We start from the raw sequence: 72,089 nt of genomic DNA, 5'->3' as shown, positions 1-72,089 counted from the left end.
GAGGAGGGAACGAAGGAGGCAGACGTAATTATTTCCACTTTTTAGGTGATAAAATAGAAGACTAGAGTTCAAAGGACCCATCAGTGGTCACTTTGCTTGTCAATGTCAGAGACAGAACTGATATCAGGGTTTCTGCCTTCAAGCTCACAGCCACTTTTTCTCCCTGATGTAATCAGGGAAGTCTATGAGTTCCCTGAAAAACTGCCACACAAAACACTGATCATTTATAAAATGATGAGCTTGATGCACAGTGTAAATCAATGCACTGCTTCCCTCATTGAGAAGGTCTTACTAGGAAATAAATGTCAGCTGTATTAAATAGTGTGCTTAGTGATAAGTTGGTTTACTTTCTGGTTCAAGCTTCTGATCCTGTCAAAGATGAGTATGTGTACCATACTTTGAGTAGTATTGGCCTAGAGTATCAGAACTGTAAGCTCTGTATAAGCTCTGTAGAGGTAAGAGATCATTTCTGTTTTAATAATCCTAATAACTAGCTACCACTGATTTATCTGAGCTTTCTTGGTGTCAGATATTGTGTTAAGGTATGTATATAAACTTTCTCTACAACCTTATGAGCTTAGGCTGCAGTCCATGGGGTCGCTAAGAGTCAGACAGGACTGAGCGACTTCACTTTCACTTTTCACTTTCATGCATTGGAGAAGGAAATGGCAACCCACGCCAGTGTTCTTGCCTGGAGAATCCCAGGGACGGCGGAGCCTGGTGGGCTGCCGTCTATGGGGTCGCACAGAGTCAGACACGACTGAAGCGACTTAGCAGCAGCAGCAGAGCCTACAGTCAGCCAATTAGAACAAGGTACTGGCTAGGAGCCAGCCAATCAGAGCAATGTACATGCCAGTAGCCAGCCATTCAGGGAAAAAGACAGGCTAGTTTCAGCCGATCAGAAAAATATTCAGGTTAGGACTCAGCCAATCATGGCAAAGTACAGACTCCGGCTAGGCTAATCAGAGCCAAGGACAGGTTAGGAGTCAGCCAATCAAAACAAAGTGTTGGTTAGACTTCAGCCAATCAGAACAATTTAGTAGCTAGGAGTTAGCCAATCAGAGCAAAGTGCAGGCTAGCGTTTAGCCAATCAGAGAAATGTACAGGCTAGGACTCAGCCAATCAAGGCAAAGTACAAGCTCAGACTCAGCCAATAAGAGTAAAGAACAGGTTAGGAGTCAGCCAGTCAGGGCAAAGGACTGGCTAGAGTTCAGCCAGTTAGAGAAATGTTCAGGTTAGGACTCAGCCAGTCATGGCAAAGTACAGGCTCCAGCTAGGCCAATCAGAGCCAAGGACAGGTTAGGAGTCAGCCAATCAAAGCAAAGTATTGGTTAGACGTCAGCCAGTCAGAACAATGTAGTGGCTAGGAGTCAGCCAATCAGAGCAAAGTACAGTTTAGAGTTTAGCCAATCAGAGAAATGTACAGGCTAGGACTCAGCCAATCAGAGCAAAGTACAGGCTCGGACTCAGCCAATAAGAGTAAAGAACAGGTTAGGAGTCAGCCAGTCAGGGCAAAGGACTGGCTAGAGTTCAGCCAGTTAGAGAAATGTTCAGGTTAGGACTCAGCCAGTCATGGCAAAGTACAGGTTTGAACTCAGCCAATCAGAGCTAAGGACAAGTTAGGAGTCAGCCAATCAGAGAAATGTATAGGCTAGAGTTCAGCCAATCAGTATAAGGAACTGGCTATGAGTCAGCCAATCAGAGCAAAGTACCTGATGGGAGCTAGCCAATCAGAGAAAAATACAGGATAGGACTCAGCCAATTAGGGCAAAGTACAAAGCTTGGACTCAGCCAATAAGAGAAAAGAACAGGTTAGGAGTCAGCCAATCAGAGCAAAGTATGGCCTAGATTTTAGCCAATCAGAACAAGGTATTGGCTATAAACCAGCCAATCAGAGCAATGTACAGGCCAGTAGTCAGACAATCAGAGCAAACTACCTGATGGGAGTTAGCCAATCAGAGAAAAATACAAGATTGGAGTCAGCCAATCAGGGCAAAATGTATGCTAGAGTTCAGTCAGTGAGAGAAATGTACAGGCTAGGACTCAAATGATCAACACAAAGTAAAGACTCGGACTCAGCCAATCAGAGCAAAGAATACGATAGGGTTCAGCCAATCAGTCATCTGCTGCTGCTACTGCTAAGTCGCTTCAGTCGTGTCTGACTCTGTGTGACCCCATAGACGGCAGCCCACCAGGCTCCCCCGTCCCTGGGATTCTCCAGGCAAGAACACTGGAGTGGGTTGCCATTTCCTTCTCCAATGCATGAAAGTGAAAAGTGAAAGGGAAGTCGCTCAGTCGTGTCCAACTCTTAGCGACCTCATGGACTGCAGCCCACCAGGCTCCTCCGTCCATGGGATTTTCCAGGCTAGAGTACTGGAGTGGTACTTATTAATAATAATAGAACTCCTTTAAAAGTTAACCTCAACAATATTATCCAAAGTCGAAAGCCCATATTGAGACATGCAGACCTCCAGACAAATGGATATCTCATGGTTTCATCGTTTTACATTTCATGAATTAGACTTTGCAGTTAAATGTATCCATTTATGAATAACAGAATAGCCTTAATAAGTGCCTTCTAGTGCTAGCAACCATTAAATGTTTTAACTATATGGTCTCATTTAATTCCCACAGTAACTCTGTGACAGGGATTCTATAATTAATCCCTCCTGGTGGTTCAGATGGTAAAGGGTCTGCCTGCAATTCGGGAGACCCGGGTTTGATTCCTGGGTCAGGAAGGCCCCCTGGAGATGGAAATGGCAACCCACTCCAGTATTCTTGCCTGGATAATCCCATGGATGGAGGAGCCTGGCAGGCTACAGTCCCTGGGGTGGCAAAGAGTCGGACAGGACTGAGTGACTAACACTTTCACTTTCAATCAGGGGAAATTACAAGCAAAGAGTCAGCCAGTGAGAGCAATGCACAGGCTAGCAGTCAGCCAATGAGAGCAAAGTACAGGTCTGAAGTCAGCCAATCAGAGAAAAGTACAGGCTAGCAGTTAACCAATGAGAGCAAAGTACAGGCTAGGCATCAGTCAAAAAGAGCTATGTGCAGGCTAGCAGTCAGCCAATCAGGGCAAAGTACAGACTAGAATTAGCCAATCCATGTTAGGTACAGGCTATGAGACAGCCAATAAGAGCAATGTACAGGCTAGAGGTCTGCCAACTAGAGAAACTTATAGGCTAGGAGTCAGACCATCAGGGCATAGTACAGGCAATCAGAGTCAGTCAGTCAGAGCAAAGTGATATGGAGAGGAACTCTGAGGTCCTTACCTCCACACACCATGTCCTCTGCCTGCCCTTGGTCTGTGGAAAACTTTAAACAAAGCATAAGCTTAATCAGAAAAATGAGAACATGTGAAAACCAAGGAAAGCAGTCAAAGGAGACGGAATAACAATAATGTATTGATTAAGCATAGTCAAGGACCTTTAAATCTTTCTCGAGGGCTATAGATAATATTCTAAGCCACATCCTATAAGCTGTCATGTAGATACTAAAACACTAGGGTGAAGAAGTTAACTTCATGATGACCAGACTGTTCTCATGACATAAGCCGCCACGATTCTGAGAAATGGCTTCAAAGAAATGGGAACAAATGGACCCTGGAACTGAAGATTAACTGCACTTAAGACAACCAAGATGATTCAACGTTGACTGTGCCTTTTCTGCATATAGTCCTCTCCTTCTATCTAAAAAAGTTCTTGCTTCAGTGGTTGCCAGTGGTGGGGGTGGGGGTGGTGGTCCATCTTTGGACAGACATCTACCCTCCTACCACTCAGTTGCAGGCTGCTGAAATAAGTAAACTTTTCTTTACAACAACCTGGCCAGTTTACTGGCTTTTGAGAGGAGAGAAGCCGGACCCCACACACCTTTTGGTAACAGATTTTGGTGCCCATCTTGGGGCTGCCTACTGCTGGCTCTTGAGCTTTCATGGCACCTGGTTCTCCTGGTTTTTCCAGGGGAGACCTGTGGCCATGACAACGTATGAGCCTGCTGCTTGTGGCTAGCTAGCCCAGAGTAGGGGCTTTCGGGGACGTTCCTAGCAGCTGCCAAAACCATCTGTTTTGAGGATCCTCCCTGTTTCTCCCTTGCTTGGCATTGGCTGCCAACTTATGCTTTTCCTTGGTGGAATGGAAACTTAGACTTTAGATGAGCCGACGAGCTCCAAATCTTGGTTAGTCCACCAGTGTGCACATGCGCGATCTTCTCATTTGTGAGTGCTAGTGCTATTTAGGCATTCTTGCCAGTTGGTTCTGATGTTGAGAACTGTTTGGGGCTTGAGGTGCTACTTCAGCATTTTGCAAATTGGTTCTGATGTGTGTCTGATGTTGATTGTGAACAGTGCTATTGGTGCATTGACAATTGGTTCTGACATCTATCTACCATTGAGGACCGTTGGTGAGCACCATGACACTCACGTTAGTGAGTGTCATTTGGGCATTTTGCCAATTGGTTCTGACGTTGGCTACCACTGGGAATGCTTCATGTTGGGGAGGTGTTTGGAAATCTGTACCAGTCTCCCTCGGAGAGGGTTTGTGACTGACCTGTTGTTTGGTGCGTGTGTGTGTATTCCATTTGTGTCAGTGGCATTGTGTTGCCTTATGCAAAGTGGGAAATTCAGGTTCAATTCATTAAGAAAAATATTAGCCATGGAATCACGACTAACAAAAAAGGAACTTTTTTTTGGACAATATATAGCAAAGTATTCTTTAGATTCCTAAGAAAATTGGTTAAGATGAAACTCTTGCAATTCTAAAAACCGTTTCTCTTTGCATGTGCAGTTAGAGAAGGCTAGCTTGATAAAACAATTTTTTCAGACCACGCTAAAACAAAAATATGCCTAGAAGAAAGTTGGAAGTTGACTCTCATCATGTCCTTGAATTACAAACATGTTCACTTTGCCTGAGCCTTCATCTTTGTATTAATAAGTAAAACATCAAGCCAAAGGGAAGAAAAGAGAAGGCTTAAAATTGCGTGTGTAAAATTGGCTATTCTGTTATTCATAAATGGATACATTTAACTGCAAAGTCTAATTCATGAAATGTAAAACGATGAAACCATGAGATATCCATTTGTCTGGAGGTCTGCATGTCTCAATATGGGCTTTCGACTTTGGATAATATTGTTGAGGTTAACTTTTAAAGGAGTTCTATTGAATTGGCCTTAAAAAATATAAGCACTTACAAATAAAACAAATCTAAATATGTCTAATTTTGTCTTATTGTAAGAACAATAAGGAAACTAAAGATGTTTGGGTTTTTAAACATGCATGTTGTAGCATTAAAGAAAAATTATGGTGTGATAAAATGAATGTTTTTAAAGTTTATGGAATATATTCTTTTATTTGCCAATCCGAAAATGTTGCTGTAACATTTCAGTCACTTGTGTCTTGGATTTGTTATACTTTCCAGGGTTAAAACTTGTGATGTGAAAAGTGATAAGGAAACCATTGCAGTGTGTAAAGCAAGTAGGGTATGTGTTGTCAGCAAAGAGACGGTATAAAGAATGGAAATATTTTTGTTGAGAAAGAATGATGATAACACTTCTGTCCTACAGGTCTTTGTTTCTGTATAGGGAAATGCAGGACAAATTTGTGGGGATTTAGGAGATGATAAAAACAGGTTTCTGAAAAAGGAACTTTGAAAAATGAATTTTGTACCTTGGCAGGATTAAGATTACACTAAATTTAATCAGGTAAATGAATTTTATTGATAGTAAACTGATTCTCGATCTAATTATTTTTCCTTCTATCTATGAAGAGAGCAAAGTTCTAGTGGAATATTGATCTGAATTTGGTAACAGACTTCTAAAGGAAAGTAATTGTCTTGTTTCTAATCATATTTTGACCCCAATATTCAGGATGGAAATATTGTCCAATAACGTGGTCACAGAGTATAACTACTTGTGATACGTAGCACTGCTGGCTTTATGACTTAAAGCACATGTACAATATCTGTATGACAACTGGATATAAATGATAAAATGTATGGCCTAGAAAGCATTTCCCTGTGAACATACCTCTGAGCCTGTTCATGATATCTGATTAGTTTTCCCCCAACATGAACAACTAGGCAAATATATAAACAAAAACAAGGCCAAGCACCCAGAGAAATGGATGGACCCAGAGCAGGGAAAAGAGCCACTCTGCCAACGTCAGAGAAATAATTGATGATCAATGCTTTCTTTGAAAGGAGTTACAATTAAAAGAGGCAAATGATGGAAGAAATTTTCACATACTGAGGTATGGGGAAATAATGCTGGCCTACACATAATTTATCTTGAATTTTAGGCTAACAAGCACAGCCTGTTTGTGGCCTATTAAACATACACTGTACATCTGCTTTAACCATTAAGGAAAAATACATTCAGAAAAAAATACAAAGATGAATTTTGATTATTATTCTCATTGTAATGTCTAATAATTTTCAAATGCTTGTCCAGGTACTATGACAAAGTAATATTCCCTTTTTCCTTCTGTACCTGTCCCTATTCATGATTGCAGAGTAATCAAGAAAAGGGAGGTTTGAAACAGAGCAGAACCCTATGATCCTTGCCTTCCTGCACCCACCATGTCCTCAGTCAGCCTTTTGTGTGCGGAAAACTTTAGTCAAAGAATAAGTTTAATCAGAAACATCAGAAACTGTGAAAACAAAGGAAAACAGTAAAGGAAACCAAATAATAGTAATGTACTCATTAAGCATAGTCAAGGACCTTTAGTCCTACAGATAATATTCTGAGGTACATCCTGTGATGAGTACAGATATCAAAAACTGGGGTGAAAAAGTTAGCTTCATGACCAAGTGGGATTTACTCCAAATGTGCCTGGCTGGTTCAGAATTCAAAGATAAATAAATGTAATCCATTGCATTAACAAGTTAAAGAAAAAAATAACATGATTATATCAATAAATGCACAAAAAGCATTTGATAAAATCCAACATCCATTCATGATTAAAAAAAAAAAAAAACCTCTCAAGAAATTATAAATAGAGGGAAATTGCCTCAACTCAATAAAGAACACTACAAAAATACCTATAGCATACTTAATGGTGAAAACTCGAAACCTTCCTACCATCAGGAACAAGATGAAAATTAATATATCTTATACAATCGCTTTTCAACATTGTACCCTAAGTCTTAGTTAATTCAATGACACAAGAAAAGGAAAGAAAAGATATACAGACTGGGAAGAAACAGACAAATTTATTTCTATTGGATAGAAATAAAACTGTCTTTGTTCACAGATGACATGATTGTGTAAGTAGAAAATCTGAAAAAACCCACCAAAAAACTCCTGGAACTAATAAGCAATTATAGCAAGGTTGGAAGATACAAGGTTAATATACAAAAGTCTATCACTTTCCTATATACCAGCAATGAACAGTAAGAATTTTACTTTTGAAAATACACTGCCATTTATATTAGCATGTACACAAAAAGAAATACTTAGGTATAAATCTTTAAAAACACAGAAATCTCCTGCTTTTCAAAAGTTCACCTTACACCACTTCACTTTTATGGAAGACCTACGTTAGTACAGGGGTTCCCTGGTGGCTTAGCTGGTAAAGAATCTGCCTGCAATGCGGGAGACCTGGGTTCGATCCCTAGGTTAGGAAGATCCCCTGGAGAAGGGAAAGGCTACCCACTCCAGTATTCTGGCCTGGAGAATCCCATGGTCCATGGGGTCACAAAGAGTCAGACATGACTGAGCGACTTTCACTTTACGTTAGTACATATTTTCCCAATCGGAGAATCTGAGCAGGACATTCACTTTTAGAAAAAAAAGCAAAGGCAAAAAAAGGGACAATATCATTTAGTGTTTGTTTTACAGGGAACTGCTACAGATGCAGCACATAGCCCAAGCAGCCAGAGTGGCACTTGCAAGCTTTCTTTCCCTGGTAACTACACTTGGTTACTCAGCATTGAGCCACTGCAGCTTTGGGCTTCCCAGGTGGTGCTAGTAGTAAAGAAGCCCCCTGCCAATGCAGGAGACCTAAGAGATGTGGGTTTGGTCCCTGGATCGGGAAGATCCCCCAGAGGAGGCCATGGCAACCCACTCCAGTATTCTTGCCGGGAGAATCCCATGGACAGAGGAGGCTGGTGGGCTATAGTCCATAGGGTCACAAAGATTCGGACACGACTGAAGCAACTTAGCATGCACTGCAGCTTTGAACTGTGTCTGTGAGCATCTGTGCTTTTATCTTGATTTATTTTGTACATCCATTAACAAGCCGGGTCCTAAGGCAATTGTTTCTTCTTCACTTTTTGCCATTTCAGCATATGAAAGGCTTCATAGGAGCCTCTGCTTTTGGATAGTGGGGGAAACCTGTATATAAAGATGAATTTGAAGATAACTACAAAACTCTAATGAGAGGTATCAAGGAAGAACTACATGAATGGAGAGATAGTTCATGTTCATGGATAAGAAGATACAATTTGTCAAGATTTCGGTTCTTCCCACCATGATGTATAGATTCAGTGTAATCCCAGTCAAAATCTCACCAAGTTATTTTGTGAATATCAGCAAGTTGTTTCTAGAGTATAAGAGTTGAAAGACTCAGGATGGCCAGTTTAATACTGAAGGAAAACTGACATTAGTAGACTACAAGCCTTACCATAAAGTTGCAGTAATCAAGACAGTGTAGTACTGAAGAATAGACAGATCAATGGAACAGAATAAAGACATCAGAAATAGACTTGCAAAAATATAGTCAACCAATCTTTGACAGAAAGCAAAGGCAATGTAATGGAGTAGAGACAGTCTTTCAACAAATGGTGTTAGACTACCTGGGTCTCTATATGCAGAAAAAAATTTTTTTTTCATACCCTTAAATTTCATACCCTTCACAAATATTAACTCAAAGTGAATCATAGACCTAAATGAAAAATTCAGAGCTATAAAACTGCTCTGAAAATAAGTTTATTAATTAAAAAGTAAAGTAATAAAAAAGGCATACATAAAGAAACCAATAGATAAATTTAAATGAAAGCATAAAAATATTCAGTTAAATCAAAAGAACACAGAGGGGAAAGAGCATAAGGGGAAAAAACACAGATGAGACATAGAAAACAGAAGAGCTAAGTGAAACAATATCAATAATTACAGTAAATTATCATTGAAAGACACAAATTAAAATGCAGAGATTGTTAGACTGTATAAAAGCAAGATTCAACTATCGTCTGTTAACAAGAAATGTACTTTAAATGTAAAGACATAAATGTCTACCATGCATATAGAAACCAAAAGAAGGGTAAAGTGGCTATATTAATATCAACAACATAAACTTTAAGATAAAGGGCATTATCAGATATAAAGAGAAATATTTCATGAAGATAAAGGTCTCAATGCATCAGAAAGACATAACAATCATAAATGTATATGCATTTAATGCAGGAGTTTCAAAATACCCAAGGAAATTATAAAAAAATATTAAAGGAAGAAGTAGACATATTCACAATCACTGTTGAAGATTTTAATATTCTTTTCTACACAATTGATAGGATAACCACACTAAAAAAATCAGTTATTATATAGATGATGTGAGCAACTTATAACCACTCTGAAATTAAAATTTGATTAATGCAGCTTTTAAGGAAGCTGTAAAAAGAACAAAGGAAATCCAAAGTAAGTAGAAGGAAAGACATTAAAAAACAAAAACAATAGATAATATTAATCAAGTCAAAAGTTAGTTCTTTTAAAATTTCAGTGAAATTGATTAATCTCTATTGTGACTAATTAAGAAAAAAAAGGGAAACAGACTATTAGGAGCAGGAGTGAAAGTGGACTTATCACTACAGGTCTAACAAACATTCAAAGGATAATAGGAGAATGCTATGAACAAATTCCATTTCATTATTCTTGCCTGGGAAATCCCATGGACAGAGAAGCCTGGCAGGCTACAGTCAATGGGTTCTCAAAGAGTCAGACATGACTGAGTATGCATGTACATGCATATGAACAAATTTATGCCAACAATTTGAAAACTTATATGTTAGACAAAGTATCTGAGCAATACAACTTACCAAAACTGACACAAGACAAAATGTTTAAAATCTTCATAACCCACTGTCTGTTAAGGGATTCTTGCCCACAGTAGTAGATACAATGGTCATCTGAATTAAATTCGCCCATTCTGGTCCATTTCAGTTCACTGATTCCTAAAATGTCAATGTTCACTCTTGCCATCTCCTGTTTGACCACTTCCAATTTGCCTTAATTCATGGACCTAACATTCCAGGTTCCTTTGCAACACTATTCTTTACAGCATCGGACTTTACTTTTATCACCAATCACATCCACAACTGGGTGTTGTTTTCACTTTGGCTCTGTGTCTTCATTCTTTCTGGAGTTATTAGTCCACTCTTCTCCAGTAGCGTATTGGGCACATACGGACCTGGAGAGTTCATCTTTCAGTGTCCTATCTTTTTGCCTTTTCATACTGTTCATGGGGTTCTCAAGGCAAGAATACTGAAGTGGTTTGCCATTCCCTTCTCCAGTGGACCATGTTTTGACAGAACTCTCCACTATGACCCATCTGTCTTGGGTGGCCCTATACGGCATGGCTCATAATTTATCAAGTTAGACAAGGCTGTGGTCTATGTGATCACTTTGGTTAGTTTTCTGTGATTTTGGTTTGCATTCTGTCTGCCTCTGATGGATAAGAGGCTTATGGAAGCTTCCTGATGGGAGATACTGACTGTGGGGGAGTTTAGTTCAGTCCAGCTGCTCAGTCGTGTCCAACTCTTTGCAACACCGTGGACTGCAGCACGCCAGGCCTCCCTGTCCATCACCAACTTCCGGAGTTTTCTCAAACTCATGTTTATTGAGTCAGTTGCCATCCAACCATCTCATCCTCTGTCGTCCCCTTTTCCTCCTGTCTTCATTCTTTCCCAGCATCAGGGTCTTTCCAGTGAGTCAGTTCTTCTCATCAGGTGGCCAAAGTATTGGAGTTTCAGCTTCAGCATCAGTCCTTCCAATGAAAATTCAGGACTGATTTCCTTTAGGATGGACTGGTTGAATCTCCTTGTAGTCCAAGGGACTCTCAAGAGTCTTCTCCAACACCATAGTTCAAAAGCATCAATTCTTTGGTCCTCAACTTTCTTTATAGTCCAACTCTCACATCCATACATGACTACTGGAAAAAACCATTGCTTTGATTAGATGGACCTTTGTTTGCAAAGTAATGTCTCTGCTTTTTAATACACTGTCTAGGTTGGTCACAACTTTTCTTCCAATGAACAAGCATCTTTTAATTTCATGGCTGCAGTCACCATCTGCAGTGATTTTTGAGCCCCCCCAAAATACAGTCTGTCACTTTTTCCATTGTTTCTCCATCTATTTGCCATGAACTGATGGGGTTGGATGCCATGATATTAGTTTTCTGAATGTTGAGTTTTAAGCCAACTTTTTCACTTTCCTCTCTCACTTTCATCAAGAGGCTCTTTAGTTCTTCATTTTCTGCCATAAGGGTGGTGTCATCTACATATCTGAGGTTATTGATATTTCTCCCGGCAGTCTTGATTCCAGCCTGTGCTTCCTCCAGCCCAGCGTTTCTCATGATGTACTCTGCATATAAGTTAAACTAGCAGGATGACAATATACAGCCTTGACGTACTCCTTTCCCAATTTGGAACCAGTCTGTTGTTTCATGTCCAGTTCTAACTGTTGCTTCTTTACCTGCATACAGATCTCTCAAGTGGCAGGTCAGGTGGTCTGGTATTCCCATCTCTTTCAGAATTTTCCACAGTGTGTTATGATCCACACAGTAAACAGATTTGGCATAGTCAATAAAGCAGAAGGAGATGTTTTTCTGGTATTCTCTTGCTTTTTCAATGATCCAACAAATGTTGGCAATTTGGTCTCTGGTTCCTCTGTGTTTTCTTAAACCAGCTTTTAACATCTGGAAGTTCACGGTTCACATACTGTTGAAACCTGGCTTGGATAATTTTGAACATTACTGTGGGGGAAACTGGTTCTTATTCTAATGGGCTGGGCCATTCTCAGTAAATCTTTAATCCAATTTTCTGTTGATGGGTGGGGCTGTGTTCTCTCCCTGTTGTTTGGCCTGAGGCCAAACTATGGTAGGGATAAGGACTGTAATGGCGACCTCCTTCAAAAGGCTTGTTCACATACTGTTGTATTCAGTGCCCCTGACTCTGCAGTAGGCCACTGTCGACACACGCCTCCACTGGAGACCCCTGGACACTCACAGGCAAGTCTGGCTCAGTCTCTTGTCGGGTCACTGCTCCTTTCTCCTGGCTCCTGGTGAGCACAAGGTTTTGTTTGTGCCCTCCAAGAGTCTGCTTCCCCAGTCCTGTAGAAATTCTGTAATCAAATCCCACTGACCTCCAAAGTCAAATTCCCTGAGGGTTCTCAGTCCCTTTGCCAGATCCCCAGGTTGGGAAATCTGTTGTGGGTCCTAGAACTTTCTTAATGGTGGGAGAATTTCTTTTGTATAATTGTTCTGCAGTTTGTGGATTGTCTACTCAGCAGCTCTATGTTGGGGCTAATGGTGACTTCCTCCAAGATGGCTTATCCACAAAGGACAGGAAAGGAATAAGTTACCATTAGTGATCAAGGAAGTGTAAGTTAAAACTACAATGCAGGGACTTCCTGGCAGTCCAGTGATTAAGACTTTGCCTTCCAATGCTGGGTGTGCAGGTTCGATACCTGGTCAGGGAGGTAAGATCCCACATGCCTGAATTATTGCAAGAGCCCCTTCCCTGGCCTCTTTGCTTTAGCCCTGTCCCTCCATGATACTCTCCATCCAGCAGCTGGAGTGATTCTTTTAAAACATGAATCAGGGACTTCCCTGGAGGTCCAGTGATTAGCAGTCCAGGCTTCCACTGCAGGGGGCTGGGATTCAATCCCTGTCAGGGAACTAGGATCTAACAAGCTGCTCTAAGTTTTATGGCTTCTGCCCCAGCCTCCACCAAAGGCACTTCCAGGGTTAAAACTTCCTAGCAAGACGGGAGGGGACCCTTCTCCAGACTAGATCCAGGCATGCCTGTCTGAGGACCTTCTAACTCATGCCCATGTACCCATTCTGCAGAAGGGAAAGCAGACCTCTGGGAGCCATGGATGGATGCCTGGACTCCAAGGCTGCCTTCTGCACCAGCTGAGCTGGGTGTGGAACATAATGTGGTCCCTGTCCTGGGAGGATGCCAGATTCTTTTGCATCACTCTAACCCTGACAAGGTGCCCATAGGCAGGGCATGGCGGCCACCATTGCTAATGACAGGGTCAGCAGCCTGTGTGTGGTGATGGTGGAGGAAACCAGAGAAATCTGGCTATTTCTGTTCTGGACACATCCACAGGCCTGGGCCAGGGATGGTCGGGATTCCCGGTCCCCACATCTGCCCTCCCCACCAAATCCGTGTGGGCAAACTACTGTGGGCAAGAATCCCTTAGAGGAAATGGAGTAGCCCTCATAGTCAACAAAAGAGTCCAAAATGCAGTACTTGGGTGAAATCTCAAAAATGACAGAATAAGCTCTGTTCATTTCCAAGGCAAACCACTCAATATCACAGTAATCCAAGTCTATGCCCCAACCACTAATGCCCAATAAGCTGATGTTAAATGGTTCTGTGATGACCTACAAGACCTTCTAGAACTAATACCAAAAGAAAGATGCCCTTTTCATCACAGGGGACTGGAATGCAAAAGTAGGAAGTTAAGAGATACTTGGAGTAACAGGCAAATTTGGCCTTGGAGTACAGAATGAAACAGGGCAAAGGCTAACAGAGTTTTGCAAACAGAACCCACTCGTCATAGCAAACACCCTCTTCCAACAATACAAGAGACAACTCTACACATGGATATCACCAGATGGTTGATAACGAAATCAGACTGATTATGTTCTTTGCAGCCGAAGATGGAAAAGGTCTATACAGTCAGCAAAAAAAAGACTGGGAGCTGACTGTGGCTCAGATTATGAATCCTTATTGCCAAATTCAGACTTAAATGGAAGAAAGTAGGGAAAACCACTAAATCAACCAGGTATGGCCTAAATTGAATCCTTTATGATTATACAGTGGAAGTGACAAAAAGATTCAAGGGATGAGACCTAATAGACAGAGTGCTTGAAGAACTATGGATGGAGGTTTGTGACATTGTACAGGAGGCAGTGATCAAGACCATCCCCAAGACAAAGAAATGCAAAAAGGCAAAATGGCTGTCTGAGGAGGCCTTACAAATAGCTGAGAAAAGAAGAGAAGTGAAAGGCAAAGGAGAAAAGGAAAGATATACCCATTTGAATGCAGAGCTCCAAAGAATAGCAAGGAGGGATAAGAAAGCCTTCCTCAGTGATCAGTGCAAAGAAATAGAGGAAAACAATAGAATGGAAAAGACTAGAGATCTCTTCAAGAAAATTAGAGATACCAAGGAAACATTTCATGCAAATATGGGCTCAATAAAGGACAGAAATGGTAGGGACCTAACAGAAGCAGAAGAGAGTAAGAAGAGGTGGCAAGAATACACAGAAGAACTGTACAAAAAAAGATCTTCACAAACCAGATAAGCATGATGGTGGGATTACCCACCTAGAGCCAGACATCCTGGAGTCTGAAGTCAAGTGGGCCTTAGGAAGCATCTATACAAACAAAGCTAGTGGAAGTGAAGGAATTCCAGTTGAGCTATTTCAAATCCTAAAAGATGATGCTGTTAAAGCATTGCACTCGATATACTAGCAGATTTGGAAAACTCAGCAGTGGCCACAGGGCTGGAAAAGGTCAGTTTTCTTTCCAAACCCAAAGAAAGACAATGCCAAAGAATGTTCAAACGAGTGCACAATTGCACTCATCTCACACACTAGTAAAGTAATGCTCAAAATTCTCCAAGCCAGGCTTCAACAGTATGTGAATCATGAACTTCCAGATGTACAAGCTGGATTTAGAAATGGCAGAGGAACCAGAGATCAAATTTCCAACATCCACTGGATCATAGAAAAGCAAGAGAGTTCCAGAAAAACATCTCCTTATGCTTTATTGACTATGCCAAAGCCTTTGACTCTGTGGATCACAACACACTGTGGAAAATTCTTTAAGAGATGGGAAGTCCAGACCACCTTACCTGCCTCCTGTGAAATCTGTATGCAGGTCAAGAAGCACCAGTTAGAACTGAACATGGAACCATGGAGTGCTGCAGTCCATGAGGTTGCAAAGAGTCAGACGCAACTGAACTGATGTCTGTTAAACAAATTAAATTAATTATCAAACATTCATTTAAAGAAAACTCCAAGTCCAGGTGGTTTCATTGGAGAATATTATCAGTCATTTAAGCAAAAAGCGACACCTGTTTTTCAGAAACCCCATCAGAAAATAGACTAAAAGGGAACAATTCCAGATTTGTTAAATAAGGCTCACAGAACCCTGACAACAGAATGAGATAAGCCATTACCAAAATTACAGAATAAATATTTCTCATGAACATAGATTTAAAAATAAACACAAACTATTATCATTTAGTTTAAATATATGTAAAAGTGATAATACATCACAATCAAGAATAATTTATCCTTGTGAGACATGATTCATTTAATACACGAAAAGCAATTGATATAATTCACAATTTTAACACAATATGATTAAAACCATATTATCATTTCAATAAACATGGAAAAAGTATTTGACAAAATCCAGCACTGATTTTTGATAAAAACTGTCAGCAAACATGTATCTCATACGATAATCTTAAATCTGATAAAAGACATAAGTGAAAAATGCACAACTAGCATCATATTTATGGTGAAATATTGAATGCTTTCAATCTAAGATCAGGTAAAAGGAAATATGCTCGTGGTTGCTACTTTTATACGGCAACTGCTAAACATAAAGTTGGTGTGGCTATATTGCTATTAGACAAAGTAGGTTTAAATATAAGAAGAATTTCTATAGAAAAGAAGGATATTCACAATAACGTTGTCAGTTAATCAAGAAGACAAGATAATCCTTAATGTGTGTGCATCTAGGATGCAGGCTGCAGCAACTGTATAATACACACTTTTTTTCAAGTGTACATTGTATGTTTGCTAAGAAAGACCATACGCTGGGACATATATAAATCATATCTAAATAAATTTCAGAGAGTGTTCTCTGACCATAATGGAATTAAGGTAAAAAATCAAGAACTAAAATCTTAAAAATCCTTAACTATTTGGAAATTAACAACCACTTCCAAATAGTTCATGCAACAATAAAGAAATTACATAAGAAGTTGTTAAATATTTCAGACTAAATGATAATAAAAATACAGCATATAAAAAAAATGTGGGGTGTACTAAAGAAGTGCTGTCAGGGAAATCCATAGCTTCAGATACTTATATTAGCAGAAAGGAATGGTCTAAAAATCTATGTTTTACCTTTTATTGCAGGAAAAGAAGAGGAATGATGAGGAAGAGGGAGAGAGGAAAGTACATTAAACCCAGATTTTCTGTGTGGAAATAGTGAAGATAAGAGTGAAAATCAGTTAATCAGATAACACAAAACAGAAAAAAAGAAAATCAATTAAACTAAAAGATGAACTTAAAAGATTATTAAAATTGATGAAACTTTAATTATACTGATGAAGAAAAATGAGGTAAGATCTCAATTACAGAATGAGACCTCAATTACAATATCAGAATGGAAAAAGCTGACTATTACAGATCTTCCAAATATTAAAAGGATAACAAGAAAATGCTGTGAACAACTTTATGCCAATAAATTCAACAACTTAGACAAAATCTTTAACAGATACACATTACAAAAATGTAACAAAAGGCAATAGAAAATATGCATAGCTTATGCTAATTAAATGTGATTCCCTGGTGGCTCAGATGGTAAAGTGTCTGCCCGCAATGAGGGAGACCAGGGTTCTATCCCTGGGTTGGGAAGATCCCCTGGAGAAGGAAATGGCAACCCACTCCAGTACTCTTGCCTAGAAAATTCCTGGTGGGCTACAGTCCATGGGGTCGCAAAGAGTTGGACACAACTGAGTGACTTCACTTCACTTATGCTAATTAAATTAATTAAATTCATAGTTAAAAACCTTCCCACTATGAAAAGCCTAGCCCAGATGTTTCCTTAATGAAGTCTATCAAATATTCAAGGAAGAAATGCAAATACTATTTCAACTCCCAGAAAATAGTGGAGGAGAAAACACTTTCCAACACTTTTTATGAACTCAATATTAATCTGATTCTATAAGTGAAAATATTGTAAGAAAGCAAAGCTATAGACCAATATGTCTCATGAACAGAGATTCAAAAATCCTTTATAAAATATTAAATCAAATATAGCAATATATTGAAAAAGATATATCATGACAAAGTGGGGTTCTTCTGGGAATACAAAGTTGGCTTAATATTTGAATATCAATCCATATAATTCACCTATTACTCAAGTAAAAAAGAAAAATATATAATCATTTAAATCGGTGCAGAAAATTAATTTATGCAGTTTAAAACCCAGTCATGCATATTAAAAAATAGCCTTTTAGGTAACTATGAATAGAAGGGAACTTCCTCACTCTATTAATTAGAATTGATAAAGAATATACATCTACTCAGAGCATCTAGGCAAGAAAAATAAATAAAAGTCATCTGAGTTGGAAAAGAAGTAAAACTGGCATTAATGTGGATGAAATAATTTTTATATAAGAAAACCATAAAGATGCCACCAAAAAAACTATTAGAAATAATTAAAGAATACTGTAAGGTTGCAGGTTTCAAAATCAATATACAAATATCCATTGCATTTCTGTACACTAACAATGAAATGATTCTGCCTGGAACGTGGGAGACCCAGGTTCAATCCCTGGGTCAGGAAGGTCCCCTGGAGAAGGAAATGACTACCCATTCCAGTATTCTTGCCTGGAGAATCCTATGAACAGAGGAGCCTGGTGGGCTATAGTCCATGGGGTTGCAAAGAGTCGGACACGGCTTAATGACTAACACTTTCACTTTTAACAATGAAATAACAGAAAGAGAAATTAAGAAAACAATTCCATTTACTATGATAACAAAAATTAAAATCCCTAAAAATAAATTTAAACTAGGAGATTTAAGACCTGTACACTAAACACTGTAAGATATTATTGAAAGAAATTAAAGAAGACACAAATAAATGGAAAGATATTCTAATGAAGAACAGACATTGTTAAAACATCTATATTACCTCAAGTAATCTACAGATTCAATGCAATTGCTATCAAAATCCCAGTGGCATTTTTCATGGAAGTAGAACATAAATTTCTAAAATTTATATGAAACTACAAAAAACTCTTAATAGCCAAAGCAATCTCATGAAAAAAGCTGGAGGTATCAGATGCCCTGATTTCAAATCATACTACCAGCTGAATAGTTTATTTAATAAATGGTGTTCAGAAAGCTGAACAGTCACATGCATATTAATGAAACTAGTCCACTATCTCACATCATACATAAAACCAACTCAAAGTTGATTAAAGAATGAATGTAAAGACTTAAACCATAGAACTTGTACAATAAAAATAGGCAGTACACACTTTGACATCAGTCTTAGCAATATCATTCTGCGTATATCTTCTTAGGCAAAGGAAACAAAAGCAAAAATATACAGATGGGACTATTTGAAACTAAAAAGCTTCTGACCAGCAAAGGAAATTCAAAAGTGTTGAAAGAGGTTTGTTATGAATAACAAGTTCAGTAGCTCAGTCTTGTCTGACTCTTTGCAACCCCATGAATCGCAGCATGCCAGGCCTCCCTGTCCATCACCAACTCCCGGAGTTAACCCAAACTTATGTCCATTGAGTCGATGATGTCATGCAGCCATCTCATCCTCTGTCGTCCCCTTCTCCTCCTGCCCCCAATCCCTCCCAGCATCAGGGTCTTTTCCAATGAGTCAACTCTTCGAATGAGGTTTTATCACTTAGGAAGTTGCAAGGGCTTTAGGAGTTTTTGTGCTAGGAATAGGAAAGAAGACCAGATTATAAAATTTCTATTATGAATCACAATATTATGAAGAGAACTCCAAAACAGATATATTGATTTTTTCCATTAATTTATTTATTAAAATTTTTATTTTATATTGAGTAGAGTTAATCAACAGTGTTATATTAGTTTCAGGCGTATAGCAAAGTGATTCAGTTATACATATACATGTATCTATCCTTTTTCAAAATCTTTTCCCATTTAGACTATTACAGAATACTGAGCAGAGCTCCCTGTGCTATACAAGTAGGTCCTTGTTGGTTATCCATTTTAAATATAGCAGTGTGTACATGTCCATCCCGAACTCCTAATGTATCCCTCCCCACCCCTGCCCCTGTAACCATAAGTTCATTCTCTAAGTCTGTGTGTCTGTTTCTGTTTTGTAAATATGTTCATTTGTATCATTTTTAAAAGATTCTGTATATAAGTGATATTATATGATATTTGCCTTTCACTGTCTGACTTCAGTTAGTATGATAATCTCTAGGTCCATCCATGTTGCTGCCAATGGCATTATTTCATTCTTTTTAATGATTTTTGACAAAGATGCAAAAGTAACTCATTCGGGAGAGGATAATTTTTTTTTTTTTCAGTAAATGCTGTCAGAACAACTGGGTATCTGATATAGAAAAAATTAACTTTGACCCTTACCTGATGTCAGTCATAAATATTAACATAACATGGATCATAGACTTTAACATAAAACCTGAAATTATGTAACTTAGGAGAAATTCTTTTTGACCCTGGGTTATGCACAATTTTCTTAATTATGACACAGAATCCACAAGCCTTAAAAGTTTGATAATTTGAAATTCATCAAAATCAAGACCATGTACTCTTCAAAAGTCATTGTTTAGAAAGTGAAAAGACAAGCTACAGAGTGGGAATAGATGTTCATAGCTCATCTATCTGATGCAGCACTTGTATCCAGATTATAAATAACTCTTAAAATTCAGTAATAATAAGAGAAACAATCAATTATAAATGGATAAAAGATTTGAACAGCTCATGTTGCAAAAGAAGATATATGAATAATCTGTGTTGTTATTGCTGTTGTTTAGTTGCTCAGTCATGTCTGACTCTGCAACCTGTTGAACTATAGCCCGCCAGGCTCCTCTGTCCATGGAATTCTCCAGGCAAGAATACTGGAGTCGGTTGCCAGTTCCTCCTCCAGGGAATCTTCCTGACCCAGGAATCAAACCTGCATCCCCTGCATTGGCAGGTGAGTTCTTTACTACTGAGCCACCAGGGAAGCAAGTTCTTGAAAAGATGCTAAATCATTAGGGAAATGCGAATTTAAATTACAAGACAGTAGCACACTACCAAAAGAATGAAAAAAAAAAAAAATACTGAAGGTACCAGGACAAGCACACCAAATGCTGTTGAGAATGTGGACCAACTAGAAGTTCTATGCATTGCAAGTGGAAATGCAAATGGCATACACTCTTTGGAAAAGAATTCACCACTTTCTTATAATGTTTAGCATACATTTATCATGTGAATCAGCAGTTTTACTTGTGGATGTTTCCCAAAGAGAAATCAAAACATATGTCCACATAAGTGTTCATAGAAGCTTCATTCACAAGAGCTGAAAGCTAGAAACAACTCACATGTCCAGCAACAGGTCAACAGATTTGTTACAGATTAGTATACTTGTAGGCATATTATAGGAGAAGGCAATGACACCCCACTCCAGTACTCTTGCCTGGAAAATCCCATGGACGGAGGAGCCTGGTAGGCTGCAATCCGTGGGCTTGCTAAGAGTCGGACACGACTGAGCGACTTCCCTTTCACTTTTCACTTTCATGCATTGGAGACGGAAATGGCAACCCACTCCAGTGTTCTTGCCTGGAGAATCCCAGGGACAGGGGAGCCTGGTGGGCTGCCGTCTCTGGGGTCGCACAGAGTCGGACACGACTGAAGTGACTTAGCAGCATGCATATTATATGAGCTAGCAATTCCATTTCTAAGTACTTACCCAAGGAAAAATAAAGCCATAAGTGTACACAAAAACTTGTCATGAATGTTAATAGAAACATTATGTATAATAGCAAAAATTAGAGATGATTAGCTGCCCATCAACTGGTACATGGACAAAATCTGGCACATGTATAACACAGGATGCTGCTCAGCAATATAAAGAAATCAACTACTGATAACATCAGCAACTGGATCAATCCACATTATGCTAAGTGAAAGAAAAATAAAAAAAGACCACTTACTCTCTGATTTCATTTGTGTAAAATTCTGGGAAATAACTACTGCTCTACAGTTATAGAAAGGAGATAAATAGTTGACGAGGATCATAGTTGGTCAGATTTATTCCAAAGGGGCAGGAGGGAATTTTCTGGCATAATGGGAGTGTTAGAACACTGGCATGGTGGGAATGTTCTATATTTTGACTTTTGTGGTGGTTATGGGCACATAGGCATTTGTTAGACTTTGTTAAATTGAGCACCTAAGGAAGATGCATTTTATGCTAATTGGTTCTAACAGCTCTGTCTGCTGCTACAGCATGCATCATGGATAGCGAAATCCAAGATGCACATGGGGACTCTTCCCCAACATGTAGAAGTCCTTTCTGCTTTTCACCCCACACGTCTGATCTTTCTATTAGCAGGTCAGTCGCCTTCTGTAAGGCAAAAGCACCTAGCTCCATCCAGGAAGAGAAGCAAGAAAGAGGAATAGGGATACTCATAGAAGGCCTGGAGCAGCTGGTTGCCAGGGCTGCTAGGCTGTCCTGAGAGAAGGGAGAGAGGGCAATACCACAGCCCCCTGCCCCACAGTGACAGGGAAGGGAAAGAGTTGAGGAGTGAGATGCACGGCTGATGCATTTATTGTACTTAGAAACTCTCCCATGGTTGCTATGTTCATATATATATATATATATATATATATATATATATATATACTTATTTAACTTATATGGAGAGTACATCATGAGAAATGCTGGGCTGGAAGAAGCACAAGCTGGAATCAAGATTGCCGGGAGAAATATCAATAACCTCAGATATGCAGGTGATACCACCCTTATGGCAGAAAGTGAAGAGGAACTAAAAAGCCTCTTGATGAAAGTGAAAGAGGAAAGTGAAAAATTTGGCTTAAAGCTCAACATTCAGAAAACGAAGATCATGGCATCTGGTCCCATCACTTCATGGCAAATAGATGGGGAAACAGTGTCAGACTTTATTTTTCTGGGCTCCAAAATCACTGCAGATGGTGACTGCAGCCATGAAATTAAAAGATACTTACTCCTTGGAAGGAAAGTTATGACCAACCTAGATAGCATATTAAAAAGCAGAGACATTACTTTGTCAACAAAAGTCTGTCTAGTCAAGGCTATGCTTTTTCCAGTAGTCACGTACGGATGTGAGGGTTGGACTGTGAAGAAAGCTGAGCGCCAAAGAATTGATGCTTTTGAACTGTGGTGTTGGAGAAGACTCTTGAGAGTCCCTTGGACTGCAAGGAGATCCAACCAGTCCATTCTAAAGGAGATCAGTCCTGGGTGTTCTTTGGAAGGACTGATGCTAAAGCTGAAACTCCAGTACTTTGGCCACCTCATGCGAAGAGTTGACTCATTGGAAAAGACTCTGATGCTGGGAGGGATTGGGGGCAGGAGGAGAAGGGGACAGCAGAGGATGAGATGGCTGGATGGCATCACCGACTCAATGGACGTGAGTTTGAGTGAACTCCAGGAATTGGTGATGGACAGGGAGGCCTGACATGCTGCAGTTCATGGGGTCGCAAAGAGTCGGACACGACTGAGCAACTGAACTGAACTGAACTGTTTATATATATATATGGTTTCCCTGGTGGCTCAGACTGTAAAGAATCTGCCTGCAATGCAGGAGATGTGGGTTCGATCCCTGGGTTGGGAAGATCCCCTGGAGAAGGGAATGGCAACCCACTCCAGTACTCTTGCCTGGATAATTCCATGGACAGAGGAGACTGGTGGCTGAATCACTGTGTTATACACCTGAAACTACCACCACATTGTAAATCAAATACATACATATATATATATATATATTTTTTTTTTTTTTTTCATCATGATGGGTCTGATACCATTCGTGAGCAGCAAGGCCCCTGACAGGACCTCCCAGGATTCAGCATCTTATACCTGTGAATCTGCTGCACACTCATGTCCCTTGTCTCTGTCTTCTAGAGATGACTGGGAGAAAATTTCCACACCTCTCTGAACCTCAGTTTTGTCTCCTTGACCTGGGTCAGGAAGTCTTAAACTGGAGTCCTAGAGGCTCCCAGGGTGGGGGTGTTGTGTAGGGGAGGAAGAGAAGGAAGAAGGAGCTCAAGCAAGCAGGGAGCTGGCTGTCCCATTCTCCTTGTATCTCTTCCACATTTTGAGCACTCCATTCACAGAGTAAGAATTCTGTAGCTAAATCAAGTTGAAAAATCTTGGGCCCGAGCACTTTGCCTTGAACTTGATTTGCATAGCCCTCAGATCTCAAAGCATCCTCCTTTCTTTTTCTCTTCCATGTCTTCCATGGAAGTCTTCCTGTCTTCCATGTAGTCTGTATCTCCTTATCATTTCCCTTTCCCTCACTTGCCCAATCCCTGGCTCCCTGGAGACCATTTCCCCAAATTGTAGATGCCTTTTTCCGGGGACCCTGTCCCAAATCCTTGTAAGGGGGCCCTCCTGCCTGGATTGGGGGAACAGTGCTGGGCCACTGGGTTCTGAGGCCCCCCAAGCAGAAAGCAGACTGGAGAACTTAGACTCCAGGTGGCCCCCTTGTCTTTATGCTGGGGACTGCAGTCAGTGAAAGGGCAGCAAATGGTAGCCAACTCAGGAAGAGTAGACGCTTCCTTTGCCTCTGAGCCAAAACTCAGTGGGCCTATGAGGAGGTGAGAATGTGTGCCAGCCCTCAAACTTGATTCAAAGCATTCAAGCCGATGAGGATTTATGAGGCTCTCACTTTGTTCCAAGCCTGGTGCTGAGTATTCTGATACTGCAATGAGTTATCAGTGAGTGGCAAGGCCGTCTCAGTCTTTCAAGTGGGCTGGACACATGTACCGGTGATATTAATACAGGAGGGGAGATCCAGCCACTGCCTTCAAGTATATTGACCCCAGATCATGTTGCCCTGGAGAGAATGGACAAGGTTTTGGCATTCCGAGTAGTGGGGAATTGCAGAATCTCAAAGGTCTCCTCCTGGCCCTATGGGTTGGAGATGAAATCCTTCCTGCCCACCAGGGCTCCTCAGCATCTTTAATCCGGGTCGGATCTATTTTACGGCCCAGGTGCTGGAGCCTCACTGCTACCAGCCTGCTGACATCTTTCCTTCTCCAATTAATGATTGAAAGACAGTCTGTTATAGGGAGAAATAGGGTGGCTTCTTCAATTTCAGGTTCTTTCTTTCATCAGGATTGAGGATTGACTGACTGACCTTCTAATGAGACTACCCTTTGAAAGACAGGGTTTTAATTCTGTTTAAAAATCCTCAGACTTCCAGAGAGGGCACAGAGTTTCAGCTGCCACCAGTGCCCAGATCAAGGGATGCTGCAAAGTTCTGCAAGTATGTCCCCAAGGCCACCGGTCATTATCTGGAAGCTCATCATGGCACTTGGGCTAGGGCCTTAGACTGCAGGGTGCCCAGCAATGAGGTGACGTTCATTGCTAATTTCTTTCCTTCTGTTCTCATAACACCAACAGGCTAGGAGGAAGGGACTTGGCCTGGAGAGATGGAAGATCCAGCAGATCAGAAGAAGGGGGAGGGAAGGCAGTGAGGAATAGTGGAAGGAACCTAGACTTTGGAATCAGGTGATGCAGGGCCAATTATGCCAATGACTAGCTATGTACTGTAGAAAAATCTGATCCATTCTGTCCTTATGTATAGAATGAAGATAACAATAGTACCTCCTTCATAGGGTTATATTGAAAATTTGAGATATAATTCACAAAATGCCTGAAAAATGTAGGCTTCTTAAAGTAGGAGCTACTGGCAGAAGTACTATTGTTCCATTATCTTCATTAATATCATCTTGATCAACAATATAGATACTTTGGGGATCTAGAGCAGATGACAATGAGCACGCTTGCCACTTGAAGCTTGTGGCTGAATTACCTTGTCTTAATATGAGTGTCCTGAGAAGTTGAAGCCATGTGGGACAGAGCCTAGGTATAAGCTCATTTAGAGAAATCCAAGCTGTCTTGAAGTAACTTCTCTAGAGAGAGAAATTCCTGGCCATTTTCTGGAAGAGGAATGGAATTCAGTTGTTGTAATGGTCAAAGTGGCCTTTTAGTATCTCTGTGGCTCACTGGACCCAATACTCTTCCAGACTGGTCTTAAGTGCATTTCACCTCCTGCCACTTCTGGCTCCAGGGTCCACTTCCTGATGGCTTAGGCGGGGAAAGAGCAGCATGGTAGCTCCATTCTCAGGCAGTCACATTGGCTTCACAGCTGTGGCTTTTTGTGGAGGCTGACTGAAAATGATGCCGTGTTCCACTTATACTGGAACAGGCTGCCCTTTGCAATGCTCAAGTGCCTACTCTATGTATTTGGACTGATGTAGTCTGTGTCTTTCAAATTATAGGTTTTAGGGTGTGTGGGAGAAAGGCACAGCCTTTTAAGGATAGGTCAGTAAATTAGAACCTCATGACCCATTTGCTCCATTTGTAATCTTGCTGAGCCATGCTCTCCCAAGATTGTAGCAATATCAGGAACCCCCTGGGGTGATATTCTGTGGGGCTGGAATATCCCAAGGGGCTGGAAAAACTGTGTCTTTGTCTGAAAGCTAAACGTATTCCTTGGAACTAAGGTGGAAAAATGACTACTTTCCCATTTTAAAGATGAGCTAACAGAGTCAGAGAAATGAAGTGAACTCACTTAAGGCCACAAGCTAGTAAGAGAATGAGAAAAGGGTGATATTAAGGGGCCTGATAGGGTCTGAATGTTGACAAAGCTGTAGCAATTAGACAGAAGGCACTTCTTTCCTTTCCCCTCCCTTTGCCTCTCCTTCTCTTCTCTTTCCTTCTCTCTCTCTACTCTACCCCTTGATAATATGGTCCATATGCTTATGGCTCCCAAAATCAGATCTCCAGAATGGATCTCTGCTCTAAACTCCAGATGTCAACATGACATCACTACTTGATTATCAAATACTACTTCTTTAGAATTTATTTCAACTGGTAGCCATGGAAATGAGTAAAGAAAAATAAATAAAAGGCATCCAAATTGTAAAAGAAGAGCTAATACTATTTCTGTTCACAGTTGACATGAAAATTATAAAGAATCTGTAATTATGCTACCAGAGCTAATAATGAAATTCAGCAAAGTTGTAGGGCACAAACTCAACACACAGAAACCAGTTGTGTTCTATACACCAATGATGAACAATTCAAAAAGGAAATTAAGTAAGTAATCTCATTACAAATAGCATCTACAACAATTTAACCAAGGGGGTGAAATACTTGTACACAGAAAACATTGCCAAAAAAAAATTAAAGAAAATCTAAAATAAAATAGAAAGACATCCTGTGTCAATGGGTAAGAAGACTTAATATTGTTGAGATGTGACTTACAGATCCAAAACAATATTTATCAAAATTGCAACAGCTTCCCCCCCCCCAAGTAATAGAAAAGCTGGATTCTTGACTTCAAATTTGAAATTACAAGGTGCCCACAAACAGTCAAAATAATCTTGAAAAAAGAAAAGAAAGTTGAAGGACTTACACTTCCCCCATTTCAAAGCTTACTGCAAAGCAGCAATAAATGAAATAGTGTGATACTGCCATAAGGGTAGAGATAAAGAACAAATAGAACTGAGGTCCAGAATTAAGCCTCACATCAATGGCCAGTTGATTTTGTCAAAGGTGCCAAGTTCATTTAATAGGCAAAGGAATAACATCTTCAACAGGTGGTACAGAGGCAACTGGTTTTCCCTTGGCAAAAGAATAAAGTTGGACTCCTATATCACACTTTGCACAAAATAACTCAAAATGGATCAGTGACTTAAATATAAGAGTTAAATCATAAAACTCTTAGAAGAAGACATGGAGGTAAATCTTCATAATCTCAGATGTGGCAATGGATACTTAAATGTGACACAAAAACACAAGCAACAACAACAAAAATAGATAAATTGCACTTCATCAAAATTAAAATAAACTTTTATGCATCAATGTATATTATTATGAAAATGAAAAGACAACGGACAGAATGAAAGAAAATATCTGTAAATCATATATCTCATAAGGGTTTTATATTTATTATATATGAAGTACACTTATAATTCAACAACAACAAAAAAAAAACTCACCAAAAAATGAGCCAAAGACTTGAATAGACATTTCTTCAAAATATATATACAAAGGGTAATAAGCACACAAAAAGATGTTCAAAATTTTGTCATTAAGGAAATGCAAATCAGAGCCTCAGTGAGATACTACTTCACAACTACTAGGATGTTTATAATTTTTTTTTAAAAAGGCGAATAACCAATGTTGGTGAGAATGTGGAGAAATTGGAACACTTGTGCTCTGCTGGTGAGAATATAATTTGGTGTAGCTTCTGTATAAAACATTTTGGCAGTTCTTCAGAAAACTAAAGATAGAATTACCACATGACCCAGAAATTCCATTCCTATGTATATATCTAAAAGAACTGAGGAAAAATAACTCAGTTGTATATGTCCAATTCTCATGACAGGATTATTCACAGTAGCCATAACATGGAGACAGCTCAAGCATCCATTAACAGATGAATGGATAAGTAAAATGTGGTATATACATACAACAGCATATTATTCAGTCATAAATGAAATTTCTCACATGTGCTACAATAAATATTGGAAACATGATGCTAAATGAATAAGTCAGATTAAAATGGGCACTTATTCTATGATTTCACTTCTGTGAGGTACCTACAGTAAGCAGATTCATAGAGATAGAAATTAGGTTAGTGTTTACCAGAGACTGGAATGAGAGAAGAATGGCAGAACATTGTTTAATGGTCACAGAGTTTCTGTTTTGGGTGATGAAAAATTTTTGGAAATAGTGATAATTGCTTTACAGTATTGTAAATATCATTAAGGCCACTGAATTGTGTAGTTAAAATTGTTAAAAATGACAAACTTTATATATACGTGTTTTATCATCCCAAAAATGGTGGAAAAAAGTCAAAATTTATTTCAGTCCCGTGCACTTATTTCTACCTACACTACGCTCACCTATATGCCTGTTTTGTAGTTTTCAGAGTAAGTTTTATCCTTCCTTTGTTAAATTTACTTCTGAGTTTTTCCTTGGGTGTGATGCTATTGTTTTCTTAATTTTGTTTTTGGATTGGTCATTGGTCATTGCTATTGTACAGAAATGCAATTAATGTTTGTGTGCTTGTTGATTTTGTATTCTGCAGTTTTTCTGTTAGCTCAAATAGTATTTTTGTGGTTTTTAGAATTTTTTGCATATAAGAATAGTGATAGGTTTACTTCTTTTGAAATCTGAATGCCTTTTGTTTCATTTTGCTTCTAATTGGTCTGGCTAGAACTTCCTGTACAATGTTGAATAGAAGAGGTAAGAGTGAACATCCTTATTTTGTTCCTGATCTTAGGGGGAACATTTTCAGTTTTTTATTATTGTGTATGATATTAGCTGTGAGGTTTTTTTTTTTTTCCATAGAATCCTTTTTCAGGTTGAGGAAGCTACCTTATACTCCTCGTTTGCTTTTTGCTTTTAATAGGAAAGGATGTGAGGTTTTGCTGAATGGTTCTGGTGTTTACTAAGAAGCTCATGTGGTTTTTGTCCTTTATTCTGTTCACATGGTGTATAATATTGGGTATGATACCATTTGTAGAACATAGGCAAGTAAAAGTAAACAACAGATTCTGTAAGGATACAAAACATATATTTCAAAACTTGGGAAATGAAAGACAAAGTCCTGAAAAGCCCAAAATTTCCCTTCAGGGCCACTGTTATGGAAAGGGAGGCTGGGATGAGTGAGGGAAGGAGCCCCCAAATGGTTGCTATGCTGTTGGGAATGTTCTTGTTCTTATTCTGGGTGGTCAGTGGATCAGTGTTTGTTTCACTATTTGCTTCAAATTGTTCTGTCATTTTTCTGTCTGCATCAATTATTGACAAAAGATGTAATACATGGCACAACTGAAGTATCTGGAAAAAGAGACCTCAGCCTATGGGCATCAGCGCCTCATCTGGCCTGGCTGCAGAGAAGGAAGCCTCTAGGAAGGGAGCAGTGATGCCAAGATCCAGAGAAGAGTCATGCCCGGGGAAAGAGGTGCCAGGGATTATAGGCACTTAGCGAGGATGGACAAAAGCATCTTCAGCGTTAAAGTGACCTTACTGATTGGTTGGACATTCCTAGAAGGCAGATGGAGCCTCCTGAATGCCAAGAGTCCAGCATGTGCCTAGTAATAAGGGCTCCATATAGACAGAAGAGTCTAGGCCTGCTTGTCCTTGTCTATGACCCAGGCAAGGCCTGGAACCATAGCTCTGAAGTTAAGTGGGAGGACAGCTTGTACAGACATCCAGGATGTGAGATGTGATCTTGCTCCGTAAGTTGTAAAGGCCCGCATTCACAGAAATGTTTAGGGGTCTGTGTTGTTTCCCTGAATGTCACCCAGTCTGAGGCTGCTTGGGGTCAGTCCACCTCTCCTGCATTTGCGTCCCAAGTTTACTGGCCTTGCTGGAGAGATCAGCTCTGCGGAGACTTCAGGTTTGTATTGGAAGCTTTAGCCCTGAACAGTACACAGTTTGGCAGCCATTTAGAATCCACTAATGATGATTAAAGCCTCAGTGATTAATTCAGGGCCTTGCAGAGAGGCCTGTCCCATCTGCTTGTGTTCCTACTCCATCATCTCTGGCCAACTCCTTGGCATGCTGATGCAAGGAAGAAGCCTGGAAGCCCAGTCTGATGTTTTAGCACCTGTTAGGATGTTCTGGGCCTTTTGCATGGCAATGAGAGAAACACCTTCACCATTCCAGATGCAGTAGGCTGTCTTTCCTCCCCATCCCCATTAAGCTAGTGCCTATTAACACATTCCTGAGCAAATAGCAGCCTCTGAACTGTTTCGTGCCTCCAGGATCCATCCCCCTTTCAGTCTACTTTCCATGCAGCAGCCAGGGTGAGCATATACAAATAAAACTGTGCCGTTAGCCTGCTGAGAGTGTACCCCGAAGACAAAGTCAAACCTGCTTCAATTCCAGAAAGTCTCCCAGTATTCTTCTAAAGTGATCAGCCTTTGCTTTGCTGCAGAGTTACTAAGTTTTAAACAGATGCTCTTTGAACATCATAGTCCAGAAAATGAGAGCAGCAGGTCATTTTCTGGCCTCAAAAAAGCCTATGCTTTTGCCAAAGTTTTACCCAGATAGAGGGAGCAAAGCCTGGATTTGAACACGGACCTGTGTCTTAATTACTGGCACCAACTAGACTGTGTGAGGTCTCTGAGTATGGAACTTCCCAAAGTCTGTATTAAATGGTTGACCTGGAGGGTCAGGCCTCCTGGCCTGAGTTCTGTTCATTAGAACCAGTCAGAACAAGCCCAAGACTTTTGTCCCAGTACTGCTGTGTCAGGACTGGCAGTCTCATCCCATTACCCTAAGCCCTCTGGGGCCCTCAGCCCTTTGATAAACCTCCTCTGGAATACTCATCCTATTAAAACTAATTCATCTCCATAGGCCAGAGAGAGTTTTTGGAAATCAAACATTGTGTGTGTGTGCTTAAGAGCTTTGATGTTGCACAGATCTAGAGTCAAATCTCCAGTAGACCCCTTTTAGCTCTGTGACTCTAGCCAGATGACTTAACACCCACAAGCTTCAGTTTTTGCACAGGTAATACAGGGTTAATAGTAGTACCTTACTCATAAGATTGTGAGAATTGAGTTAATTTAGGTAAAGAACTTGAAAACACATAGTAAACAATAAAACTGGGTTTGTTATATTGTACATTTCCCCAGATTCACTGAGAAACAGGCATTTTTATTTTTTTTTAGAAAAAAAGTGATTGGGGTATAGTTCACATGCAGTAAAGGAAACAAACATTAAATGAATGTCTGTATATGTAAATGATGTCTACATATTAATAAATATGTATAATGACAACTCAGCTCAAAATATGAAATGTATTCTTTACCCTCTCCTCTCTGCTTCTTCCCATTCAATACCTCACCCCTAGGTGTAGTCAATAATCTAGTTTCTATTACTATAGCTTAAGGTTTGTCTCTTCTACAGTTTCATATAAATGGAATCATGTGGTTTATATTTTTGTCTGAATTCTTTCATGCAGCATATTTCTGAGGTACATCCAAATTATAGGGCATATCGCTTCATTCTTTTTATTCCTATTACCACATTTTGCTTATACATTCAACTGTTGATGGACACTGGAGTTTTCCAGCCTGGGGCAAATGTGAATAATGCTATTATGAGCATCGGAGTACTAGTCTTTGTGTGGACATAAGCTTTTATTTCATTTGTGTAAATGCCTAGGAGTGGAATTGCTAGGTCATATGGCAACTCTATATTTAACTTTGTGAGGATCTGTCAAACTGTTTTCCAAAGTGTTTGTACCATTTTAGATTCCCACCAACAATGTATGTGGAACCCAGTTGCTTCCCATTCTTCACAACAGCTGTTAATATCAGTCTTTTAAATAGGTTTTTAGTAGCCTTTCTAGTGTATGTGCAGTAACAAGTATTTATTACATGACTATTCCGTGGTTTTTCCAGTAGTCATGTATGGATGCAAGAGTTGGACTGTGAAGAAAGCTGAGTGCCAAAGAATTGATGCTTTTGAACTGTGGTGTTGGAGAAGACTCTTGAGAGTCCCTTGGACAGTGAGGAGATCAAATCAGTCAATCCTAAAGGAGATCAGTCTTGGGTGTTCATTGGTATGACTGATGAAGCTGAAACTCCAATACTTCAGCCATCTGATGCGAAGAACTGACTCATTGGAAAAGACCCTGATGCTGGGAAAGATCGAAGGCAGGAGGAGAAGGGGGTGACATAGGATGAGATGGTTGGATGGCATCACCGACTCAATGGACATGGGTTTGAGTAAACTCCAAGAGTTGGTGATGGACAGGGAAGCCTGGTGTGCTGTGATCCATGGGGTCTCAAATAGTCGGATACAACTGAGTGACTGAACTGAATTCTGTGCTCAGTATTGATAAAGGCATTATATTAGGCACAGTAGGTGCAAAATTCTAATTACTTTTCAGTATTATTACTTTTCTTAGGTATTATTTTTCTTTTCTTTTCTTCAGTATTATTTCCATATTTTCTTCAGCATTAATACTGCACAGACATCAGGACGTACGTGTTCTGTGGCAGAGGCCTGTCAGCAATCAGTATTCTATGGAACAGGTGACGAAACTGCAACTGTTCATGCATTAAACAATGAAACTCTGCACTGTACCAGAGGTTGGGCTGGACTCTGGGAGACTGGTAAAGCAGCCAGATATTTCTGCTTGCCAGTGAGAGTTCCAGGCTGGTTGGCAGGGGTGGTTGGCTTCTGGTCAAGTGCTCAGTCACACAAACAAGATACGAAAATCTAAATGAGATTTGAAGTCAGGCTAATCTGGACCCCAGCCCTTTCAAACCTGCCCTCTTTGGGGATGAACCCAATTTAGGTTTTGAGAGTTTTTTTTGCAGAGGGATTATTTTTCAAGCCAGGATAATGATGCTGAGGTGAGGAGCAGAGGGCTCTCCAGGGCTGGCACATAGCAGATGACCAGTAAGTGGCACTTGGTTTGTTAGGTATGGACTTCTTGGCCACTCTAGTATCAGTCAGATCTTTCACCTATCACTGGAGGTGGAGCCACACCATGGCTGGACGTAAACTCATCATTTATAATAAGAAGAAATTACCGCCCTAGGGATTTTCCACTGGATGGGGAGTCATACTTGGGGATGTTCACTGATGTCTTTTTCTAAAGTCTCTCTTTTTTTAAAAAAATTTTATTTTATTTTTAAACTTTACAATATTGTATTAGTTTTGCCAAATATCAAAATGAATCCGCCACAGGTATACCTGTGTTCCCCATCCTGAACCCTCCTCCCTCCTCCCTCCCCTACCCTCCCTCTGGGTCGTCCCAGTGCACTAGCCCCAAGCATCCAGTATCGTGCATCGAACCTGGACTGGCGACTTGTTTCATACATGATATTATACATGTTTCAATGCTATTCTCCCAAATCTCCCCACCCTCTCCCTCTCCCACAGAGTCCATAAGACTGATTTATACATCGGTGTCTCTTTTGCTGTCTTGTACACAGGGTTATTGTTACCATCTTTCTAAATTCCGTATATATGTGTTAGTATACTGTATTGGTTTTTTTTTTTTTTTTTCTTTCTGGCTTACTTCACTCTGTATAATAGGTTCCAGTTTCATCCATCTCATTAGAACTGATTCAAATGTATTCTTTTTAATGGCTGAGTAATACTCCATTGTGTATATGTACCACAGCTTTCTTATCCATTCATCTGCTGATGGGCATCTAGGTTGCTTCCATGTCCTGGCTATTATAAACAGTGCTGCGATGAACATTGGGGTACACGTGTCTCTTTCCCTTCTGGTTTCCTCAGTGTGTATGCCCAGCAGTGGGATAAATCACTGGATGCTCTGTCCTGATGGCCATCCCAAAATGATTTTCATGCATTCTACTAGAAAATGGCAACCCACTCCAGTACTCTTGCCTGGAAAATCCCATGGATGGAGGAGCGTAGTAGGCTACAGTCCATGGGGTCACAAAGAGTTGGACACGACTGAGCAACTTCACTAGGCCTATAACTGAAGCCATATCTCCTGCAAACTTCCCTGAAATTGTGTGGCAATCAGTCCAGCCATTTTCAAGCTGTGCAGAAATAGTTACATGGGCAGAAATGAAATTGGCAATATATCTAAAAGGGTAGAATAGGATAACACATGCCTCCTCCCACACATATATCCCACTCTCTGCTCCTTTGGATAGTATGCTAGGTTAATGGGGGACACTTCCCAAGGGGACCCTTCTGCCATTTCCTCAGGAGAAGTAAGGTGTATGTTGTTTTTTTGAAAAGCTGGTTCTTAGAGAGTTTTACTTTTACATAATCGTAGCAGATTCATCAGTTTATATTACGTAGTGACAGCAATAATTTTTGCTGCCTCCTAGCACAAATCACAGTAGCCTTGGGGAATCTGTCCTCCTTGCCTGCTATCCTTCAAAGGGTGCCTAACACAAGTCCCCTCCCCTCCCTCAAGCATAGCTTTGGAATAGAAATAGGACAGAGAGTGCTAATTGAAACTGAACTGGGCACTCTAAGGCATACCAACCACCCAAGGGGACGTGCTGCAGGCATTGTCAGTCATTGCTCATTCACCGATGGACATCCCACATAGGGGCCCAAACAGTTGTAAATAACATTCGCTTCTCAAGGGATCCATGTCAACCCCTGTTCCTCTTTTTCAAAGTTCTTTTGGCTATTCTAAGTTGTATGTGTTTCCAGGTTAATTTTAACATCAGATTTTCTATTCCTACAAAATATTTTGTGATTTTTTTATTTGGAATTGCACTGAATTTATATAACAATCTGGAGTGTGAACATTTTAACAATATTGAGTCTTCTGACCCAACAACATAGTATATTTTTCTAATTATTCATTTATTTTTTCTTCATTTTTTCAGCAATGTTTTGTGGATTTCACTGTATAAATATTTTATGGATTTTGTTTTGATGGTCAGATGTCTCTAAGTATTTTATAGTCTGGAAACTATTATAGATGTTATTGTTTTTTATTTCAACTTGTTTATTGATAGTATATAGATCTACACTTGATTTTTGTATATTGGTCTTTTCTTGAAAGCTTTCTATATTCATTTCCTATGCCTGCTGTTGGAGAAGGAAATGGCAACCCACTCCAGTATTCTTGCCTGGAGAATCCCAGGGACAGAGGAGCCTGGTGGGCTGCTGTCTATGGGGTCACACAGAGTTGGACACGACTGAAGTGACTTAGCAACAGCAGCAGCATGCCTGCTGTAACAAATTCTCACAAGCTCTGTAGCTTGAAACAACACAGATGTATTCATCTTACAGTTCTGAAGATGAGAAAGCCAAAATCAGTCTTATTGGGCTAAAATCAAGGTGTCCTCAGGGCTGTGTTCCTTTTCTTTTTTAACTTCCAGGGGCTGCCTGCATTCCTTGGCTATAGCCCCATTTACCTGCTTCAAAGCTAGAATAGCATCTGCCAACATTTCTCTCTTCTTTCTTTTTTTATTTTTCAAACTACATGCATCTATTTCTCTTTCTTTTCTTCTTCTTTTTTGAGATAAGGGTTATTGTACTTGCTAGTATATATAGTACACTCAAGGAGAAGTGATGAAAGGGGACTTTTTACTTTGTTCCAGATCTTACAGCAAGATCTTTGGTGTATGTGTATTTTGCTGTTGTGTGTATGCTCTAAATGGCGATTAGGTCACATTGGTTGACAGTGTTGCTCAATTCTTCTCTATCCTTTCTGTTTTCTATTTACTGTGAGAAAGATACCAACATTTCTGAATGTAATTATTCATGTGTCTTTTTCTCTTTGCAACTCCATCATTTTTTGTGTATTGAAGATAAGGTATGAATTGCATAAATGTTATGAATTATATATTATGTAGGCTCAGATGGTAAAGAATCCACCTTCAATGCAGGACACCCAGGTTTGATCCCTGGGTCAGGAAAATCCCCTGGAGGAGGGCATGGCAAGCCACTTGAGTATTCTTGCCTGGTGAATCCCATGGACAGAGGAGCCTGGTGGACTACAGTACATGGGGTCGCAAAGAGTCAGACATGACTGAGTGACATGTCCAACAAAAAGTTGGATATTCATTTGATGAATTGACTTCCTGATCATTATTAAATGACCTTATTTATCCCTGGTAATACTCTTTACTCTGAAATTCACTTTGACTGACATTAAGATAGCCACTCTAACTTTGTTTTTAATAGTGTTAATATGATTTATCTTTTCCATCATTTTCCATCACTGTGTCTTTGTATTTAAAATATCTTTCTGGTAGACAGCATAAACTTCAGTCATACCTCTTTATCCAATCTGATAATCTCTGCTTTTTGTCAATTTGAACCATCGTTCTTGTGGGATTATTGGTATGGTTAGGTTTAAGTCTATCATATTGAAGTTTGTTTTCCATTTGTCCCCTATGTTTTTTTGGTCCCCTTGTTCTTATTTTCTCCCCTCTTTTGAACAAATTATATATATTTTTATGATTATATTTTATTTACTTTTTAATTTATTAGCTATAACTTTTGTTATTTCAGTGGTCTTTTAGGGTTTATAGAAACATCTTTTTGGCTTCCCAGATTTGTGCAGTGGTAAAGAATCCGCCAGCCAATGCAGGAGATGCGGATTCAGTCCCTGGGTTGGGAAGATACCCTGGAGAAAGAAATGGCTACCAGCTCCAGTGTTCTTGCCTGGAGAATTCCAGGTACATAGAAGCCTAGCGAGGTACAGTTCATGGGATTGCAAAGAGTTGGACATGAGTGAGCACGCATGCATACATCTTCTTCAGTAAACATCTTTGCCTTACCATAGTCCACCTTCAAGGAATACCATGCCTTTTCACAAATAGTATAACAGCCTTATAAGAATACTTCCATTTTCTCTTTCCCAGCCTTTTTGCTATTATTGACACACTTTACTTCTATGTGTATTATAAATTACACAGTACTTTATTATTTTTAGGGCTTCCTTGTTAGCTCAGTTGGTAAAGAATCTGCCTGCAATGCAGGAGATCCTGGTTTGATTCCTGGGTCAGGAAGATCTGCGGGAGAAGGGATAGACTACCCACTCCAGTATTCTTGGGCTTCCCTGGTGGCTCAGCTGGTAAAGAATCTGCCTGCAATGCAGGAGACCTGGGTTTAATCCCTGGGTTGGGAAGATCTCCTGGAGAAGGGAAAGGCTACCCACTCCAGTATTCTGGCCTGGAGAATTCCATGGAATGTATAGTCCATGGAGTCGCAAAGAGTCAGACATGACTGAGCAACTTTCAATGTTATTATTTTTGCTTAACCTGTGATTATCTTTCAAAATGTTTTAAATCATAAGAAAAAGAATTATACATGTTTACCCCCCCCCCATTTTGGGTGCTCTCCTTCATTTATAGTCACATTTCTGTTATCATTTTCCTTCTTTCTGTTTCCTTTCTGTAACAGCTTGTAGGGAGGATCTCCTGGTGGTTCTTTCACCTTCTGTATGTCTGAAAAAGCCTTTATATCGTTTCAGTTTTGACTGCTATTTTTTCCTGGATATGGAGTTTTAGGTTGACAGTTATATTTTTCTTTCAGTGCTTTAAAAGCGTTGATCTACTGTCTTCTCATTTGCATGTTTTCAAAGGAGATTTTATTTTATCTTTACTTTTGTTCCTCCATATATTACATGTCTCTTTTTCTTTCTCCTTTTAAGATTTTCCCATTATCATTAGTTTTCAAAATTTGTCTATGATGTACCTTGGTGCAGTTTTCTTCATGTTTCTTGTTTTTGGCTTATAGTTTTCATTAAATCTGAAAAAAAAAAAAAGGCTACTATTTTCTCACAGAATTTTTCTGCCCCCTCTTTTTCAGAGACAAGCTTCCGTAGTGGCTAAGATGGTAAAGAATCTGCCTGAAATGCAGGAGACCCAGGTTTGATTACCGGATCGGGAAGATCCCCTGGAGAAGGGAATGGCAACCCACTCCAGTATTCTTGCCTAGAAAATTACATGGATAGAGTAACCTGGAGTCTAAAGATATGCTTATTAGGCCACTGGAAGATGTTTTATAGCTCAGTGATGCTTTGTTATTTTTAAAAAATCACTTTTTCCCCTCAACTTGCCATTTTGAGTGGTTTCCGTTTCTATGTCTTCAAGGTCCCTTGTATTTTTCCCATTATATCTAATCTTCTGTTAATCTCATCCAGTACATTTAAAAAATCTCATACACTGTAGTTTTCTTATGTAAAAGTTTGATCTGTGTTTTTTATATCTCTGTGTCTCTACTTCACTTTTTTTCCCCCACACAGAATAGAATTATAATCATCATTTTTATGTTCTTGTTTGCTAATTTTCACTTGTATCAGCTGTGCCTTGTTTCACCTGATTGATTTCTTTGTTGTTGTTTATATTTTCCTGGCTTTTTGTATGCCTGCTAACACTTGTCTGCAACCAGATATTTTGAATTTTACCTTCTCAGGTGCTAGGTATTTTTGTATTCCTGTAAATGTTCTTGAGCTGTATACTGGGATGCAGTTAATTAGAAACAAATGTATTCTTCTGGGTCTTGTTCTTATTTTTAATATTTACTTTGTAGGACCCAGCCGTTGCCCAGTATTGAGCTAATTGCCCAGTTTTGAAGCAAGACTTTACTGGGTAGCCTACCCAATGCCAGGTATTTTGTGAGTTTGTCCAGCTGACTGATGGGAGCAAGTCCTATGAGAGTGCTACGTTCCTCACTCTCATTCTTGCTTTCCCCAGCCTTGAGCAGTTTCTTCATGTGTGTGTGCCAATCAGTACTCAGCTGAATCCTGGAGGGGGATCCTCTGCAGATCTCTGGAGTTCTTTATACATCTCTTCTCTCCAATATTCTACATTTGAACTGGAGTGCCATTGTCTTTCCAGACTCAGTTCTGTCTCCTCAACTCAGGGATATTGTCAGGCTCTGCCGTGGCCTCTTCCTTGCATCACAGCTTAAGGACTCTTTCAAGGTAGTAAGTTGGGACAACCATAAGACTCACCACCTTTGTTTTCTGTTTTCTCTGGAATGTCTGTCCTTTGTTGGCTGATGTCCAGTGTCTTGAAAACTGTTATTTCAAGTATTTTTTTTTTTTTTCTCAAGCAGGAAGATAAATCCAGTCCTTGTGACATCATCCTGGCCAGAAGTGTAAGTCTCAATTTTATTTCAAATTAAAATTTGATTTAAATTTACATCAAACTAGGCATATACATATGTGAACAGTGCTGTTTTAGAGGATTATAAGAAGTTCCGTATGGCTGAAGTGCAGAATGCAAGGAGCATGTCACCAGATAAAGCTGGTCTAGTCAGGCTCTCTGTTTTAGATTCAAGTTATTTGCTACCCTAGCTAGCTTTACTCAGCCCCACAGACCTTCAAGACCCAAGGTTATTTTCTCAATGAAAAGCCCCATTTGCCACTGCTATTGCCTTCTCACCTAGCACTGCCAGCAGTTTTTTTCACCCCCCCCTTACAGGATAAGGGCTAGGTTCCATAATATCTCCATTGAGTCTACCATGGTGCTACCCAGGCCTGATAAAACTGGACTGACTAGAAGCTTCTAGGCTCAGAGGAAGTGCCTCATTGAACATGGGGTCTCACTTCTATAAGTGAGGGATGCCTGAGGGGCCAGATGACACAACTTGGAAATACAGGTGAGGTAACAGCTTCCGAGTTGGATCTTCAACACTAAGCACCAGGGGATAGGATGACTATGTTAAGGCAAGGTGGCTCCATTTCATTCCACCTGTTCATATGACTCAACAGCTCGCTGAATTTCTTTTGAAATTGTGGCCAGCTACACAATTTACCACTTGCTCTTTGCTTTCACTCCTTTCTTAAACCTCACTTTACTTTTTTCCTTCACTCCTCCTGTCCTGGGACTGAAATTCTAAATAAAATCTTAGGAGGCAAACTTTGCTTTAGGGTATTTTTTTTTTAGGCAACCTCATATAAGACTGTTTTGCAGGTCATGGCCAGGATTTGGGACTTCAGGCCCCTGGAGACCCCCTAAGGTATGTTAAGCAGAGGAGTAATAAGTGTGCACTTTAGAAACTTCACACAAGCTCCTGAAGGGAGAATGGTTTTGATGGAATGAGAATAAAGACAATAAGGCCAATTAGGGGAATAATGTTATAGTTTAAGCCAGAGTTGATGTTTGCTCAGACTAGGGTAATAATGGTGAAGTAAGGGAGAAGCTGATATATTAGAGAGGGATTTGGGAGGGAGACTCAAAAGTAACTGATGACGGGATAGATGAAAAATAGGAGAAAAAGTAAGAAGTCATGCTATGCTATGCTAAGTCACTTCAGTTGTGTCCGACTCTGTGCGACCCCATAGACGGCAGCCCACCAGGCTCCTCCGTCCCTGGGATTCTCCAGACAAGAACACTGGAGTGGATTGCCATTTCCTTCTCCAATGCATGAAAGTGAAAAGTCAAAGTGAAGTCGCTCAGTTGTGTCCGACTCTTAGCGACCCCATGGGATTGCAGCCTAACAGGCTCCTCCGTCCATGGGATTTTCCAAGCAAGAGTACTGGAGTGGGGTGCCATTGCCTTCTCCGAAGAAGTCATAGTGGAATCGTAAGTTACTGGCTTTAATAACTGGTTGAATATTGTCATTCTCTAATACAAGGGAGAATGTGAAGTCGAAAGTTAGAAAGGAGAAGATGATTTGATTTTGAACATAGAGCAGATACTACAAATCAGCTAATAGGATGGATTTAGTTCTACCTTCATGGGAGTGAGTATGCATTCTTCAGTCTCTCAGTTGTTACTGAGCATTTGATCTATGTGTGGTGGAAGGGAGGGGCATAGAGTAGGTTCATTTTGTTCAAGCGAGGAAGTGACTAATTCACAAACGCATGGACTGGCATGCTGCCATCCATAGGGTTGCAAAGAGTTGGACATGATTGAACAACTGAACTGAACTGAATGGCAGAATTGAGACTCCAATATTGGTCTCAAGGCTCTGGGTGGGGAGTGGAGGAAAGGAGGCAGCATTGCTGACCTTGGAGCTCCTGGGTTGGATGCCACTGTGACCTCACTATCTGTGGCTTATCTGTCAGCTATCTCCACGGTTGCTAGGGCCATGATCAGAGTCCCTTGGTCTTTTAGTTTTGCCCAGTGACAGAACAGACATCGGGTCTCTGGGAGTAGGAACCTTTTTTTAAATGGTTTACTCAGATTTCTGTCCTGTAATTCACCTAGATGCCTATAGACATTGAAAAGCACAGCTATTAGATCACAAGAACCCTGAAACCCTCAGTAGGAAGTTGAGACCCAGCTGTGCTTGCTGTAGCCCCTTTAATGTGGCAATCTGAACCATGCCACCCTCATGTTACCACGACAGGCTCCCTGAGAAGCAGCAAAGCAGCCTAAAGGGCCACCCAGGGCTTCTCCACCTCATTTAGTCGGGCCTTCAGCTCATCAGTGTTCTCTCTCCCAAGGAGTCCCAAGGCTCCGCCTATTTGTCAGGCCCCTGTCTGGAGCTTTGCAGATTTAGGTTTAATTCTGAGGCAAAGTCTCGTTCCAGACATAATGTGTGAGGCTTTTGGGCCCTCACTGCAGGCAGCTAGGAGGCAGGTCTAAGCTATTACTCAGGCCGAGTTGTTAAAGATCCGGAAATTGAGGCTATTTGTACCCCTGCCAAGCACAGCTCTCTGATCTGGAAGAATCCTGGCTGTGTCTTGAACGGATGAGTAATTCTCTGCCCACACTGCAGCTTCATCTGCAGGCAGGGCCCAACTACCTGTGTAAATAGACTGACTGGGCAGAGATTTGGCAAAGTCTCCTGCACATTTATGTGGCTGCCAAGGCTGCACCTGCCTGCTTGTTAGTCTTCCATCCAGGAATTCGTCCCACGTTGAAGTGGTGTAGGGGAAAAGGCCATAGTGTGCATTCTTCTTTGGAGCATTTTGGTTCACTTCAATGCCACAGCCATTTGCAGACTGTCTATTAGTTGCTCTACTGGGTGCCTGGCCATAAGTTACACCTAATCCTTGCCCTGTTGATGTTGGAAATTTGGAGGTATTACATAGAAATTACTGGTAGGTTCTCAGAGCACCAAGTTACCCTGGCAGCCAAATAGCCAAAGGGATTGCCATCCAACAAGGTGTCCTGGAGGAGGTAGCACTGGAGCTGAGTCTTGTGAGAAGTAATTCTTTTAGATGGGTGGAGATCAGACTCAGGGTACTCCATGCACAGAGAACTGAGTAAGCAAGAGCAAAAAGTGATGGGAGGCAGAGTCCATTCAGGCAGCAGGATGAATACTGAGGATAAAGAAGTAGGAGTGGAGGATGGACAACAGCACGGATAGGACCATCCTCTGGGGATCTGACAGCCATGTTGTCAAGTAAGTTATTCAGCGTGTGCCCTGGAGCCAAGGAAACTGAATTGCATGGGGGTAGGCAGCATTGTGACCATCACAAAGACCTGTGTTTTGAAAATGACAGTTTAGAGAAAAGATTATTTGAAAAAGATCATTAGAGAAAATAGAGTTCTATTCAAAGGTCTTCAGCAAGAGTTGAGAAGAGTCTGAGCTGATGCCCCAGCAGTGGGGCTGGAAGAGAGGACAGATTTCTGACACACTCAAAGAGATTGAAAAGGTAGGGTTTGTCCCCCAAACACACAGAGCGAGAGTCAGAAGGAAGGTGGTTCTCAGGATGGCTGCCATGAGTCTCCCAAGAGAATGAAGCCACCACCCTGGGGATGGGAAGTCTTGGAGGAACAGAAGAGCAAGAGTGAGTTGGTGGGGTGAGGTTTGCCACACTGCAAGGTATCTGTGGGGTATCTGTGGGGTAACCCGGGCACAGACACCAGGAGAGAAAGGGCCCACATTGCGTCTTCAGCTTCTAATGTGGTCTGCTGCATGGCACTGCCCAGCAGGGGGAAATGGGTGCCTTGCCACAGGGAGAGCCACCCCTTATTCCAAAGGCCTCATCAATTGTCAAGCCCCACAAGGCTCCCAACCTGGCTCCAGTCCCAATCCTGTCTCTGCCAAGGAGTTACTTCAGTTAAATAGTCCTCAGAGTAAAAGCAACAATTTTGTTCATTTTCTTGTTGGCAAAACACCCAAAAGTAATAGGATGATTTTAGCAGCTTTTTACAGGCCTTTGGGGGCAATTCCCAGGACTCAGTAATGGAAAGATCAACCCATTTGGCAAGGATTAAATGCTTTCCCTTGGGCCTTTATAGAATTGTAGATTGATGGGAACCCACCAAGGAGATTTTATCTGCAAAAGGTCTAGAAGCCAGTCCACCTGAGCTTTCTGGCCTTGGAGATGGGTGTGGGTGGCAGGTGGCAAAGAGGATAAGCAAGTCCTTAATTCCTAGCATCCTGGCATCCCAGATGGGAAATTGGCAAACACTCAGATGCCACCCCGTCTATTACCCCTACCGTACCAATAAAGGCAAGAACGCATCAAGATGGGGCAGGGACTGGTCCAAAGCTACACAACCAGACGGGGGGAGTCAGATTTGACCCCACTTCAGGCTCTTGGCTTGGTGTTCTTACCTTTACCCCATCTGGGCTGATCTTCCACGGCATCCATCCCAGTGGGGTTAGTTCAGAAGCAGCAACGATGGGCTCAGGCTTTCTCCCTACTGGCCTTGGACCTATGGGTGGTGTGAGTAGGAAGAAGCCTGGGAAATCCTCTGTCAGGAACAACTCAACAGAGGGTTAAGGCCCCTAGTGAGAAAAATGGCCAGGGACTGGCCTTGGCCATAGATAAATAGCATGCAGCTCAATGAACTACTTCATTAACCACCATTGAAGAATACACAGAAAAACTGTACAAAAATGATCTTCATGACCAAGATAATCACGATGGTGTGATCACTCACCTAGAGCCAGACATCCTGAAATGTGAAGTCAAATCGGCCCTAGGAAGCAGCACTACAAACAAAGTTAATGGAGGTGATGGAATTCCAGTTGAGCTATTTCAAATCCTGAAAGATGATGCTGTGAAAGTGCTGCACTCAATATGCCAGCACATTTGGAAAACTCAGCAGTGGCCACAGGACTGGAAAAGGTCAGTTTTCATTCCAATCCTAAAGAAAGGCAATGCCAAAGAATGCTCAAACTACTGCACAATTGCACTCATCTCACATGCTAGTAAAGTAATGCTCAAAATTCTCCAAGCCAGGCGTCAGCAATAAGTGAACTGTGAACTTCCAGATGTTCAAGCTCGTTTTCGAAAAGGCAGAGGAGCCAGAGATCAAATTGCCAACATCCACTGGATCATCGAAAAAGCAAGAGTTCCAGAAAAACATCTTCTTCTGCTTTATTGACTATGCCAAAGCCTTTGACTGTGTGGATCACAACAAACTGTGGAAAATTCTGAAAGAGATGGGAATACCACACCACCTGACTTGCCTCTTGAGAAACCTATATGCAGGTCAGGAAGCAACAGTTAGAACTGGACATGGAACAACAGACTGGTTCCAAATAGGAAAAGGAGTATGTCAAGGTTGTATATTGTCACCCTGCTTATTTAACTTATATGCAGAGCACATCATGAGAAACGCTGGGCTGGAGGAAGCACAAGCTGGAATCAAGATTGCCGGGAGAAATATCAATAACCTCAGATATGCAGATGATACCACCCTTATGGCAGAAAGTGAAGAGGAACTAAAAAGCCTCTTGATGAAAGTGAAAGAAGAGAGTGAAAAAGTTGGCTTTAAATCTCAACATTCAGAAAACTAAGATCATGGCATCTGGTCCCATCACTTGATGGCAGATAGATGGGGAAACAGTGGAAACAGTGCCTGACTTTATTTTTTTGGGCTCCAAAATCACTGCAGATAGTGATTGCAGCCATGAAATTAAAAGACACTACTCCTTGGAAGGAAAGTTATGACCAACCTAGATAGCATATTAAAAAGCAGAGACATTACTTTGCCAAAAAGGTCCGTCTAGTCAAGGCTATGGTTTTTTCAGTGGTCATGTATGGATGTGAGAGTTGAACTGTGAAGAAAGCTGAGCACCGAAGAATTGATGCTTTTGAACTGTAGTGTTGGAGAAGACTCTTGAGAGTCCCTTGGACTGCAAGGAGATCCATCCAGTCCATTCTAAAGGAGATCAGTCCTGGGTGTTCATTGGAAGGAATGATGCTAAAGCTGAAACTCCAATACTTTGGCCACCTCATGCGAAGAGTTGACTCATTGGAAAAGACTCTGATGCTGGGAGGGATTGGGGGCAGGAGGAGAAGGGGATGACAGAGGATGAGATGGCTGGATGGCATCACTGACTTGATGGACATGAATCTGAGTGAACTCCAGGAGTTGGTGATTGACAGGGAGGCCTGGCTGTGCTGCAATTCATGGGGTTGCAAGGAGTCGGACATGACTGAGTGACTGAACTGAACTGAACCACCACTGATACTCAGCAGGTGACCTGTTTCAAACCAGTCTTTCCCATTCTTTCCGGTCTCTGAACTTATCAACTACTAATTTCTCCCTTGCTCTGGTTCTTTCTGTCATGGAAACCTTAAGGTCAGTTACTCTTTCCTCCACAGTGGGGAACTTTGAAGGAAGATTGGAGAGCCTTGAAAGAAGGTTTCTTTCAGTAGGAGAGGGTTGTGATAGCCGTGGGAGAGGGCAGTGTCACATGCAGGTCTGTTTTCTGTCTGCAGCCAGGCCAGGGTGCTTCTCACCTGCCCCTCTCCCTCCTGTGCATTATTGATGGCTGTGGCCTTGCCACTTTCTGCCTGGGTTTTGCACCCAGGCAGCGTGACCCTCAGGTTTTGCACCACTTCTCAGGAATCTTCCCAGAAGCATTGTCTCAGGCCTGAATGCTTTAGAGAAACTGAAGTATGACCCTTGTCTACCAGTCCCTAAAAGGAAATGGATGCCTGCACTAGCAGTAGTGGGTAAGGACAGGACACCTGTGACTTTCCAATGCCTTGCTGGCTCTTTTCGTATCATCCACTTGTAGGGAGCAGAGAAGTTTGGGAAGGTGGCCAGTGGGCAGAGACTTTTGGAAGAGACTAAGGCTGATTCGTAACCAGGGCACAGGTCCAGACACGCTGTCAAAGGGACATCCTGAGTAACTCATCTCCGACATGCCATGGCACTGCTAATAGTTTCCAGTGAAGCCGTGGGTACAGGGATGACATCCAAGATGCTGGGCCCGGAGTTGGCACCAAGGAAGTGATAATCAAAAAATGAATGGTTCCAGAGGGATGGAACACAGTTCACGGGCAGTCATTTTCATTTAATTTTCTCTAATTTGTTCTTCCAGGTATTTCCACTATATTTCATTTCATGTATTAATTTTGGAATTAAAGCTCTGGTTTATGAGCTCTTAACACAGTGTCTGGGACACAGTAAGCAGTCAATAAATATCACTGGCTATTATTATAAATTAGCATTTTAAACCTTATTAGTAGCCTGTAGGTATTTTTGGTCTCCAAGTCAATCTTCTCTGGGAGAAAAAGTTCCAAGAAAATCTGGGGCTACAGGCTGCTGTAGTGTCTGGAGTGGCTTCACCTCCATTAGGACCCAGATCTTCAGAGCAGTTAACTTGCTCAAACGTACAGAGGCTGGGAACAGAAACCCAGTCGCCAGTGGTGGTACAGACATGGCACAGGACACGGCCCTGCAGAGTATACAAAGCTTATTCAACCTTACAATCATGGCAGGGATGACCAGAGTATACAAAGCTTATTCAACCTTACAATCATGGCAGGGATGACCAAATGGATCCTCAGAGAGGCAAGAACTTGTGTGGGATAGTGCAGCAAAGCATAGCAGAACAGGGTCAGAGGCCAGGGCTGCAGCTTCAACCATATCAGGTGGCCTTTCTGCTGCCTCACTCCACAATCTTAAGAGTCATAATTAAGCCTTCTCTGGGAAGGGCAGATGTTATCTGCCCGGTCCTCTTTCACTCCTGAGCCAATAGAAGAGCCTGGAGAAAGAGAAGACCATTAGAAGAATAAAGAAAGCTGTCTCTCTGTATTAGAAGAGCCTTCTCCCAACCACTCAGCCACTCACAGGAGCATAATGCAGGAGAGCTTCCCCCAGACCATAGCTACTGTCTAGTCTTCCACAGCAACTAGAGTGACCTTTGAAAAACACGAGTCAGATCATATCCATTCTTGGCCCAAAGTCCTACAATGGCACCATCTTGTTCGGAGTAGGCCCCCAAGGCCTTACAGGAGCCTGCAAGGCCCTCCATGCTCTGGACCCCTCTGTTTGGCTGCCTGCCTTCCTGTTGCCTCCCCTCCTGCCACCCCAGCCCCCCTTGTTGCTTCTCAGTCTCACAAAGACCTTGCACTTGCAGTCTAATCTGTCTGGGTCACCCTACTCAAACAGCTTCTCCTTAGAGAACCCTCCTGTGAAGGTCACATTTAAAGTTAGCTTCCTCAGCCCCTCCTGAGTCTGTTAGAATACTTTAAAGGGCAGTCAACTCCACTTGATCTTTTCCCTGTTCATTTATCTGCTTACTTCTACACTGGGACCTGGAATGATTTTATTTTATTTTTTTAATTTTATTTTTAAACTTTACAATATTGTATTAGTTTTGCCAAATATCGAAATGAATCCACCACAGGTATACCTGTGTTCCCCATCCTGAACCCTCCTCCCTCCTCCCTCCTCATACCCTCCCTCTGGGTCGTCCCAGTGCACTAGCCCCAAGCATCCAGTATCGTGCATCGAACCTGGACTGGCGACTTGTTTCATACATGATATTATACATGTTTCAATGCCATTCTCCCAAATCTCCCCACCCTCTCCCTCTCCCACAGAGTCCATAAGACTGATCTATACATCAGTGTCTCTTTTGCTGTCTCGTACACAGGGTTATTGCTACCATCTTTCTAAATTCCATATATATGCATTAGTATACTGTATTGGTGTTTTTCTTTCTGGCTTACTTCACTCTGTATAATAGGTTCCAGTTTCATCCATCTCATTAGAACTGATTCAAATGTATTCTTTTTAATGGCTGAGTAATACTCCATTGTGTATATGTACCACAGCTTTCTTATCTATTCATCTGCTGATGGGCATGATTTTAAAGAACAGGGCAGCAGTTTCAACTGACATTGTGTATGTAACGTGAGTGAGAAATAAAACTTGGCTGTTTTAAGCCACTGAAATGCAGAAATTGTTGCTGTAGCAAAGCCTGCTGCTGCTGCTGCTGCTAAGTCGCTTCAGGCGTGTCCGACTCTGTGCGACCCCATGGACGGCAGCCCACTAGGCTCCTCTGTCCATGGGATTTTCCAGGCAAGAGTACTGGAGTGGGTTGCCATTGCCTTCTCCTTTCGCAAAGCCTAGGTAATCCTAATTATTACACTCTTCAAGTCACATCATTAAGAGCTATGTGGATACTTTGCACATTTCAGGCAAAATCCTTTCCTAAAGTTGTTGGAGGCATGCCTAGCAGGATGGCAGGAGGTGAGCTCCCACAGTCACTGTAAAATGACTAAAATGTGGTGTATAGTTTTCCCAAACAGGTCACTCTTGGGATTTTGGATGGAAGAATTATTTGTTGTGCAGGACAATGCTTCCCATATTATTAATAAAGCAAGGTGTTCAGCCTCCCAAATTCCAGTCTTACTCCTTCAGGCATTGTGACAAACAAAAACATCCCTCCATTTTTAATGCCTCTAAGGGGTTGACACCTGAAAAGGGTGTCAGAGGATGAGATGGCTGGATGGCATCACCAATGCAATGGATATGAACTTGGGAAAACTTCACGAGATGGTGAGGGACAGGCAGACCTGGTGTGCTGCAGTCCATGGGGTGTCAGACATGACTGGGTGACTGAACAAGAACAAGAAAAAGAGGTTGTATCATCCTCAACTGAGAACCCCTTGGGGAGGTGCTTGCATGCATTTCCTTGAGGGTAATTACCCAGCTCCCAAGGTGAACCTCTCTGCAAAGGCTATGTACATGAACATGGCCATGGTCAGACAATGTGCAGATACTGGACTGGCTGACAGGGACTATGAATTACCCTCATTTAATGAATGAAAATACTGAAGCTTCAAAGGTGAGGTAACTTGTTCAAGGTCACATAGCTAGTGAGTGGATCTATGTATTCAGGTTTGCAGTTCCCACTGTCCCCCTGTCATGATATATGTGCCCAGTGCCCACTGGAGCAAATTACTACTACAATGGAAGCAGCCCTGCTAGATGTGAATGCAGTCAGAATGATAAGGAGGAACAGTCTGACACTCCAGCAAGGAGCCAAAACCTGGCAGGCATGAGCAAGTTGAGGAATACATCCTAATAAAGCCAGTCCCTCCATGTAGGCTAACTGTGAATTTCCTAGCGTTGGCTGGGGGGCTCCTTTTCCCCTGAGACCAGATTAACTCCATTGTTATATATCCCGTAGCATCCTGTACCTTCCCTCCATAACCCTCATCGCATTTGTAGTTACTTTTCAATGTCAGTTATGTTGCCCCCACACACATATACATAAGAAGAGGTGAGCTCTGTGAAAGCAGAGACCTTATCCATCCTGTTCACTCACGTATCCACATCTCTGACATAGTGTCTGCTACATGGTAAGCACTCATTAATGCTGTTCACCAGCTTCTAGCTCTCTATTCAGGACACATGGGAGGAATGGTTTTCTTCGCCTTTTAAACAGTGCAGTATGGGCACATTAATAGTTCTGATCAAAGAGTTTTTGTTGTTGTTGTTTTGGGGGCGGGGGTGTTGTTTGTTTGGCTACATCATGCAGCATGTGGGAACTTAGCTCCCCGACCAGGGATTGAACCTGTGCCCCCTGCAGCAGAAGCCCAGAGTATTAATCACTGGACTGCTGGAGAAGTCTCTGACCAAAGAGGTTTGAATGAAAGTGTCATGTCACTCTCACAGAGAGGGTCTAAGCTCCAGTGTGAAATGATCTGGAGTTGTTCTTCCCTCTGTCACAGTGACCAGCTGCATTCAAGTAGACGGCCAATATGTCAGCTTACATTCTAAGGTGAAGAGGCATGGAGCAGGCTTCCAGCCTTCTAGCAATGAATATGCAATCTGAATAAGAAACAACTCTTTGTTTAAAATAAGCCACCAAGTTTGTGGGGCATTATTGATTACTGCAGTATAATATGAAATATTTTGACTGATATAGTACTCAATAGATATTCATTAAAAGAATGTATAATTTCCACATTGACTTGACTCTGAAGGCTAAAAATAATAAGTCCACAGACAATATGAAAATGCTAAAAGATAAAGATAATTTTCTGGAAAGACAAAATAAGTAAAACAGCAATTTACACATGAAAGGTTATAGACTATTTTTAAAGGGAAAATTTAGTGAAGATAACTAATATCAAGTACTACAGGAATCAAACTGAATAATAACAGAAATAGAGAATGATCCAGAATGTTTAGTACATGGCTACACTCTACTTAAAGGGTAATGTAGAAAATATGTGGCAATGGCTAGGGCCCAGGCAATTATTATATAGCCTGTGTAAAAGTGAAAGTGAAAGTCGCTTTCAATCATAGCCAACTCTTTGTGACCCCATGGACTGTACAGTCCATGGAATTCAGTTCAGTTCAGTTCAGTCGCTCAGTCATGTCCAACTCTTTGCAGCCCCATGAACTGCAGCACACCAGGCCTCCCTGTCCATCACCAACTCCCGGAGTCCACCGAAACCCATGTCCATTGAGTCGGTGATGCCATCCAAACATCTCATCCTCTGTCATCCCCTTCTCCTCCTGCCTTTAATCTTTACCAGCATCAGGGTCTTTTCCAGTAGCCTTTCCCTTCTCCAGGGGATTTCCCAATCCAGGGATCGAATTGTGGTTTCCCGAATTGCAGGCAGATTCCTTACCAGCTGAACCATAAGGGAAGCCCAAGAATACTGGAGTGTGTAGCCTATCCCTTCTCCAGAGGATCTTCCTGACTCAGGAATCAAACTGTGGTCTCCTGTTGCAGGTGGATTCTTTACGAATTGAGCTATCAGTGAAGGCCTATAGCTCATGTAATACAATACAAATGTGTATATAAAAAGACTTTGGCTGAAATTTTATTTTTTTTTCCTAGCAAAAACTGACGTCATCTCTGAAATACTTTAATATGTAGTTCCTTGTTTTCTACCTCACAGAACAGTGGCACTGTTTCAAGGTGAGGCTGGAGTATTGAGTCAGGATTAGAAGTAGCCTGGATATCTGGGGATCTTGGCTAGAGAGGAGGTCTAGGGGGAAGAGCAAATGGGTAGCTGCAGTAGCTGGGGGACAAAGAAGGTTCTAGAGTCTGCCAGACATCCATAAGCAAGTATACTTGCAGTTTGTGTTAGGGGTTCCTTTTCAACATCTGTTTTCATAATAAAAACAATAGTCATAAACCACACGTTTGGCGCACTAAGTAGTCAGGAGGTATTCTAAGTGCTTTGCAGGCATTATCTCATTTACTTCTTACAACACCACTGGGCAAGATGATATTACACATAATGAAGAAACCAAAGCCCAGAACAGTTAAGTAACTTGCCCAAAGTCACAGAACCAAGGAATGATAAGCCTGGTATATTGTTTCCTGGAGATCTAGCTCCAGAAATCAAATGTCTTAACTTACATCTGTCCTTGGGACTATGCTGAAAACTTGGCATAGGAAGCAGTGCAAATGTGCCAACAAAGCCTGGCACATGTGTAGCATGTGACCAAAGGATGACACATTTAATGTGTTTGCTAACCCACCAACCAGAGCCCAGCCTTGCTGGCCTTCACTCCACTGCTGCCTTCAGGCTTTCTTCATATGATTTTATAACATTGCTCCTGAATTTAGTTACTACACGGTTCCAAGGCTTTACTCCTATTAAAGTTCGAGCAAGAGCCATTTGCTCAGATGAGGGCTATTGAGGATAAGGCAAAAAAGGAGGGCATGTATTCTGATCATGAAGGGATAATGAAAGTGTACATTTACCCTCTACATGTGGTGTTTCAGTGTCAAAGTCAAGCCATGGACCACACCTGTTGATCTTGGGGATGGGATTGGAGGGGGAAGGTGAAGGCTACAGAAAGGAAACCTAAGCTTCCATCCTTAATCTAGCCCTGGGCAAGTTCACAAGTCAGTGAGCATTATTTGTGAGAAGAGAAGGACTTTCTGCACATACCTCAGGCTCTTAACTCAGTCTGCTTTTGGATGGGACCAATAAGGGAAAAAGTTCATAGACTCTGCACTTTCGATATGTTTGTCTCCTGGTGTGCTACAAACAGCAGTCTGGGGTCAAATGTTAATAGCCAATTAGACAGTAGCAAAATCCAAGACTAGGAAGTGTCTCTGAGTCAGTTAGGGAGGAACACAGGGCTGCTGCTGGCTCTTGGCATAAGAATAGAATTACCAGGCAGAGAGAGTAAAAAAAAAAAAAGTGACCGGAATTTTCCAAATCCTGATGAGTGAAGTTTTTCATTCAATAAGGATAAGCAGAAACCATCAGCTGTGTGTGTCATTCCTTGCATCATTGTGTGTCCAAGGCAATTGGATTGCCAGGGAGACTTGAGGAGCATGTATTATTTTAAACTGTGTTATCAGAAGTGGCTTCAGCCCTAGCAAGGCCTTTAAAACCATACAGAATATTGATTGTATTTGTATTGCCCTGTTTGCCTTTGGCCCAGGCATTCTCCAGTGCTCTGGCTGAAATGGCTGATCAGGAGTAAATCATCTTAGACAATGCTTCCCCTTACTTCCATTTACATGAGAGGCTACTATTTTGGCTCAGATTGACACCCTCTAGTCCTATTATGGTTTGGTGGTTTAGTTGCTAAGTTGTGCCCGACTCTTGCAACCCCATGGACTGTAGCCCACCAGGCTCCTCTGTCCATGAGATTTTCCAGGCAAGAGTACTGGAGTGGATTGCCATTTCCTTCTCCAGGGGATCTTCCCAACCCAGGAATCAAACCCAGGTCTCCTGCATTGCAGGCAGATTCTTTACCGAGTGAGCTATGAGGGAAGTTCACTATTATAGAACCGGGAAAAGAGGTAAAATTAGGTGAGAAGAGACCAGATGGTCCTAGATGGACTTGAATGGTCTGATCCTCCTTTTCCTCCCCATCTTTCCTTGCCTGACTTCAGGCCAAGAAGAAAAACTGCTGTGTTTAGATCTGTAACTGGTAGCAGGGGGAGAGACTGAGAATTTCTGCCTGACTTACTTCTTTGGGCAATCTCTTCTAATACTAGCACCCCCCGCCCACCCCCCGAGCAGTAGAAGACGTGGGGAGAGGTGAATAGCACATTAGAAAGAACGCACCAAGCATGTGAAGGCCCAGATTCCAGCAAAAGAATCTGAAAGAACTCTAATATGGCAGGAGAAGAGAATGCAGAAAGAAGACAGATGTGACATGAAGCTAGAGAGTTAGTCATTGGAGGATTTTAAGCATGGAAAAGAAATGATCTGAATTGTTATTAAAAAAAAAAAGATCACTTGGCTAGGTGGAAAATGGATGGTAGAGGTACAAGAGTGGAAGCAGAGAGATTAGAAGACATTCTCAGATGTCTAGGCAATACATAATAGCAGCCTGGAATAAGCTGGCGTCAGTAGCCACAGTGAGAAAGAAGTAGACCAGAGAGATGTGTAAGAGGTAAAATTGATGTGACTTGGAGATTTATTAGGTGCAGTAACTGAGGGAGAGAAGGGAATCTAGAATAACTGACAGGTTTCTGGCTTGGGAGGGCTTCCTTTGTCGCTCAGCTGGTAAAGAATCTACCTGCAATGCAGAAGACCTGGGTTTGATTCCAGGGCTGGGAAGATTCCCTGGAGAAGGGAAAGGCTACCACTCCAGTATTCTGGCCTGGAGAATTCCATGGACTGTATAGTCCATGGGGTCGCAAAGAGTCGGACATGACTGAGTGACTTTCACTCACTCACTCACTTCTGGTTTGGGAAGCTGGATGAAAGGTGGTTAAGCTTACTGAGATGGAGAAAGCTTGGCAAGGAGGTTGCTGAGTTGTTTGGGACATTGAGAACTTATTTACAACCAATCCAAATCCATCACGTTTGCCATATCATCACCAATGAGCATGGGTTCTCTGTTCTCAGTCAATTCTTTCTAGAAATAGCAAAGCTATTTTCTCCAAGTGGAGCCTACCTTATCTAAAGATTGTTCCTAAATTCCTGTTCTGCAATCCATTATGAGAGATGTAGATATTCTAATTCAAAGTTTATAATCCTTGCATCACAAAATCCACAGGATCCATGATTGCTAATTTTGGAGATTACCTGACTGACTTACCATCTTCTTCCTTCATCCATTCAGTCATTGTTCCTTGAGGACCCAATTTACCTCAAGGACCTCCGCTGGGCATTGGGGCCATAAAAGAATGACATTGGCCATTACAGCTCTCCATCCATTCATCCATTACCTCCTTCCTTCAGTCACCCTTATTCCACAATTCCCTCACATTCTATTGCCCAGAGTTCCCAAGAAAGAGAAGCTCTGGCTCACTTGCAGAACTGGGTAATGAATAGGGTGGGGAGAAATTGAATAGTGAAGCAAGAGAATCAAAGAGAAGCTAAAGAAAATCAACTGTTTAATAGAGGCATAACCCAAAAGATTCATTTAACACCATCAGTGACCAATACATCTCATGTTTGGATTATTGTGACAGCCACTCCACATCCATGCCCTGTCCCTCCAATGCATTCTCCCAGAGCAGCCAGAGATATTTTAATAGCTAAACCAGTTAATTCCCTCCCCCCATAGTTAGAGCCCCCACTGCTTTTCCATCACACTTCAAGTAAGATTGCACTGTGCTCAGTCATGTCCGACTCTTTGTGGTCCCCATGGACTGCAGTCCTCCAGGCTCCTCTGTCCATGGGATTCTCTAGGCAAGAATACTGGAGTGGGTTGCCATTTCCTACTCCAGGGAATCTTCCCAACTCAGGGATCAAACCCCATCTCTTGCACCTCCTGCATTTGCAGGTGGGTTCAAATCAAATTCACTTAAAATACACATACCTTTCCATGTGTCCAGTATTTTTTCCATAAGCATCTTTACTGTAGACATCTTTGCTGCAAGCATTTTTGCTGCATAACTAATTGGCTGTAAGGCAATTTTGTTGTAAAAGATAAATTAATTGTTTGACAATTTGGTTTCAACTGGTTGACAGTTTGCTTTCTTTTCTCCACTGACGCCATACTCTCAGTTTTACATGAAATACATCTTAGCCATCATAATGGTCTACAACAGACATGACAATATGCCAAGAACACAAGAGTATAGAGGGCTTTCACAATACAATACAAAACTCAGCTACACACAGGCATGTTAGTATTTGGAAACGTATACCTCTCTTAATGAAAGAAGACATTTTAGTGAGGCTGGACAGGAAACTTTTTAGTCAGGCTCCACCAAGTTTCCTTCTTTGCCCATTCTCCTGTCAGCCTTGCTATTCTCCAAGAAGCACAGGAGTTCCAGATTCTACAGGCAACCATGCGTGAATCACCTGGGCCCAATAATGAATCCAAGGGGTGCTACTCTGCATCCTCACAGCCCTTTAGGGTAACAGATTGGAAGCGCATTACATACCTGCTCACTTCTTCTGTGGATGTGGGATGGCTTCATTATGCTCAAAGAAATTGGTCAACAATGCAAGACTTAATCAAGTCAATTATTTAGCCCCATGCAGCCAGGAGAAAAATAAAGGAGTGTGCCCAAATGCAACTAAATCCAATAAAATTCGTTTGTAAGTAAAGGCAGAGTCTTTCATCCCAGTGGGTAGGTTTATTGTGGGGGCAAAACTGAATGCCAATGGATAAATACAACTGAGGGCTGGGGCCATTTGGGCCAGCTCATCATCACACCTGCATTTCATACACTCACACTCCAGGTGGTGGAGTTTGCCAGAACAGGGCCGGATTATGAGCTTAAAAGGCCCTAAGCAAGGAAAAGATTATGCTGCCCTTCTATTTGCAATTAAAAATAATGGTTAGCTATTGTATACCCTGTAAAATGAGTGTAAGAATGTTCTACATAGTTCTAGTTTTGCACATAGTGATAGATACCTGAGTGCCTTGCTTTTTGAAATGTTTTTTTCTTTTGGTTTCTTTGTTCTCTCCTTCTTTCCTCTTCCTTCTGTTCTTTCTTTCTCCTTCCATCTCTCCCTCTTTTCCTCTTTCCTTCTTTCCCTCCCCTACTCGTTCACTTCTCTCCTTCCTTCCTTCATTTTCCCTGCTCTTCATACCCTAGTAAATCAGAGAATCCTAGCAGATCTGAGCCTCTTCGTTATAGAGAGGAAAACTGACTGTGCTGGGGAGGGGGAGGACATGATGGGAAATGGAAGCTAGTCATATAAATTGGTTAAAGGCATGATTAGGTACAGTCTTTAAAGAAAATCAGTCAATTTATTTCAGTTACATAAAGTTTATGAATTTTCATAGTGACTCTCTTTAATGCACAAATGAAATTAGTTTGAAATTAGCCAATTGATTTGGTACAAAAGGTAGCTCTTGAAATGCTTTGCCATTTTTCAGTTTCTTCCTTTCTGACTGTCATCCCTTTTCTCCCAGGGTTGTCCAGCCCCGGGGGAATGAGCATTTTTGGAAGTTGGAATCAATAGGAAGTTACTGTTGTTCTGAGGTATTGTCTGTCCACCATATCTGTGTGAGCTTTTGTCTAACTGGTAAGTGGAAACATGCTTCATGGTCAGAGGTCTGCTGAGCATTTTCTTAGCAAGGTAGGAAAGCTTTTGTGACTTTATATTTTACTCACAAGTTGCCTGCTCCCCCAGGACTCTGCTGACACCTGATTTCTCACCATTGTCCAAATATGCTGTCCATTTCTAGTCCTTTGCACAAAGTTTTCTCTTTGCTGGGAATGTCTCTCCATCTCTTCACCTAATACCCTCCAACTCAGGTTTCAAGCTCCATCTTAATGTCACCTCCTCTGTGAATCCTTCCTGAAAACCCTGGCATATTTAGTCCCTTCTCTGTGTTCCCCCAACCCTCTGTCCATCTTTCTATTATACCTACATGTGGTATCATTGCCTGTTCCCTTGTAGGCAAGCACCATGTCTTGTGCCATTATGTATCCTCTTTATCTTCTTCTTGCCTTCCACTGCCTAGTCCAGTGATGTGTCCTTGGGAGATTTTCAGTAAATTCTCACTGAAAAGGGGAGAGGGGCTGAGGGAGAGATGGTCTCTTAGAGAAAACCCTGCTGAGAGCCTCACTAAAAGTGTGGCTCCCAGTCTAGAAGCATTATGACACCTAGGAGTGTCTCAGGCCTCACCCCAGATCTGCTGAATCAGAATCAGCATTTAACAATATACCCAGGGCTTTCTTTTGATGACTAAAGTTTGAGAATCACTGTTAGAGCTGTTAGAAGGATGGGGGAGAGACCAGTACATTAATGATATTATGTCTGTCACAGGAACAAGCTAAAGGTCAGAACAGATTCAAATGCTCACAAAGAAATGGGATGCTGGGACTGTTCAGAGCAGACTAGGAGAGCAGCTGGCTGACTAGTTCCCAATAGTCCTTCGATTCCTCCAGATCATGCTGGCCCTAGCAGGGCTAAGCAGATAGTGTCATGGCTGTAAGGTTCTGTAGCCAGTACAATCAGCCAGGCGGCCTCAGAGCTGGTCCTTGTCTAGATGAAGCTGGCCAGCCAGTGATGCTCTGTGGCTCAGATGGTAAAGAATCTGTCTGCAGTGTGGGAGACGTGGTTTTGATCCCTGGGTTGGGAAGATCCCCTGGAGGAGTGCATGGCAACCCACTCCAGTATTCTTGCCTAGAAAATCCCTATGGACAGAGGAACCTGGCGGGCTACAGTCCATGGGGTCGCAAAGAGTTGGACATGACTGAACAACTAAGCCCACATACACAGCTAGTGATTCAGGCCAGGTTACTACATCACCAAACTAGCTGGTTTCAACACCTTCCATTTGAACCTCTGGGGACGTCTATGATCTAGCTTTGCTCCAGGTCATTAAAAGTAAAATTCATTTCCACTGAACCCTCAGGTTTCTGTTAATTTGGCCAATTTCCTTTGTTGCTATTATTTTTGTATTAGATAACAGCCAATTTTAGACCAATTAATGCCATTGCACATAAGAAAAGCCCCATGGTGGTCTCACCTCTTTCTAAGGAAATGGAAAGGTCACTGTGCTCCAAAACACATACACCTCTCAGCTGGTCCAGGAGACAAAAGTTATCTTTCCAATTAGTCACTTCTGATGCCCTTTTAATTTGAAAATGTTCTTTTCCATGATTCTCCTGGCTCCCAAGTTTATCACTTCTTCCCATCTCAAAAAGAGTTGAAGCTTTCAACTCCACTCATATACTCCATGCTTCCATTTTTACCTAAGGCCCCTGACCATGTGCCCCAGTCCTTTGAATTCTTTCTTACTTTTACTACTGATGTAGCTCCTTCTTCACCTCAGCCAGGCATCCAGCCCTTGGGTGCACCCTTTACTGTCTCTCCAGCAGCCTCTTCCAAGCCTCTCTTCCTTGCCTCCGAAGTCAAGCCACCATATGTGGAGGATCGGTGGGCCTGCTTTGTCCCCTGTATTGGCTCCTTCACATTTGTCTCTTTTCCTTGCACCCACCCAACAAAATCCCAACGCTGGATGAACTGATCATCCACAGTCCACCTTCTTTGTTTTTAGATGCAGCTCTGAGTCCAGCTGGAAGAAGAACAGAAAACCATATTAGCCTCATTTAAATCTGGGTCTTTTCTCAGTTGAGCAATCAGTGCTGCCAGGCAATCTTTTTTCATGGCTATAATGAGATTTGCAACCATTTTTCATCCAGCAGCTAAGATACAACCATTACATTGTAAGTGAGCGGCAGTTTCAGAAAGGCCTAGTATGCCTGCTTTGAAACTAGCCAGAGAAACTCTGAATATTTACATTTACTAGTCACTATTCTAAACCTTTTCTTTTTGTCTTCAAGCTTCCTAATGAGTTTTCATCCTTCTTGCCTATAAAAAGCAACCTTGCTCTTACTCCCCTGATAGAAGTGAGAAATTATATCTTTCAGCTTCCTAGCTCTTGCCCTTTGCCTTTGCTTCTCTGACCACTTTACTACAGCCTTAGAGATGACTCCTTCTGTTCAAAGGCAAGCTCTTCTCCCATGTTCACAGTTCTAAGTCCTCAGTCCTTCCTTTTCTGTCACCTCTTCAAACTTTCCCCCTCTTTTCTGCTCCTTCATGATCCTTTTCTCTAATATCTTTTTTTCCTCCAAACTTGAAAACACATTTAAGTTTCTGTAATCTAAATTAAAAAATCCTCTCTTGATTCTTTATCTTCCAGCCACCATGAACTCTTTCCCCCACCCCTTCCACTGCCAAATTCCTGGAAAGTGATATTTGTCCTCTAATTGTCTCTACCACTTACCCACTTCCTACTTACAATCTACTCTCCTGTGGCCTCTGCCCACCACTCCACATAAACTGCTCTTGTCAAGGTCATAAGTAACTTCCAGGTGTCTAAATCCCTTTGTCAAGTTTCAATCCTCTTTTTACTTGACCTCTTGATACCATTGAACACATTGACTGCTCCACCCTTAAAACACGGTACTCCTTAGACACATTACTACTCTTCTCATTCTCTTTGGGGGTCTCCACTTACTTAATCATCCATCAAATGTTTGACACCCCAGGGTTTCTTCCTCAAGTCCATGCCTTTTCCCTTGGACATTCTTCTCCACTACTATGGCACTGAGTACCACCTTTAAGCTCAAGACCCACCCCCAAACACACACACACACGTTCTTTCTCTCTCTGACTTTTATCTGCAGCTCACAGCTCTCTGAACTCCCTGACATCTCTGACTGGACTCCATAAACTCAGAGTCACCAATGCCACAAATTTAGGAGTTATCCAACTAGTCACTACAACATGCCCATTTCCCTTTGATTAACATTTCTCATACTATTCATACTGTTCATGGGGTTCTCAAGGCAAGAATACTGAAGTGGTTTGCCATTCCCTTCTCCAGTGAACCACATTCTGTCAGACCTCTCCACCATGACCCATCCGTCTTGGATGGCCCCGCATGGCATGGCTTAGTTTCATTGAGATAGACAAGGCTGTGGTCCATGTGATTAGATTGGCTAGTTGTCTCTGATTGTGGTTTTAGTCTGTTTGCCCTCTGATGCCCTCTCTCAGCGCCTACCGGCTTACTTGGGTTTTTCTTACCTTGCACGTGGGGTGTCTCTTCACGGCTGCTCCAGCAAAGCGCAGCCGCTGCTCTTGGATGTGGAATAGGTTTTCTCAGCCGCTCCTGTGCCATCGCAACCACTGCTCCACTCACCTAGAGCCAGACATCCTGGAATGTGAAGTCAAGTAGGCCTTAGGAAGCATCACTACAAACAAAGCTAGTGGAAGTGAAGGAATTCCAATTGAGCTATTTTAAATCCTGAAGGATGATGCTGTCAAAGTGCTGCACTCAATATGCCAGCACATTTGGAAAACTCAACAGTGGCCACAGGACTGGAAAAGGTCAGTTTTCATTCCAATCCCAAAGAAAGGCAATGCCAAAGAATGCTCAAATTACCGCACAATTGCACTCATCTTACATGCTAGTAAAGTGATGCTCAAAATTCTCCAAGCCAGGCTTCAGCAATATGTGAACTTTAAACTTCCTGATGTTCAAGCTGGTTTTAGAAAAGGCAGAGGAACCAGAGATCAAATTGCTAACATTTGCTGGATCGTCGAAAAAGCAAGAGAGTTTCAGAAAAACATCTATTTCTGCTTAATTGACTATGCCAAAGCCTTTGACTGTGTGGATCACAATAAACTGTGGAAAATTCTGAAAGAGCTGGGAATACCAGACCACCTTACCTGCCTCTTGAGAAACCTATATGCAGGTCAGGAAGCAACATTTAGAACTGGACATGGAACAACAGACTGGTTCAAAACAAGAAAGAGTATGCCAAGGCTGTATATTGTCACCCTGCTTATTTAACTTATATGCAGAGTACATCATGAGAAACACTGGGCTGGAGGAAGCGCAAGCTGGAATCACGATTGCTGGGAGAAATATCAATAATCTCAGATGTGCAGATGATACCACCCATATGGCAGAAAGTGAAGAAGAACTAAAAAGCCTCTTGATGAAAGTGAAAGAGGAGAGTGAAAAAGTTGGCTTAAAGCTCAAAGAAAACTAAGATCATGGCATCTGGACCCATCACTTCATGACAAATAGATGGGGAAACAGTGGCTGACTTTATTTTTCTGAGCTCCAAAATCATGGCAGATAGTGACTGCAGCCATGAAATTAAAAGACGCTTACACCTTGGAAGGAAAGTTATGACCAACCTAGACAGCATATTAAAAAGCAGAGACATTACTATGTCAACAAAGTTCAATCTAGTGAAGGCTATGGTTTTTCCAGTGGTCATGTATGGACGTGAGAGTTGGACCATAAAAAAAGCTGAGCACCAAAGAATTGATGCTTTTGAACTGTGGTGTTGGAGAAGACTCTTGAGAGTCCCTTGGATTTCAAGGAGATCCAACCAGTCCATTCTAAAGGAGATCAGTCCTGGGTGTTCATTGGAAGGACTGAGGTTGAAGCTGAAACTCCAATACTTTGGCCACCTGATGGGAAGAGCTGATCCATTTGAAAAGACTCTGATGCTGGGAAAGATTGAGGGCAGGAGGAGAAGGGGATGACAGAAGATGAGATGGTTGGATGATATCACTGACTCAATGCACATGGGTTTGGGTGGACTCCGGGAGGTGCTGATGGACAGGGAGGCCTGGTATGCTGTGGTTCATGGGGTCACAAAGAGTCGGACATGACTGAGCAGCTGAACTGAACTGAACTGAACTGAACATTTCTCAAGTTGGTCCCTCACTTCTCATCCCCCTGCTACTACCTTACTCTGGGTCCTTGTTGTTTCTCCCCTGACTATTACAAAAACCTACACATTAATTATGCATTACTAATCCTAGAATACTCATGGTAGCATCGATGGCACTTTGGAATCTGCAGGTAAGTTAATGTAGACAAACACAACTCTGACTCACAGATTTGTTGGCCATGTTATTGATTTCACATTTTCTGGCTGGATGTTATGAAAACTTGGGCAATGGATATCACCAGCAGTTCCTTTCTCATATCATTGGAAATAAGTAGGCTTTATAAGCCAAACTCATATGAAAAAAAACCTGGGTTTTGAATCTTGATGATCACATAATGGAGGATTTTTTTTTCTCTTAGTTCTGGCTGCTGGAGAAGGCAATGTCACTCCACTCCAGTACTCTTGCCTGGAAAATCCCATGAATGGAGGAGCCTGGTAGGCTGCAGTCCATGGGGTCTCTAAGAGTTGGACATGACTAAACGACTTCACTTTCACTTTTCACTTTCATGCATTGGAGAAGGAAATGACAACCCACTCCAGTGTTCTTGCCTGGAGAATCCCAGGGACAGAGGAGCCTAATGGGCTGCCGTCTATGGGGTCGCACAGAGTCAGACATGACTGAAGTGACTTTGCAGCAGCAGCAGCAGCAGTTCTGGCTGCTAAAAATGTCTTAAGCTTAATTGAAAATTCAGGATCCCATGACATGCATTGTATGTACGAACTCACTCCTAGATCCATCATTTTTTATTAATTTATGTTTTTCCCTTAGCCTTGATAGACTTTCCCTTTCCCTTGTGAGAAAACAAGGAGGAGAGGCAAGACACAAACTGAAGCATTTAACTCCTGCCTTGCCCCCACCCTGGGCTTTCCTTGTAGCTCAGCTGGTAAAGAACCCACCTGCCAAGTGGGAGACCTAGGTTTAATCTCTGGGTTGGGAAGATCCCTTGGAGAAGGGAAAGGCTACCCACTCCAGTATTCTGGCCTAAAGAATTCTACGGACTGTATAGTCCACGGGGTCACAAAGAGTCAGACACGACTGAGCAAATTTTACTTCACTTCACTTCACTTAGCCTTGATACATTAATCTTTCAAAAATCTTACTGTAGTCCAAGGGCTTTTGGAAATTCTCCTAATTCCATCTTCGAGCAAGAGGAATTATAAAAAGAAAAGAAGCTCTCAAGCTAAGTTTATAGGTGCATGGCTTCCCTGGTAGCTCAGAGAGTAAAGAATCCACCTGCAATGAGGGAGACCTGGGTTCGATCCCTGGGATGGGAAGATCCCCTGGAGAAGGGAACAGCTACCCACTCCAGTATTCTTGCCTGGAGAATCCCATGGACAGAGGATCCTAGCTGGCTGCAGTCCATGGAGTAGCAAAGAGTCGGACACAACTGAGTGATGTTCACTATTGGTAATATGTTGTTGGGACAGGAATCTTTTGAGAATATAGAAAGCAGATGAATCAGGGGCTTCCAGTCAGTTGGTCTATATTTATTGGGAGATCTTGAAGCCTTTATTACTCACCAAGTCTGTTTCTGAGATCTCCCTTTCCTTTCTGTGAGGAGCTCATTTGAAACTGAGCCAACGGTTAAGGGATGCTTTTAACTTGCTATGCTTGACAAACCCAAGTTAGAGCTAGATTAACATCATTCCTGTCAACATGTCCACCATTCAGTTTCTGTAGAAGGCCAGGAGCCATGTTGTTTTGGAGTTCTTGTGTGTCTGTGTGTGTTCTCAGTCGTGTCTGACTCTTTGAGACCCCATGGACTATAGCCCACCAGCCTCTTCTGTCCATGGAATTCTCCAGGCAAGAATACTGGAGCAGATTACCATTTCCTACTCTAGAGGACCTTCCTGACCCAGGATTGAACCAGTGTCTCCTGAGTTGGCAGGAGACTTCTTCACTGCTGCACCACCTAGCTCAAACAGTAAAGAACCTACCTGCAATGCGGGAGACCTGGGTTCGATCCCTAGGTCAGGAAGATCCCCTGGAGAAGGGCATGGCAACCCACTCCAGTATTCTTGCCTGGAGAATTCCATGCACAGAGGAGACTGGCAGGCTACAGTCCATGGGGTTGCAAAGAGTTGGACATCACTGATCAACTTTCACTTTCACTTTCACTTTGCACTTTAACTTGCTGTCCTGGTCTCCATCTTGTAACCCAACAATGGCAGCAGTCCTCTCTCCCATCTATCCCACTGTCAAACTGCAATCTAAAATAGGACTCTGTCCTGTAGGCAGTGAGGAACTACTGAAGCTTTTAGGCAAAGTCTGTTTAAGACACATTATTTTGGCTTCAATATTCAGAGTAAATTAGAGAGGAATAAAACTAGAATCAGGACAATTTACTGAAAATCGGTTACAGTAAGTTAGGTTCAGTCAGTTCAGTTCAGTCACTCAGTCGTGTCCAACTCTTGGAGACCCCATGGACTGCAGCATACCAGGCTTCCCTGTCCATTACCAACTCCTGGAGCTTGCTCAAACTCATGTCCATCGAGTCATTGATGCCATCCAACCATCTCATCCTCTGTCATCCCCTTCTCCTCCTGCCTTCAATCTTTCCCAGCATCAGGGTCTTTTCCAATGAATCAGTTCTTCACATCAGGTGGCCAATGTATTGGAGTTTCAGCTTCAACATCAGTCCTTCCAGTGAATATTCAGGACTGATTTCCTTTAAGATGGACTGGGTGGATTGCCTTGCAATCTAAGGGGCTCTCAAGGGTATTCTCCAACACCACAGTTTAAAAGCATCAATTCTTCTGCACTCAGCTTTCTTTATGGTCCAACTCTCACATCCATATGTGACTACTGGAAAAACAATAGCTTTGACTAAATGGACCTTTGTCGGCAAAGTAATGTCTCTGCTCTTAAATATGCTGTCAAGGTTGGTCATAGCTTTTCTTCCAAGGCACAAGCGTCTTTTAATTTCATGGCTGCAATCACTATCTGCCATGATTTTGGAACCCAAGAAAATAAAGTCTGTCACAGTTTCCCCATCTATTTGCCATGAAGTGATGGGACCAGATGCCATGATATTAGTTTTCTGAATGATGAGTTTTAAGCTTTTTCACTCTCTTCTTTCATTTTCTTCAAGAGGCTCTTCAATTCCTCTTCACTTTCTGCCATAAGGGTGGTGTCATCTTCATATCTGAGGTTAGAAGCTAGGTTAAAAGTAGTAAAGGCTGTATCAGTCAGGGTCCAACCCAGAAAACAGAAATCACAGTAATTTTTTATGAGAGGAGAAAGGCAATGCAGATAACTGGTTATATAGAAACTGGAATGATTGAGAAAGAAAGCTGTATAAGATGAAACAACCCAGAAATAAGCAACAGCAGCAAGCTGCTACCACTCTTAGGCTACAGGGATAGAGAATGGAGCCAGGGTCTGCAGAGTCCTGAGGCAGCGTTGATTGGTGGAAACTGGAATCACAGAGGGTTTGATGGTGGGAGATAGAGACACGGAAGAAACAGATGCAGCTCAAGAACACCTTCTCTCATCCTCCTTCTCACTTCCTGTCAGCCAGCAGTCTACCTCCATGAGGCACAATAGCCAAGAAAATTCATTCTGAAAAACAGAGTGGAGCAGAAGGATGAGGAGTGGCTCTGAGGCCAAATGGGCCAGCCTATGCCAAAATTAAGGGCCTATACCAAACTGTGGCACTGAGCATAAAGAAGAGATGATGGAATCAGAAAGAGTCATTTAGGAGTATAATCAGCAAGAGTGTTGAGCACTGATTTCCAGTCTGATGACTGCTGGATTAATCATAATGTTCTTTCCACAGGTGATGAAAATGTCTGGGGACTTGTTGAAATTTAGTTGCCTGTTGGGACTCTAGGTGGAGGGTCCTAGGAGACAATAATATACTTACCTCTGAAGTTCAGAGGAGAGGTTGAAAGGGAGATCAGGAATGGATATTAGACAGGGAGTTTATAGTGACAGAAATAAGAGGTTGGGAAGACCTGGAGCACAGTCTTTTTCTTAAACTTATGATAATGTTTATTAATCCTTAGTTCCAGTAAGTTGTGGTTAAATTATTTTTTGCACACAGTATCTATAAACATACTATGAAAACAACAAACAAAGCAAAACTGAAAAGTAGAAAGAAAAGTTTAATTATTCTCTTGTAGACTTTGTAAGGCTGTATTTTTTCAGGCTCAGGTTTGAAATTATTCTATTGTTTAATTTTGAACATTTGAACATTTTCTTATGAGAGTGGTATTTGCTAAAATGAAAAAGGATTTCTTTTGCAAATTAGTAGTGTAGAGTTCCAGAGGCCTTTTTACAACTACTACTTTGTTAGAATTTGTAAAGGAAGTATCTTGTATGATAGTGAATTTAATTTTTGTTTCACTTTTATCAAACCTAATTTATATATACTGATAATTAAATTAAAATTATATAGAATGGGTGATAGTTTAGAGTGATAATATTTTATAAAGTTTCTTTAAAAAGATTTTATTCAGAATTTGTTTACAGGGCAGTTAATTACAACTTTAAATAACATCGGTAGGGGGGATTACTATGTGTATTTTCTAGCCAAGTTAGAATTACTCTTACTCTCAATTCTAGTATCTTTTTTTGCCATTTAAAATATTTTATTTTATATTATTTATATTGGAGTACAGTTGATTAGCAATTGTGTTAGTTTCAGGTGTACAGCAAAGCGATTCAGTTATATATAAAGAGGTGTCTATTCTTTTTCAAATTCTTTTCCATTTTAGTTTATTACAGGGTATTGAGCAGAATTCCCTGTGCTATTGGTTATCTGTTTTATATATAGCATTGTGTACATGTCAAACCCAAACTTCCAATCTTTCCTTCCCCACCACCCTTCCGTCTGGTAACCATAACTTTGTTCTCTAAGTCCATGAGTCTGCTTCTGTTTTGTAAAGAATTTCATTTGTACCATTGTTTTAGATTCAACATATAATCAATATCATATGATATTTGTCTTTCTCTGTCTGACTTGGTTCACTTACTACAATAATATCCAGGGCCATCCATGTTGCTGCAAATATTATTTCATTCCTTTTAATCACTGAGTAATATTTCATGGTATGTATATACCATATCTTTTTATCCATTCATCTGTTGATGGACATTTAAGTTGCTTCCATGTCTTGGCTATTGTAAACAATGCTGCAATGAACATTGGAGTGTATGAATCATTTTGGACCATGTTTGTCTCTGGATATATGCCCAGGAGTGGGATTGCTGGATCATATGGTAGCTCTAGGACTTTCCCGGTGGCACAGCAGTAAAGACTGCCTGTGGTGCAGGAGCCCCAGGAGATGCAGGTTCAATCCCTGGGTCTGGAAGATACCTAGGAGGAGTGTATGGCAACCCAATCCAGTATTCTTGCCTGGAGAATCTCATGATCAGAGGAGCCTGGCAGGCTACAGTCCATAGGGTCGCAAAGAGTCAGACACAACTGAAGCGACTTAGCACGCAGACATGGCAGCTCTATTTTTAGTTTCTTAAGGAACCGCCCTACTGTTCTGCATAGTGGAGCACCAGTTTACATCATCACCAACAGTGTAGGACATCACCAACATTGTCCCTTTTCTCTACACCCTCCTGGAACACAATCTTGAAGACCATCTATACTTAATGGTTGGTTGGAGAAAAGAGAGGGATTGGTCAGTGATAGGAAGAAAGCCAGGAGAAAGTTCTCAGACAACAATTTAACTAAACTCAAATCCAAAGATATTCAGAAGACATCTAAATACTGAAATTTTAAAAAAGTATACTTCAGATAATCCATGAGCCAAAGTGGGAATCTCAACAGAAATTTTAAGATGCATTACACTGAATGAAAATTTAAATACACATTCAAGATTTGTAAGATTCAGCTAAACTGATTCTTGAGGGAAATTCATTGCATAAATGCTTATATTAGAAAAGAAATTTGAAATTAATAACCTAAATTTCCATCCTAGACAATTAAAGAAAGAAGAACAAATTAAACTTAAAGCTACCTGAAGAGAGGAAATGACAAATTAGAGGAGAAATCAATAGATTTTAAACAAGAAAACAGTAAAGAAAATCAAGAAAGCAAAACACAACAATGTAGAAATAGAGAACACATGAATAGTTACCAGGGGTTAAGGTGGTAATGGAAGTAGGAGGGAAGTGGATGTGTCCATAAATGGGCCACATGAGGAACTCCTGAAATTATGGAGATGCTCTGCATCTCGAATGTGTCCATGCCAATATCCCAGTTATGATATTATAGTAGTACAGTTATACAATATATAATCATTAAAGTTGGCTAAAGGGTACATGAGATCTCTTTATTTTTTACAACTGCATGTGAGTTCATGATTATCTCAAAATTAAAAGTTTAATTTAACATTTTCTCTGCAACTTAATGCTTGTACCAGGATTGAATAACTGCCATTGCTTCGCCTTTGGGAGCCACTATGCCACCACAAGTTTCTTAACAAGAAAGTAGCCTAACTGGTGTTGGGTTTGGGTGTCCAAATACCATTATTTTAGTGGTGGGGGAGTGCTGTCATTGACTTTTAATATTGTGAGATTTTTGGTCATTCTGAGGTCCTACAGTTGCTTACAGTTTATGGTGTGACAGAATAAACACAAGTATGAGGTAAATGGCCTAGAGGTGATGTATTTGCCCTTTTGGTATGGGAGGGGGAATGCTGTCACCCACACACATCACTCTGTATTGTCATTATTCAGTCGCTAAGTCATGTCTGACTCTGCCACCCCATGGACTATAGACTGCCAGGCTCCTCTGTCCATGGGATTTCCCAGGCAAGAATACTGAAGTGGGTAGCCATTCCCTTCTCCAGGGCATCTTCCCCACCCAGGGATCAAACCCATGTTTCCTATATTGGCAGGTGGGTTCTTTACCGCTGAGCCACCAGGAAGTTCTTATAATTTACACTTTGACATCATGCTCTGCACCCTCAAAATATACACTGGCAGAAACACCAAGCCCTTTTCCTCCTTGTCCATATGGTAAATTATTATCTTTCTTTGTTGTTGCTTGCTTTCAGTGCTCATACCCAACCAGTCTTATCCTTCATGTCTGCCTAACTGTGGGCCTTTTTCTGTGACCCACAACCCTGCAGAACTCCACCTTCTTTCATCCTCATACTTCTGCCACATGCCTACTCCCCACATTCAGAGAACTCATAAAGATACACACATATTTTCATAACTTATAGATTTAATTTTAATCATCAGTATTGGTATACACTGTAGGTGTAAGATTTAACTTGTTCTCAGGGGTCTGAAGCTACAAAGAACATTTCATGGGAAATGATGCTACAAAGAATATTTCATGGGAACCTGGAATGTTAGGCCCATGAATCAAGGTAAATTGGATGTGGGAAAGCAGGAGATGGCAAGAGTGAACATCAAGATTTTAGGAATCAGTGAACTAAAATGGACTGGAATGGGTGAATTTAACCCAGATGACAATTATATCTACTACTATATGCAAGAATCTCTTAGAAGAAGTGAAGTAGCCCTCAGAGTCAACAAAAGAGCCTGAAATGAAGTACTTGGGTGCAATCTTAAAAATGACAGACTGATCTCAGTTCATTTCTGAAGCAAATCAACCAAGTCTATGCCCCAACCTCTGATACTAAAGAAGCTGAAGTTGACTGGTTCCATGAAGACCTACAAGACCTTCTAGAACTAATATCAAAAAAAAAAAAAAAAAAAGATATCATGTTCATCATAGGGTATTGGAATGCAAAAGTAGGAAGTCAAGAGATAATAGGCAAGTTTGGTCTTGGAGTACAAAATGGAACAGAATTTGCTCAAGAGAATGCACTGGTCTTAGCAAACATCCTCTTTCAACAACACAAGAGACAACTCTACACACAGACATCACCAGATGGTCAATACTGAAATCAGATTGATTATACTCTTAGCAGCCAAAGATTGATAACTTCTATACAATCAGAAAAAACAAGACCTAGCTGACTGTGGCTCAGACCGTGAGCATCTTATTGCAAAATTCAGGATAAAATTGAAGAAAGCAGGGAAAACCACTAGGCCATTCAGTTCAGTTTAGTTCAGTTCCTCGGTCATGTCCTACTCTGCAATCCCATGGACTGTAGCATGCCAGGCTTCCCTGTCCATCACCAACTCCCAAAGCTTACTCAAATTCATGTTCATCGAGTTGGTTACCTTCCAACAAGCTCATCCTCTGCCGTCCCCTTTTCCTCCTGCCTTCAATCTTTCCCAGCATCAGGGTGTTTTCCATGAGTCAGTTCTTTGCATCAGTTAGCCAAAGTATTGGAGCTTCAGCTTTAGCGTCACTCCTTCTACTGAATATTCAGGACTGATTTCCTTTAGGATAGACTGGTTTAATCTCCTTGCAGTCCAAGGAATTCTCAAGAGTCTTCTTCAACACCGCAGTTCAAAAGCATCAATTCTTTGGTGCTCAGCTTTCCTTTTGGTCCAACTCTCACATCCATACATGACTACTAGAGAGACCATAGCTTTGACTAGATGGACCTTTGTCAGCAGTGTTGTCTCTGCTTTTTAATATGCTGTCTAGGTTGGTCATAGCTTTTCTTCCAAGGAGCAGCTTCTTTTAATTTCATAGCTGTGGTCACCATCTGCAATGATTTTGGAGCCCAAGAAAATAAAGTCTGTCATGGTTTCCATTGTTTCCCCATCTATTTGCCATGAACTGATGGGACAGCACGCCATGATCTTAGTTTTCTAAATGTTGAGTTTTAAACTAGCTTTTTCACTCTCCTCTTTTACTTTTATCAAGAGGCTCTTTGTGGTGTCATCTGCATATCAGAGGTTGTTGATATTTCTCCCAGAAATCTTGATTCCAGCTTGTGCTTCATCCAGGTTGGCATTTCACAAGATGAATTCTGCATATAAGTTAAATAAGCAAGGTGACACTATACAGCCTTGATGTACTCTTTTCCAATTTGGACCAGTTTGTTTTTTGATGTCTGGTTCTAACTGTTGCCTCTTGACCTGCATATAGATTTCTCAGGAGGCAGATAAAGTGGTCTGGTATTTCCATTTCTTTAAGAACACTCCACAGTTTGTTGTGATACACACAATCAAAGGCTTAGGCATAGTCAATAATGCAAAAGTAAATGTTTTTTTCTGGAATTCTCTTGCTTTTTCTATGATCCAGAGGATGTTGGCAATTTGATCTCTGCCTTTTCTAAATCCAGTTTGAGAATCTGAAAGTTCTCAGTTTATGTACTGTTGAAGCCTTGCTTGGAAAATTTTGAGCATTACTTTGCTAGTGTGTGAGATGTGTGCAATTGTGTGGTAGTCTGAACATTCTTTGGCATTGCCTTTCTTTGGGATTGGAATGAAAACTGACATTTTCTAGTCCTGTGCCAACTACTAAGCTTTCCAAATTTGCTGACATATTGAGTGCAGCACTTTCACAGCATCATCTTTTAGGATTTTAAATATATCAGCTGGAATTCCATCACCTCCACTAGCTTTGTTTGTATTGATGCTTCCTAAGGCCTACTTGACTTCATATTCCAGGATGTCTGGCTCTAGGTGAGTAATCACACCATCATGGTTATCTAGGACATTAAGATCTTTTTTGTATAGTTCCTCTGTGTACTCTTGCTACCTCTTCTTAATATCTCTGCTACTGTTAGGCCCATACTCTTTCTATCCTTTATTGTGTCCATCTTTGCATGAAATGTTCCTTTGGTATTTCTAATTTTCTTGAAGAGATCTCTAGTTTCCCCATTCTATTGTTTTTCTCTATTTCTTTGCATTGTCCCCTTAAGAAGGCTTTCTTATCTCTCCTTGGTATTCTTTGGAAATCTGCATTGAAATGGATACATCTTTCCTTTTCACCTTTGCCTTTTGCTTCTCTTCTTTTCTCAGCTATTTGTAAGGCCTCATCAGACAACCATTTTGCCTTTTTGCATTCTTTTTCTTGGGGTTAGTCTTGATCACTGCCTCCCATACAATGTTTCAAACCTCCATCCATTTTTCTTCAGGCACTCTATCAGATCTAATCCCTTGAATCTATTTGTCACTTCCACTGTATAATCATAAGGTATTTGATTTAGGTCATACTTGAATGGTCTAGTGGTTTTCCCTACTTTGTTCAGGTGAAGTCTGAATTTTGTAAAAAGGAATTCATGATCTGATCCACAGTCAGCTCCCAGTCTTATTTATGCTGACTGTATAGAGCTTCTCCATCTTCGGCTACAAAGAAAATACTCAATCTGGTTTTGGTATTGACCTTCTGGTAATGTCCATGTGTAGAGTCGTCCTTTGTGTTGTTGGAAGATGGTGTTTGCTATGACCAATGCATTCTCTTGGCAAAACTCTGTTAGCCTTTGCCCTCCTTCATTTTGTACTCCAAGGCCAAGCTTGCCTGTTACTCCAGGTGAGTCTCGCACAAAGTAGCAGAGTAGAAATCTTCTCCAAAATTGCAACTCGCTGCTGAACAACCATCAACAGGAGAATTTTGGATCCCACAGGAAAAAAAAAGATACCCTATGTTCAAGGCAAAGGAGAAGCCCCAACAAGATGATAGGAGGGGCAATATCACGTTTAGACTCAAACTCCATACCCGCCAGAGATGCTTGGAGGGCTCATACAAAACCTTGTGTGCACCAGGACCCAGAGACCCTCACAGAGACTGAGCCAGACCTGCCTTTGAGTGTTTGAGTGTCTCCTGTGGAGGCACA

The sequence above is a fragment of the Bos indicus x Bos taurus genome, chromosome X, assembly GCF_003369695.1.
Source record: "Bos indicus x Bos taurus breed Angus x Brahman F1 hybrid chromosome X, Bos_hybrid_MaternalHap_v2.0, whole genome shotgun sequence".
In the NCBI taxonomy this organism is placed as follows: domain Eukaryota; kingdom Metazoa; phylum Chordata; class Mammalia; order Artiodactyla; family Bovidae; genus Bos; species Bos indicus x Bos taurus.
Note: the sequence above shows the minus strand (reverse complement) of the source record.